The sequence below is a fragment of the Eretmochelys imbricata genome, chromosome 6, assembly GCF_965152235.1.
Source record: "Eretmochelys imbricata isolate rEreImb1 chromosome 6, rEreImb1.hap1, whole genome shotgun sequence".
Classification (NCBI taxonomy): domain Eukaryota; kingdom Metazoa; phylum Chordata; order Testudines; family Cheloniidae; genus Eretmochelys; species Eretmochelys imbricata.
The window spans coordinates 87,563,368-87,635,456 of NC_135577.1; the positions used below are offsets into that span (position 1 = coordinate 87,563,368).

A 72,089-nucleotide genomic window follows, 5' to 3' on the forward strand; every position below is an offset into this window, starting at 1 on the left:
CTAACACATTAGGCTTACTGCCCCCTAGGGGTCTCCATGACTAGCTATCACATGTTAAAATATAACTGGCCCTGTCTACCTATGAGTTGTAAAATGTGTTAGTTACAAGATTTTTGCTAACACATTTCAGAAATAGACCTATTATTGTCTTAGTCTAAATAATGCCATAGAATACAGTCAGGAGACAAAGGGACTAGCATCTAGCACCTTCAGTACACCAGCACCATGTGGTACAGTCAGGAGAGGGAGAGGCAAGTAGAACTAGCCAGAGTCTAGCCCCAGATATGTCAACGCAGCCAGCAGCAGTGAGCCTCCAAGCCTGGGTCAACAGCCTTGGCCTTGGGGGACTCACGCTGTCATGCTAAAGATAGTTATGTAGATGTGCGGCTTGGGCTGGTGCTCGGGCTCTAAAGCCCACCCATCTCCCATGGGCTGTGTAGGTATAAGAAGGTCCCTCCTTCCACTGTAAGTTTAGAGCACTGAGATCAGAGGATGCTCAGATGCTGACTTTTCAGCAGAGCCAGATAAATGCTGGCTAAACATTTTTTCATTGGACATTACAGATTCACTCAAAATGAAGCCTTCTGAGGAGATGGTTCAGTTTTCACAGAGTTCTAGTGGAACCCACCAAAAACCCTATCTGGTTTCCTCCCAGCCTGCATGGCTCCTTGGCAACCTCACTATACAGACTGCCTCAGAGTCAGGGCTTCCAGGTCCCACAGCTCTGGGGCAGCCCACCAGGCAGACTGCAATGGAGCCACCACTCCATGTTGCTTTTTGTTCCAAATTGGAATGAAATCAAATGTCAGGATATTGAAATCCTCTACAAAATGGAATCAGCAGCCTGCACCCCTGTTCTACGCATCAGTCCTATTTGGGACACACAATCAGGTTAGAATTTGAGAGCAACTCAGCCCCTCTGCAAGCTCCAGCCCCACCACAGAAGCAGCACAAGGGACACTACTGGGGGAAAGCCAAGGGAAAGGAGATAACCAGTCTCTGATTTGATTGAGGCAGCAGGTAGAGAGGGGTCTGTTACCAAGGATTGGAAGTCCTATGAGCTGGAGAGGGATGTGCCAGAGGGAATGTCACAGGATGACACTGGCCCTTTAAGAGGGAACAGGGCCAATGCACCCATGGCTTGTCAGCTGACCCCAATTAGAACAGAGTTACCCCTGGTGGTTTCTTCCCCCCCCCCCCCGCCCCTCCCCTGAGGAGTTGTAGCAGTGGGAATTACAGCAGAGGAGCTATTGCGGGGGCACAGGGAACGGAGTGAGGATTTATTTACTGGGTGAAGAGTGAATACAGCAAAATATTTAGCTTGGGCGATTTGTTTGTTTAAATCGGGAAGACCAGAAATGATTGAGAGAGTTGAGGGTAGGTGAGAAATAAGAGGAGGGAAAGGTAACTAACTGGTAGCCCTGTGTTTTGGAGACTCACCCAACTCTCTGCTCCCAATGAAGCCAAGGGGACTTGCTCAGTGAAAGCAGCTAGGCCAGTGCTAAGTGCTTTTGAAAATCCTGCCCAAAATGCATAAAAGGCTTTTCAGTGGGAAGGAGGGAAATCCGCAAGAGTCCCATTAGCAAATGGTCATTTTGACTTAGAGGGAGTGGTCTCAGCTTTCCTCATGCTTTAGTATGCCACAAGCAGCATTGTGGTATCATAAGGTAGATGGCAGCACTCTCATTTAGGTACATGTAGAATGATAATTAATACTCCCCTTGTTGCCCCCCACCCCATTGGGTTGGCTTTACCTCTTAGAGCAAAGACTCAGGTAATAGCAGCCACTAATAAATATGATCATATCCTTGCTATATGACTTCATTCTTTATGAGGGAGCTCACCCTTCCTTATTGAAAATAAATCAATGGTGTAGAAAGAATGTTTTTCTATCAGAAAATGCTGATTTGATGAAATAAAAATATTTTGTGGGAACATACTGATCTTGTTGAAAAATGCAATGAGAAAGTATCAAAATGTTTAGTTTCGAAACAGCCTTCTCAAAACATTTATTAAAGTCAAAATCCTAAAGTCAAAATAAAATGTTTTCAAAAGGTCTGATCAAAATCTTTCAGAATGTTTTGTTGGGGTGGGGGTGGGGGGAATTAAGATTTCTACACTTTTGTCCCAATTTGGGATGAAATGAAACTTCAGGATCTGTTTCTAAGTGTATCCCAGCTAATTCAAGCAGGTAATAAAATTTGAAACAGCAGCTATTGAAAGACTTGTGTGAATGGCAACAAGAACTGAAAAAATTCAGATTTTGAAGGCTAGAAGGGACCATTAGATTATCTAGTCTGACCTCCTGTATAACACTGGCCACAGAAATTCACCCAGTTGCCCCTGTAATCAGCCCAACAACTTGTTTCTCTAAAGCATCAGAGTGCCAGAACAAATGGTCTTTATTTCTCTTAGAGACAAGGTGGGTGAGATCTTTTATTGGCCTTATTTCTGCTGGTGAGAGACAAGATTTTTGAGCTCCACAGAGCTCTTCTTCAGGTCTTAGTTACAGACTAATCATAACTTGTATGTAAAATGTATGAATGTTTACAAAATAAAAGGTTTTCTAGTGAGGGATGCACTTACTACATATATTTGTCTGACCTCTATCTCTGTTCCTTCTCCCTCCCTCCCTTGCTTCTATGCCACTCTAATGAAGACCTTTCCTTTTTTGGTGCTTGCTTTGTCTCTTCCAGACTTTCTTTCCACTGTCATTCCTACAGGAGAAAGTCACATCACTCATTATTACCCGACAGTGTCCTTTTACTGTTTCTCAGGCTGACCTCTTTGTATTCCCTTCTGATTTTTCTCTGTATCAATTTTTAATTTAATAAAGAATCAATAATAAACCATTATGTAAAACATTCCTAAAATATTTTATGTGGCACATCCAAAATACATGATGATGGGTAAAATTGTCAAAAGTGACTAAGGCTCTAAGCCTCATTTTCAAAAGTAATTTAGGAGCATGAGTCATATTGAACTCCAATAAGACTTTGGGCAAAAACTTGGAAAAGCACTTTCTGTAGCTTCCACTTATAAGCAGTGCAAGTATCCCAGGTTCATGTTGCATATTTATAATTAGCTTATGACACTTGTGCATTTTTGGTAGTATAATTTAAAAAGATGCAATCCTGTGTAGCTTTTGCTCAGGCAAAACTCTTATTGAAGTAAACAGTTTTGGAATATAAAAATAATTATGAAATTTATCATCATTTTCCATAGACAGTAATGTGAATAATAACACAATTCACCAATAAACATAGGGCTCAATCATAGCTTTGCCATGAGCCCAGAGCAAGGCCCATTGTTGCATTGCCCCAGGAGCAGCCCAGGAGGGAAATTGTGATATATTTTTCCCCCTAAGTTAATGTCTCCCTCATGGTTTCCCCACCCCTCTGGGGAGGGAGTAAGATGTGCCAGGTCTATACCAGGCACAACGTACACTAACCAGCCCAAGAGGGGAAGCAGGAGATGGAGCCAGGGCTCCTCACCTTCTTTCCATCTCTTTCTGTCCACCTGCACAGGGAGTAGGAAAGAATGGTTCTGAAGAGCCTCCTGCACTGCTGCATGTAATGTGCGTAGCTATCATGGGAGCCTGTTATGTCCCTGTGCCATTGTGCTATCTAGGCAACGATTTGGCCCATGGAAGATTAAAAAAACAAAGGAGAGATAAATTAAAATATTCAATATCATTTTCATGGCAAGGTAAGAAGCTTTAAATAGAGTGGAATCATTTAAAATGTAACCCAGACATCTCTTTTATGAGATGAAAAAGGTCTTGCATTGCATATTACTCTACTGAGTGGTTCCCCTAAAACAAAGGGGGCTGCTTATGAGTAAGGTGCTACTTAAAATGGGTAAGGTGCTACAGTCAGATTCTGATAGTACTACTCAGCCTCATACCTGGGGACTTTGGATGCTCCTGTGATATAAACAAGTAGGAGTAGGAGTAGTATCCACACAGCAAACAAATGCAATTAGGTTTTCAATCTGCATGTGTTTGTTTCACAGAACTTGGTGAAACAGGACTAATTTATTCCCATTATTAGCCAGTGTGTCTCATTCATTTGGTTTTGATAGCAAAAGATCCTTTACTTAAAGACAAGGTTTGCAATTCTTTAACTCCCAGTAGAATGATTACTATAATTTAAGAAAATGATATTCATTCTAATTAAGCTGTTTTCAGACAATTAAATTGCTTCCTGATTTTCATAATTGTCTCATTTCTAAGATCTACCTCTTTCTTGATTAGTGAGGTGGAAAAAATCCCAACCTTTTAAAGTTTGTACAATATTTAGCAGTTAAAGATTAATCCCCAGCAAACATGCTGGGCCAGATTTCTCCACCCCCATCCCTTCCCAGTTCTTTTGTACTGCTCTGTCTCTGCAAAACCACCAGAAAGCCTGCTTAATAGGGGAATGAAAGGCAAACCCAGGAGACAGAGGGATAATGGCCTCTGCTGTTCCTGGCTCGTGGAGTGCAGCCAGGCATAAGTTAGAGCACTCTTTGTGTTGCTCTAATTTTTACTAGGAAATAATCCAGTCCCCAGATGATCCAGAATCTTTAAACCGCAACAGTGGTGTATAAACCTCTCTTTTTCTCCCACTACCCTATGTATCTGCTCTAATGTTCTGAGGCTATTACCCCAGACTTCTGAACAGGACTTCTCAAAAACCAAAGACTGTCCTCCATGGGTATGTCTACACTTGAGTTGGAGGTATAATTTCCTGCTCAGATAGACTTAAATGTTCTAGCGTTAACTGAGCTAGCAGGCTAAAAATAGCAGTGTAGCCGCAGGGGTGGGGAACAGGCTAGCTGTCCCGTATACACACCCATGGCTTTAGACAGAATCATAGAATTATAGAAGATTAGAGTTAGAAGAGACCTCAAGAGGTCGTCTAGTCCAACCCCCTGCTCAAAGCAGGACCAACCCCCAACTAAATCATCCCAGCCAGGGCTTTGTCAAGCCAGGCCTTGAAAACCACCCTAGGTAACCCATTCCAGTGCTTCACCAACCTCCTAGTGAAATAGTGTTTCCTAATATCGAATCTAGGCCTCCCCCACTGCAACCTGAGACCATTGCTCCTTGTTCGGTCATCTCCCACCACTGAGAATAGCCTAGCTCCATCCTCTTTGGAACCCCCCTTCAGGTAGTTGAAGGCTGCTATCAAATCCCCCCCTCACTCTTTTCTGCAGACTAAAATAGCCCAGTTTCCTCAGCCTCTCCTCATAAGTCATGTGCCCCAGCCCCCTAATCATTTTGGTTGCCCTCTGCTGGACTCTCTCCAATTTGTCCACATCCTTTCTGTAGTGGGGGGGTGGCCAAAACTGGATGCAATACTCCAGATGTGGCCTCACCAGTGCCAAATAGAGGGGAATAATCACTTCCCTCAATCTGCTGGCAATGCTCCTACTAATGCAGCCCAATATGCCCTTAGTTTGCCCTTGTTGCCAAGAATGCTGTTAACTCATATCCTGCTTCTCGTTCACTGTAATCCCTATGTCCTTTTCTGCAGAACTGTTGGTCCTCAGCCTGTAGCAGTGCATGGGATTCTTCCATCCTAAGTGCGGGACTCTGTACTTGTTCGTGTTGAACCTCATCAGATTTCGTTTGGCCCAATCTTCCAATTTGTCTAGGTCACTCTGGACCCTATCCCTACCCTCCAGCATATCTACCTCTCCCCCCATCTTAGTGTCATCTGCAGACTTGCTGAGGATGCAATCCATCCCATCATCCAGATCATTAATGAAGATGTTGAACATGACTGACCCCTGGGGCACTTCTCTTGATAGTGGCTGCCAAATAGACATTGAGCCGTTGGTCACTACCCTTTGAGCCCGACGATCTAGCTAGCTTTATATCCACATTATAGTCCATTCATCCAATCCATACTACTTTATCTTGTTGTCAAGAATACTGTGCGAGACCGTATCAAAAGTTTGCGAAAGTCAAGGTATATCAAGTCTACAGCTTTCCCCATATCCACAGGGCCAGTTATCTCATTATAAAAGGCAATCAGGTTGGTCAGGTATGACTTGCCCTTGATGAATCCATGTTGACTGTTCCTGATCACCTTCCTCTCCTCCAAGTGCTTCAAAATGGCTTCCTTGAGGAACTGCTCCATGATTTTTCCGGGAAATGAGGTGAGGCTGACTGGTCTGTAAGTTCCCCCAGATTCTTTTTCTTCCCTTTTTTTTAAAGATTGGCACTATATTTGTCTTTTTCCAATCATCCAGGACCTCCCCTGATCTCCACGAGTTTTCAAAGACAATGGCTCTGCAATCACATCCGCGAGCTCCCTCAGCACCCTCTGTTACATTGCATCCGGCCCCATGGACTTGTGCATGTCCAGATTTTCTAAATAGTCCTTAACCTGTTCTTTCACCACTGAGGGCAGCTCACCACCTCCCCGTACTGTGCTGCCTAGTGCAGCAGTCTGGGAGCTGACCTTGTCTGTGAAGACCGAGGCAAAAAAAGCATTGAGTACTTCAGCTTTTTCCACATCATCTGTCACTAGGTTGCCTCCCCCATTTAGTAAGGGTCCTACACTTTCCCTGACCACCTTCTTGTTACTAACTTACCTGTAGAAACCCTTCTTGTTACCTTTCACATCCCTTGCTAGCTGCAACTCCAATTGTGCTTTGGCCTTCCTGATTACACTCCTGCATACTTGAGCAATATTTTTATACTCTTCCCTAATCATCTGTCTAAATTTCCACTTCTTGTAAGCTTCCATTTTGTGTTTAAGCTCATTAAAGATTTCTGTGTTAAGCCACGCTGCTCACCTGTTATATTTGCTATTCTTTCTGCACATGGGGATGGTTTGTTCCTGCACCCTCAGTAATGCTTCTTTAAAATACAGCCAGCTCTCCTGGACTCCTTTCCCCCTCATTAGCCTCCCAGGAGATCCTGCCCATCAGTTCCCTGAGGGAGTTAACGTCTGCTTTTTCTGAAGTCCAGGGTCCGTATTCTGCTGTTCTCCTTTCTTCCTTGTGTCAGGATCCTGAACTTGACCATCTCATGGTCACTGCTGCGCAGGTGGCCACCCACTACTACTTCCCCTACCAATTCTTCCCTGTTTGTGAGCAGCAGGTCAAGAGGAACATGGCCCCTAGTTGGTTCCTCCAGCACTTGCACCAGGGAGTTGTCCCCAACACTCTCCAAAAACTTCCTGGATTATCTGTGCACTGCTATATTGCTCTCCCAGCAGATGTAAGGGGGATTGAAGTCCCTCATGAGAACCAGGGCTTGTGATCTGGAAACTTCTGTTAATTGTCCAAAGAAAGCTTCATCTACCTCATCCTCCTGGTCTGGTGGTCTATAGCAGATACCCACCATGACATCACCTTGTTGCTCTCGCCTCTGAACTTAACCAAAAGGCTCTCACAGGCTTTTTTTCCAGTTTCATATTGGAGCTCTGAGCAATCTTACTGCTCTCTTAGATACAGTGGAACTCCTCCCCCTTTTCTCCCCCACCTGTCCTTCCTGAACAGTTTATACCCATCCATGAGAGTGCTCCAGTCACCTGAGTTACCCCACCAAATCTGTTATTCCAAGCACACATAGTTCCTTGACCGTGCTAGGACTTCCAATTCTTCCTGCTTGTTTCCCAGGCTTCTTGCGTTTGTGTACTAGGCACCTTAGATAACTAGCCAATTGCCCTGCTTTCTCAGTATGAATCAGGAGGCCTCCCCTGTTGCACCCTCCTCCTTGTGTTTCCTCCCAGTATCCCACTTTCCCACTTACCTCATGGCTCAGGTCTCCATCACCTGGCAAACCTAATTTAAAGCCCTCCTCACCAGGCTAACAAGTCTGCCTGTAAAGATGCTCTTCCCTCTCTGTTAGGTGGATCACGTCTCTTCCTAGCAATCCTTCTTCCTGGAACAACATCCCATCGTTGAAAAATCCAAAGCCCTCTCTCCAACACCACCTGTGCAACCATGCATTTACCTCCACAATTCGATGGTCCCTATCTGGGCCTTTTTCTTCTACAGGGAGATGGACGAGAACACGACTTGCACCTACAACTCCTCTATCCTTCTTCCCAGAGCCACATAGTCTGCAGTGACCCTCTCAAGGTCATTCTTGGCAGTATCATTGGTGCCCATGTGGAGAAGTAGGAAGGGGTAGTGGTCCGAGGGCTTGATTAGTCTCGGCAGACACTCCATCACATTCTGAATTCTAGCTCCAGGCAAGCAGCACACTTCTGGATGGCAGATGGATGACTCCGTTCTCCTTAGGACGGAGTCCCCGACTGCTACCACCCATCTCCTCCTCTTGAGTGCTGGTCGTAGAACCTCCATCCCTAGGGCAATGCATCCCATGTCTTCCAGTCATGGGGTCTCCTTCTGATCCCTTCCCTCAGATGACTCTCTTCCAAACTATTCTCTGCCAGGATTGTATTTGAAGCAGCTGTGGAGGAAGGAGAAGAGGAGAGACACACATACAATAAAACACAGTGGGATGCGGAATTCCCTTCTGACCCCTGCAGGTGATCAGCTGCAGCTCTGAAGCATGAGACTTTAGGAACATAAGGCAGAAACCAGAAGGGATCCCCACAGTATATTGTATATTGGATTTTCATACTGATGTCTGACCTGAAAGCACCTTCTCTCCCCTGCACTGTGCAGTTGTCACATCAAGTGCATTATAGATGTCACCTTTCATATTAATTTAAGCATTTTGATTAAGTAAATTTTCCCTAACAATTGACAACTTTGGAAACACTTTTTAATGGGAGACTTTAATGAATTATGCTGAGGTGTGAACTTCACTGAAATGAAAGCAGTTACAACACAGGTAAATGATATGTTAAGACTTTAAAATCTGCTTGCCAGTGGAAGATTAGAATGTTTTCCTTAAGGCATGTGTGTGCCTAAATATGCTATTTATGCAGAATGTAAGCATTCATTTAGAAAACTTTACAATCCTTGCTGCTAACCTTCCAAATATGAATCAATGATAAACTGATTTAGTGTGACTTTCCTCAATCTGTAGACAAACTGTGCCAGTGCATTTCCTGCTTTTCATGTGGCTGCTTGGGAGAAGTAGAGCAGAACCCGGCCATGGAGTTCTTAATAGAGGAGGAGGAGGAGGATCTATAGTAGGTAGCTGAGAAGAGCAGAGTAACAGGCCCTTCCCTACCACTACACATACGTGCACACAGAGCAGCCAGGAAACTTTAACAGAAGGAAGGGGGGCATTTTGGGATGTATAAGTAGGGGCATTGCCAGCAGATCGAGGGACGTGATCGTCCCCCTCTATTCGACATTGGTGAGGCCTCATCTGGAGTCCTGTGTCCAGTTTTGGGCCCCACACTACAAGAAGGATGTGGATAAATTGGAGAGAGTCCAGCGAAGGGCAACAAAAATGATTAGGGGTCTAGAACACATGACTTATGAGGAGAGGCTGAGGGAGCTGGGATTGTTTAGCCTGCGGAAGAGAAGAATGAGGGGGGATTTGATAGCTGCTTTCAACTACCTGAGAGGTGGTTCCAGAGAGGATGGTTCTAGACTGTTCTCAATGGTAGCAGATGACAGAACGAGGAGTAATGGTCTCAAGTTGCAGTGGGGGAGGTTTAGGTTGGATATTAGGAAAAACTTTTTCACTAGGAGGGTGGTGAAACACTGGAATGCGTTACCTAGGGAGGTGGTGGAATCTCCTTCCTTAGAGGTTTTTAAGGTCAGGCTTGACAAAGCCCTAGCTGGGATGATTTAACTGGGAATTGGTCCTGCTTCGAGCAGGGGGTTGGACTAGATGACCTTCAGGGGTCCCTTCCAACCCTGATATTCTGTGATTCTGTGATTCAGTAAGGAAGCTGGAGAAGGGATAAAAATGCGCTTCTTCCTTTCATTAGCTGGAAGTGGGTGGGGAGCACCACATTTATCTGACAGCTATCAGCCACAAGCTGATATGAAAAAAAAAATAGCACCCTGGAAGAAATCCTACTGCCCTCTTCTTTCCCAACAGCACATGTGTAGCAGATGGGCTGGGCTTCTCACCAGGTTATTACCCTAGATCTTGCTGGTTCAGCCCACCTGCATGTACCAGGTAACAAACCCTGAAGAGCAATTAAGAATATTTAATAAATATAGCTCCTTTCTCCCCATCACATGGTGCATACTGTGTCTTTCTATGAACATCTTCTAGATCATAAGTTTTCCAGGGCAGGGACTGCTCTTGACAAAACATATTGTCTGCTTTTAAACAATAACAATGCATAGAAGAGTTAGAGCCTAAATCTTTTCAGTTTTCAGTGCTGTTCTGGAGGGGCTGCCTCTCAAGATAAGACTGTTCTGCATGTCCATTCAGTGTTTAGCTTGTCTACTGCAATTGTCATTAAATGGGTAAATTGAGATGTGGACACTTAAAAGTTTGATCTTTAACTATTCATGGTAAATAGTCCCAATGACCTGTGATGGGATGTTAGATGGGGTGGGATCTGAGTTACTACAGAGAATTCTTTCCTGGGTATCTGGCTGGTGAATCTTGCCCACATGCTCAGGGTTCAGGTGATCACCATATTTGGGGTCGGGAAGGAATTTTCCTCCAGGGCAGATTGGAAGAGGTCCTGGGATTTTTCGCCTTCCTCTGTAGCATGGGGCACGGGTCACTTGCTGGAGGATTCTCTGCACCTTGAAGTCTTTAAACCATGATTTGAGGACTTCAATAGCTCAGACATAGGTGAGAGGTTTATTGCAGGAGTGGGCGGGTGAGATTCTGTGGCCTGCATTGTGCAGAAGGTCAGACTAGATGATCATAATGGTCCCTTCTGACCTTAATATCTATGAGTCTATGAGTTGCCAAGGACTGCCCTCCACCATCGCAAGCAACCCTGTCATATGATTTCACCCATAGTTCTGAGAGAGAAATGGACAAATGTAAGTTGTTTGCCCCCAACAACTTCTATTGGGAAGCTGTCCTGGAATCTCACTCCTCTGATTAAAATCCTTCTAATTTCCAGCCTGCATTTGTTTATATCCATTTGTTCTTGTGCCACCATTATCCTCTAGCTTTAATAGCTCTTCACCTTTCCTGGTGGTCTACCTCCCTGATATATTTATAGAGTGCAATGATATCCCCTCTCAGCCCTGATCTTGCTAGGTTACAAGCCTAGTAGCTCTTCTCTGCCCCGTCTCAGTTTGAGTTATCTTTCAGGATCGTAATACTTCTGAGGAGCACATTTTTACCTTCACAATGAATCCGATTGCACTTACTGGGTAGGATTTTCAAAATGTGTTTCCCAGGGGAGGATGTCCCAGATCTCTCAACAGGATATTCACCTCCAACTCCGATTTCAAATAACACCATTTGAACCCTGAGCTATTGTGTTAGTATAGTTGTCAGGGGGGGAAACGTATACATATTTCCAGAAAATGCATTCTATAGAAGAGTTTGCCAGCTGCTGTTTCTTTCTTTGATTTATTTAAGAAATAACCTCTTTTGTTTAATTGGGAAAACAAATGATTAGATTCTGCAGTCCTCACCCATCCTCACTGGAGCCTTGGAACACAGGATCAGGGAGAAATGTTTGTAGGAGCCATTTGCTAAAATATTAGCAGCTTATTACTGCCTGTCTATTATGAGATACACAAGAACTAATTTAAATGCAAGCCATCACTGTCATGTATGTAACATGTGACTTTGATTATTTCACCTGCACTCTGCCCGCCAAGCCATTTCCTTTGGGGCTGCTGCTAGCATTTCAGTCCTCTCCACAGATTCAGGCAGCCACCAATTTAAAAATTCAAAATCTTGAAATGTTCCCTCTGTCACCCTCAGAATTACACTCATCTGAGATGCAGAATGAAAGTCCAGTATGTGACAGACCATCAGGGCTAGAAATAAGAGCCATAGATCATTGGTCAGGGAAGTTCCCTCACTTTTTATATAGGATGTATGGGGTATGCTTCTAGCCTGGAAAGGTTCTGAGATACTGGACTTTTTTTTTTTTTAAGATTTCTAGCTAAAATCAGCTTTATTTCTTTCTCCCCCTGAGACATGTACTTGTAAGACCCAAACCCCACCCACACAGCAACTTTGTATTGTGCCTCTAACCACTCTGAGGGCACGATGGGCTAAACGTTTGGTTCACACATACACAGCACAAAGTAATTTGATTAATCAGTGACCTTTAAGTGTGTTCTGCTCCCACTAACTACATTGTCTGGCATATAGTTCACTTCCTGTAAGTGACTAGGCATTGGATTATTTTGCTGTTTTCATAGGTACCTTGCGTTGTGGCATAACCCACACACTTCCTGGGTGTGGTGCTCTGTCTGCCTCCAGTGGTACCAAAACCACTTAGAGATTAATGAGTCTGCTATACCCTTAGCTAAGAGCCCTGTGGTTTTTAGCTCATGCAGTAGAGGCTCATACACTAAGCTTCAGAGGTCCCAGGTTCAATTCTGCCTGCTGATGACCGGGGCCTGTAAGTGTTTTAGTTGTATGTAAAAAGTCAGTCTAATCCTTCCTCGTTGCATAACTGCATCGTAAATCGTCCGACAATGCACTTTACCACATGATGGGTATATTACTGTGTGCCCAACCTCCAGGGACTCTCTTCCTCCTGTGTAAATTAATTCCCTGACTGTCACCTAGAAGGAACACTCCTTTTAAACCAGTCTGCAGCTTGCTTTGCCAAGGTGTGGCACTCTCACTGTTGTCCAGATCTCTGAATGCTGGGAGTAGTCCTATTGCTTCACCACAGAAAAGCCATGACAATGTGCCTGGTGTGAGGGGGAGGTTGAGGCCTTGCTTGCTCTTGAGTGAGGAGAGCAACAGCTAATTTGAATTCTGCAAAATGCAATCAATGGATCTGTCAGGCTCTTCTGCTGTGGCTCAAGCCCATGAGTACCAAGCTCTTGGAAGTCTGGGGAGAAACCAGACCAAATCCTGTAATTGATGGTGAGTGCTATACTTGGATTTCCCCAACCAATTATCAAGTGTAAACTCCTTAGGCACTATAATAGCCTTAACATGGAGCCATGGACAGTCACCTTAGGAGCTCCAATCTGTTTTGCCACCCAGGTAAGCATACCTGAATGATAAATGGTCCCTTACGCCAATGATCACAGCAATATTCAGGTTACTCCCGGTCCTGAAGGATCAGTTACTTACCCAGTCAGTTGTACTTTTGATCTCACACAATGACAACATTTATAGCCAATCCTATAATAAACCATCTAAGGATTTATTAACTAGGAAAAGGAAATATTATTTACAAAGTTAAAGCAGGCAAATATATACAAATGAGTTATGCTCTTAAGTTTCCAAATCAATAAAAGCTTTTTATGATAATAAAACTCTGTCTTTTAGGGCTAATCCAGGCTAAGCACTGGGAATCTTTTTTGCTTATGCCTTGTAATCTGTGCCCGCATAGTCCAAGAAGCATAAAGATCCAGTTCGTCTTTGTTAGGGAACGCCTCTTCTGTTTTGAGTGTAAACTGAGCTGATATGAGGAATTCACTTGCAAGACTCATCTTCCGAAGGTGAGTGGGGGGAGGGAATGGAGGGGGAAAGTAAACAACAAAATCTTGTCTTTAATGTTCTAGTCTAGTGTGTCTGGTGTCAACCGGCCTTCTTCTTCTGCCAGGATGTAAACACCTTCTGTTTGGAGATCAGCATTTGATACTAGTTCATGTCTCTCTCCCATCTGGTGACTAACACAGGTACAGAGGCTTACAGTGCAAATGGTAAAACATTACAGAATAATATGAGATACCAACGTTATAAGTGAGATTAATGCAGGCAGCAATTTACAAGCATTCCATGAAGTCTAAACACTAAATATTCTTACATTTTTAATACCTATTTTAACAATACTAACACACAGGAAAGCCAGACTGATTCCAGCTAAGTAGCTGTCAGGATTCAAATGAAGAGTGGGGCCTTGGCAGGAGGTGGCACCTGGTCTGCCAGCATCACAGGATCTCTGGCTCCCTTGCAGAGAATAGGAGCCAGGCAACTGCTATGCTGTACAGAGAGAAAACAAAGTCCATGAGGATTCAATACTATTGATGGAAGGACTCAGATGATGGATCTGGTTTCATACTGCCCTACACCTTGTATAGTCTTTCACATCTGTGTAAAATGGGTCTCAAATACACTCATTCTGACTGTGTTTACTCCCACTTTGCACTTGGTCTTCAGTTACTAAATTTGATGTAGGGCAGTAAAAATTAAGGTCTCTGGTAACTGGCTGTACATTGTTCACTGATTCAAGCAGCTGGACCAAGTTCTTACAACCAGGATGACCACAGATGCAATTAGTTATGGATGGGGAGGAACCTGAATTTGGTGAGCTGATGGCGAAGGAGAGGGAAGATGAAGCTGACAAAGTAGTCTGGCAGAGGGATGAGGGGGTGCTTGATTCAGGTGTAAGCCAGGGTCTGAATGAGCTTCCCTCTTGCCATCTATTGATCAACTGGGAGAACTTAGGAGGAGAAGGTATTTGCATAGACACACCTACTTTGTGTAGGTGATCAGCAGACAGACCTATTTTGCCAAAGTGATCAATTTTGGCTAATTTGGGTCAAAATTCACTTAGTCTTGGATATAAGGGTAATGACATGTTACCTTTGTGACTACAGGGCAGCAGAACTGCACATAATATGTCCTAATTGAGGGGGGTGATGGTGTCACCCTGACTTGAACCTCACTCACTTAGCAGGAGATAGTGATGCCAAAACCAAATAAAAGTCAGAGGTGGTGGGGGATAGCTGTTTCTATCTGGTAGTGTGTATTCTGTTTAAAGAGTTTTAGGTGCTATTTGACCTTTCCCTTTTAGTGTTTGAAGACAAAGCTGATGACTCTCAAGGGAGAGTCCTTGTTTTTGCTCAGGAATCACTAGAGCTGAAATCATTGATAAGCTGGTTTAAGGGGCTGACTGTTAGGCCTGTTGTGGGGAAAGTAATGCATTGAAGGACACCACAAAAGATACTGCCACAGTGAGATTCCCTACTGCCCTGTGAAATCACTAAGAGCTAAAATGTCCAAGAACTGGGCCAAGTGGTGGAACCTCAGAACACTGCCTCAGCAGAGACCGTGGCAAAGGTGGCAGCAGTGAACAGCAGGGCCAGTGCTTAACTCCCTCCCATGCCTTCATGGACTAGAGGTGAACACATGTGAATGCACCCATGAATTCTGGGACTTCATTGACCCCAGACAGCAAACTGAGTGAGGTCAGTGGAAGAAAAGGGGAGTGGTGTGTTAAAGGGACATTCATCTATGGGATGTTCACACCACAAGGCAAAGGACACTGCCCAAGATACTGTTTGCCTCTGAAGGGGGGGGAGGGGGAAAAAAGTTAGTCAGTACTCAGACAGAGGCAATCCAGGGTCCTAGGCACACTCTGACATGGGGCCTCCCATGGCTCTACCCTGCAACCCCCCACTGTGACATTTCCCCCCTACTTGGAGTGGTAGTGACACAGAGCAGGGAGATAGGAAGAGTAGCCAAGGACCCCCTTCTCTCCTCTCAGAAAAGACAGCAGGGCCCCCCTATCCCACAGGGGCAACCACCAGGGTTCCTCTCTACCTCCCCCCCCAGACTGGCAGGGGTGTCAACAGGGGGCCCATGAGTACTTATTGTCAGCTACCGGGGTGTATCTCCTTGAGTGGACCAAGCCTGGCTCACTGCCCTTTTTCCCCCAGTTGCCACACACAGTCATCTCTTCAGGCAGTGTTGGTAGGGAGCCCCCCAGAGCACTGTCTTAGAGCTTGTCTTCACTATGGGGGTAAATCAACCTAAGTTATGCTACTTCAGCTGTGACTATGTAGCTTAGGTAGTCTTACCCTGGTGTCTTCATTGCACTGTGTCGATGGGAGAATCTCTCCAGTCAACTTCCCTTACTCTTCTCTGAGAGCTGGAGTACCAGGGTCAACCGGAGAGTACTCTGCCATCGATTTAGTGGGTCTTCACTAGACCCACTAAATGAACACCCACTGCATCAATTACAGCAGTATCGATCTCTTTGGTACAGAAGACAAACCCCGTGTGTTAGCACCTGTTATGTTATCTGATTAAAATATGACCATATAGATCATTGTTGGAACCACTGTTATATATTTGCCACAAATCTGGTACAAAATGTGGCATGTGAGATGCCTATGAAAGTTATGATTTGCTGGTTATGATTATGCTATCTGTAAGCATACATAATTTTTATATTTGAAATTATGAATATTGGCTCTGTACCTGGATTTCAAATGTTTGCTCCTGGGGTAAAGCCCACAAGTTAGCCAGTACATCTTGGAGGGACTATTCAAATTATGGGGCTCATCAAGAAACACTTAAGTGACAACAGACATGGGAGACATCCATCTACACTGAATAGCGTGTCCTGCAAACTTGCTGCTTGGGGTATAGGTAATGGCTTCTACTGAGTCCAAACCTTCATGCGTGGACATGTGACTTGTCCATGTCATTCCAAAACACTATCTTGTCACCTGTAATTTTTCCACTAGCTGTGCTGAGGGCTTTGTTTGAAACAATGGGTTTCCCTCCACATGGCAGAAGATATAAAAGGCCCTGGAAACCCCTCCATTTTGCCTCTTTCCTGCTCAAACCTCTGGAATACGGACTATACTAATGGGAGCATTCTAACCAAGGGACTGAGGTCCTTCCAATTATTTGGAAGCAGCCAGAGACTTGACTTAAACCAGCAGTTTATTCCGTCTTTGCTACAAGCCTGAACCAAGAACTTTGCAATTACTGTATGTATTTGATTCCTTTAGCCGATTTTTAACTCTCACCTTTCTCTTTCTTTTTATAAATAAACCTTTAGATTTTTAGATACTAAAGGATTGGCATCAGCATGCGGGTTTTTTTTGTGGGGGGGGCGGGTGGTAAGATCTAAGAGATTGATCTGGGTGTGTGGCTGGTCCTTTGGGATCTGAAGAGTGGTTTTAAAGAACCACTCATCTCTAAGTCTCTAGTGTTTTCAGTGGTAATACAAGGATTAGAATGTCTACAGAAACTGCTTTTATGACTTCTGTTTCACCACACTGGCTAACAAGAAGTTTACTTTTTTTGCTGGTTTGGTATATCCTATGGGGATCAGCCACCAATCTTGGGGTGTATCTGCCCTTATTTCTCAACAGTTTGCCCTGAATTTGACATTCTCAATTGTGGCCCAAGAAGACATGGTCACAGCATCCTACTGAATACATAATAGAAATTGAATACAATAACAGAAAATGTGGAAATGCCAGAAGTGCTAAATGCCCTTTTTGTTTCAGTTTTCACCAAAAAGGTTAGTAGCGATTGAACGTATAACATAGTGAATGCCAATGAAAATGAGGTAGGATCAGAGGCTAAAATAGGGAAAGAACAAGTTAAAAATTACTTAGAAAAGTTAGATGTCTTCAAGTCACCAGAGCCTGATGAAATACATCCTAGAATACTTGCAGTCTGAGGTCAGCTGACTGAGGAGATATCTGAGCCATTAGCAATTATCTTTGAAAAGTCATGGAAGACAGGAGAGATTCCAGAGGACTGGAAATTGGCACTACATTTGCCCATCTATAAAAAGTTAAATAAGGATAATCCAGGGAATTACAGACCAGTCAGCTTAACTTCAGTACCTGGAAAGATAATGGAGTAAATCATTAAGCAATGAATTTGTGAACACCTAGAAGATAATAAGATAAGTACCAGTCAACATGGATTTGTCAAGAATAAATCATGTCAAAACAACCTAATTGCGTGTTTTGTTTTGTTTTTTTGACATGGTAACAAGCCTTGTGGATAGCAGGGAAGTGGCAGATGTGGTATATTTTGACTTTAGGAAGGCTTTTGATACTGTCTTGCATGACCTTCTCATAAACAAACTAGGGAAATACAACTTAAATGGAGCTACTATAAGGTGGGTGCATAAATGATTGGAAAACCATTCCCAGAGAGTAGTTATCAGTCATTCACAGTCAAGCTGGAAGGGCATAATGAGTGGGGTCCTGCAGGGATAGGTTTAGGGTCTGGTTCTATTCCAATATCTTCATCAATGGTTTAGATAATGGCATAGAGAGTACACTTATAAAGTTTGCAGATGATACCAAGCTGGGAGGGGTTGCAAGTGCTTTGGAAGATAGGATTAAAATTCAAAATGATCTGGACAAACTGGAGAAATGGTCTGAAGTAAATAGGATGAAATTCAAAAAGAACAAACACAAAGTACTCCACTTAGGAAGGAACAATCAACTGCATATTTACAAAATGGGAAATGACTGCCCAGGAAGCAGTACTGCAGAAAGGGATCTGGGGGCCATAGTGGATCACAAGATAAATATGAGTCAACAGTGTAGCACTGTTGCCCCCCTTACCATCCCCCCCCCCCCCCAAAAAAAAGTGAATATCATTCTGGGATGTATTAGTGGGAGTGTTGTAAGGAAGACACCAGAAGTAATTCTTCTGCTCTACTCGATGCTGATTGGGCCTCAGCTGGAGTATTGTGACCAGTTCTGGGCGCCACATTTCAGGAAGGATGTGGACAAATTGGGGAAAGTCCAGAGAAGAGCAACACAAATGATTAAAGGTCTAGAAAACATGACCTGTGAGGGAAGATTGAAAAAACTGGGTTTGTTTAGTCTGGAGAAGAGAAGACTGAGAGGGGACACAATAACAGTTTTCAAGTACATAAAAGGTTTTTAGGAAGAGGGAGAAAAATTGTTCTCTGTAACTTCTGAGGATAGGACACGAAGCAATGGGTTTAAATTGCAGCAAAGGCAGTTTAGGTTGGACAATAGGAAAAACTTCCTAATTGTCAGGGTGGTTAAGCATTGGAACAAATTGCCTTGGGAGGTTGTGGAATCTCCATCATTAGTTTAAGAGCAAGTTAGACAAACACCTGTCAGGGATGGTCTAGATAATACTTAGTCCTGCCATGAGTGCAGGGGACTGGATAAGATGACCTCTCGACGTCCCTTGCAGCCCTACGATTCTACAATTCTATGATTCTAAAATGCAATTCACAACTCAGAGCTATTTTTTCAGGCCATCTGAAGAGGCAGGCAGATGTCACAGTATTGGTTATATTCTTTTCACATTTTCAAGGTTGGGGTGTGTGTGGGGGGGTGTTTTTTTTTTGTTTTGTTTTTTAAATCAACCATGAGGTCGAGAAATTTGCCTTTTTTTTAAAAAAAGAAAGAATGCTGCTGTTAAGCACCCACCTATGGTGTCATTGTCTTACTCTGGCCCTGCATGTACTCCACCATTGTCCAAGCCATAATTAGTAATTTTAAAACTGCAGTGCAGTAACTCACTTCACTCAGGGTCACTGAGTTACAAAATACTGAGGGTCTGTGTTGGTGGAAGCAATATCTGGTGAGGGCAGAAGTTAAGTAACATGCACAAAATACTTGCAGCTTCCCTACAATGGCTAACTCGAGGTGTAGGTTTGCATATTTCACAAATATAGAAGAAAAGGAAGGGACTGTATAGTTGATCAGTGGATCAATATATTTCACTAATGAGGTGAAGGCTACCATGCTGGCACCAATTTCTGATGCCCTGTGCTTGAGTTCTTTGTTTTGTGTGGTGTGGTTTGTTTTTTTGTTTGTTTTTGTTTTTTTTAAACTTTCTGTAAACTAGCTAGTTTGATAATCTCTTAGATTGTAGTTTGTCTGAGATCTTTCCTGATGTATACTGTTCTAGTTTCTGCCCCAGAGTCACAAGTAATGGATGTTTCTCTTCTGATTCTGCATATTGTACTCAACCACTCCAGATGTGCGTCTGAGATCATAATTTCTCATAAGCCTGAACGGTCCAACAGCAAAACAGTCTGGCTTCCCAATACCTGGTCCTATAAAAGGGATCACTTACAGCTGATCAGGATGACAAATGTGTGGTTATAAGATATAAACCATCTTGTTTGTGTCAGGAAGGTAAGCAGATTTGACTTCGTACACACAAAAAGAGAATCTGAATGAGAAGGGACTTTTTTTTTTTGTAGCTGTTTTTCTGTTCTTATCTACACTTTCTGTGTTTGAGAACTCCCCACTTACAAGTCAAAGGGTTTCTTTTCATCTGAATTTGTTTAAATAACTTGCTTAGTGTGCACCTTCAAAGTAGACACAGAGCAGGGCACATAAACTTTTCAAAAACAATTGTGCGTGATCTATTTGTTTCTAGTCTTGTCTGTGTTTGAATGTTAGACAGATTCCATATCTTTTTTTTTTCCCCCTCGTAACAACAATCAAAACAAGGCATGGGCCAGAGCTATATAAATGAAGAGGAGGGAAAGGAGATGTACTACCTGAATGGCAGGAGTTGGCTCTGTTGGGCCCCATCCTCAGCAGGGATGGTCTAACATTTAATAGAGCTACACTGAGCTGAGGATCTGGCCCATTATGCCTATGAAGACCAGAAGCAGAGCTAATACCTCCACAGGCTTTTGGGGGGAACCCGTCACCAACAGCCCTTTCTACATCTGTATAATGGGCATACTATATGCTCTGTCCAGCACAGCTCTCTAGTAGCTGTTTGGTGCAGGGGGTGAGGGAACAGCTTTGCTCCTGCCCAGCTCAGAATTCCTGTCTCTGGGAGGTGAACATAAGTGGTCCTCTTTGTATTTAGGAAGCACTAGGTGCCAAATTGTGTTTGCCTCCTGCATGGAAACTGTGGTGAGGGAAAAGCTCCATGCTTCATTTCCCATCCCCATAGGGCACCCACACCTGGGCAGCTATTATTTTGGCCTGTGGAATAGAGTATTTTCAGTACCCCACAAATCAAAAGGTTGGCAAAGTTGTCCTCACTTAGGCCAGTCTCTGTATCTCTACTGAGCTAACACACTTTGGCTCTCTTAACTGAACTCTGCCATAGAACAGATAAAGGAAACTCCTCGTTGATGGGACAATACTTTCCCTCCTGCGCTACTGAGCAAACATTCTTCAAGCAAGCCATTTACCATAATCAGTTCTCAAATGCATGTATTATATAAACGCTGGGGATGGAATCCATAGCTCCCTTTGATCTGCATTCTCAATAATTGTGCTTACCAGATGCAGTGTTTCCTTTGGAACTTCAAAAAGTTTCCTGAGCCCTTTGATTATGACTTTATGGGCCAACATTGTAAAGTGTTCTCAAACAGCCTCTAACTTTGCACCCATGAGGTGTTATTTTTTTTTAATATAGTGTATTAACAATGTACAGAAATAAATCACAAAATGGAGCATGTAAATAGACTGGTTTGCATCTTCCAGGTCAATTGGAAAAAAAACAAACCAGAATATAAAATAAGATTCCATTAAGAATTTCCAGAAGGTGTTGCTCTACTTATGTTATTTACTGTTATCAGTTAGCATTGCAACAAACTCTTAATTTACATAGTCTTTATTTAAAATAATAAAGGGCTGGATTCTGCCTCGCTCATAGTGGGAGGCTCATATGCAGGTTCATAGTGGAAGGGAATAAGGAGCATTCCCCATCTTTGTATGACCTACAAAAGGGCAGGGTGAATTCTAGCCCCTCCACCCAAGGGAGTTCAGGGCTGTGCCTTCCCTACTCCCCTGGGAGAACAGGACATACCAATAGGTGAGGGAGGAGTAGTTGGAGTCCTGCCTCCACATCCCTCATGTTCAGGCCAGCAAAGCTGGCTGACTGTGTGCCTGCCTGGGGAAGTAGGCTGCACCCCAGCAAGGAGTGGAGTAGTGCGCATGCTCCCTACATACTGCTCCTTAACAACACAAGGCTTGTGGTTGTACAAGCTAGTCCAGAATTATGACTAACGTCCATTCACGTCTAGGTATGTGTATGCTGAAGCTGGAGGTGTAATTTCCAGCTCGGGGAGACATACCTGCACTAGCTCTGAGATAGCACGCTAAAAATTGCAGCTATGCTACTATGTCATGAGCAGCTGGATGGGCTAGTCACCCGACCACATCCCATGCGAAACCCGAGGCATGGTGGGTGGCGAGCCTGTCCCACTGCTCAGGCTGCCTCAGCTGCATTGCTCAATCGCTGCAAGTGTGGGTGTGTGTGCAACTGCTTGAGCTGGGAATCACACCTCCATCTCTAGTGCAAATGTAGCCTCTGCCTTAAGTGATTCTAATGCTTCTTCTATTCAATTTCTAAGGCACTTATTTTTTTTCCTCCTGACTAACTTTTCATTTAAATTGGGTGTGTGCAAAACCTGTGTGTGCGAATTAGCACTGCTTTGTGCACACTAGCTAGGTAGTCGTACCTCTGCCTGGTATGTTTACATGCCCACTGGCATTCACAGGTGGGGTTTTGAACACACAAGGAACACATTTTGCAGGCAGCTTAGGGCCTCCCTTTGAAACTGTAGTGTTGCCAGCTCTCATGATTTTCATCATCCGATGAAGTGAGCTGTAGCTCACGAAAGCTCATGCTCAAATAAATTGGTTAGTCTCTAAGGTGCCACAAGTACTCCTTTTCTTTTTGCGAATACAGACTAACACGGCTGTTACTCTGAAACCTCTCATGATTTTATCATTCTCACAATATTTAGTGTGGGGTTATTTTTTGTTTGTTTGTTTTTTTTTGCCTTAGAGCGCCAGTTCCTGGAAACATGTAATCACAAGAGACTCTCAGCTTTCATTTAAAAAAAAGCCATATTTTTAAACCAATCCCACGACTTTTGAGGCTTGATTCATGTGGTGTTTTGGGGTTGCTGGGTTGTGTTGTTTTTTTGTATTTTTAACATTTGCGCTTGGTGATACTGAAAATGAGGCACTGACCTTGTAAGACCGGGAGCATTTAACCAGGCATCTTCCCCAAATATACATTCACAGGAATATCAAGTGTTTAATGCAATCACCACCCTTAAAGTTCCTGACTAAAACACCAGTTTCACCTACAACATGTGACCGACTGTTTGACTTGAAGTATCAAGGGATGTTGTTATTTAAAAACTTCTTCTGTCACAGATTGTCTTTCACAAATCCCCATGGTGAAATGGATTTTTATGAATCCGTCATTTCATTGATAGTTTTGTGGGGGAAATGGGAATGAGTATCAGAGGTGAGCAAGATTATTGGCAGCACCATGTCCCAGGAGAGAGACAGATGGCAGAGCAAGATTTCAGGCAAGGCAGCACAGAGTGACCCAGCAGTATTTAGTCAATTTCTCTCTTATAGTGTAAAGATTCCATTGTTAACTAGTTTAGTTTTTAGTGTGTCTGGAACTATTGACACTTTCACATACAATGCTTTTCAACTTTCTGCCATTTCATCTGTTCACTCTACAGCAGGCTTCATCAGAAAGGGATAATGAAGCAAATATCTTAGCTGCTGAAAACAAACCTGTCAAAACATACCCTCTGGGAAGAGAACATTCCAAATACTGGCATGTGTCTTTCATATTGGAAGTTTACAAATTCACTTTGACCTTTAATACCCTATTTCCTGTGGAATCCCTTATGTGTGGCATAAAACCTTGAAGAAAATTATACTGCTACTACCGTCTCTTCCTCCAAATCCCTCCTTAAATTTCACTTCCTTCTGTGATGCCTACACAACACTGCCAACTGATAGGCAGGGGCACATTTGTATGAAAATGTGCTGATATTCTCATTCCCTCCCCCCGTATATATCCATACACACCTCCACTCCCCCATCGGTTTGCTTCAACCACTGATTGGTTCTTGTTACTAATCTAGTTCCTCAGGGCAAGGGCTGTTTCTTTACTTCATGTGTACAGCATCTAGCGCAAGAGGACCCCTTGGCCTGACTGAGTCCTGTAGGCCAGGGGTTCCCAAACTGTATGCAACACACACCTCTGGGGTATGTGGGAGAAACTGTGTAATGGTGGATTTTATTTATTATTTTATGTATTGTATTTTCATAATAGGCTATTCTGATAAAGCTTTAAAACTCTGTGGGAATTTGTTATATAAAATATTGTAGTTAATTTACTTCAAGCTGAAAATGAGATCAGAGATATACGGCTGTACATAGCCCTCTCCTCCAATCACCGTACAGTATGGGTTCAGTTGCCCAGCAACTGTCCAGTCTAACTGAGCCCACAACTTAGTCAGGATCTTTTTTTGGTTGTATGTGTCACCCTATAACAATATCTGTATGTACCAGTGCAATATGGACAGAGGGCTAAAGACAGATAGTGTTAAGAAAACCACACAACCCTGTATCAGTGATGAGAAGGGTATGCGTATGCAGGCAGCTGGTAGATCTGGAAGGGAGTATGCAATAAGAAAAGTTTTGAGCACCACTGCTCTAGGTGCTACTATATTATACATATAACTGGTGGAAAATTTTCCAGCTGAACTCTCCTCCATCAGACAGTGCTGACTTGACAGAATTGACACATTCCATGGGAGCTTGTGGATTCTGTCTAAGCTTTTGGTGGAAATGAGGCAGGCTGGCTGGCAACCCAGCTTGCCTGCTACCTAGCTGGCTGTGGACGGGGCACCAAAACAGTTTGTTTTGTTTCACCAGAACTTCCACAATGTTGACATTTAATTCCCATGTGCAATTAAATAAAATAAGGACAACTCAGAATTTCCTGGAAAACAGAAATTCCCTTTTCTGGCCAGCTCTAATTATGAATAACAAATCATTTAAAAATCAATTTTAGAAAATTTTATCAAACGGCGCTTTTCATCTCCAAGATTCGCACAGCAACAAGACTGAATCAATGTGCAGCTTAACTCCCAAGATCTCTCCCCTGCTGTTGTTATCACTGACGAGGAAGGCAGTGTTGTACGTGCAGTGCATGATGGACAATTTATTGTGTCTTGCACTCTAGCTGCAGGTGCATGATTTTTCTGAAGAAATGATGACTGGATCAAACACATTCTGGCAGACACTCTCAAAATCAGAACCCCTTTCACTCAGTAAATGACCATAAAAAGGCTTTGAAGACGACAATAAAAAGTTATTTAATTCATGTTCAAAACAGAAACACCTGCCAAGCCAATGTACTATTTTTACATGATTGGCTTGTACAGTGACAATAGTGAAAAATGCAAAGTGTTGCTGCTATGAGAAGCTATTGGTCTAATGCTGTAGCAAGCATAGTCAGGGGTAAGGGGGGTAACGGGGAAGGCAGAGACAGAGAGAGCTAGAACGGCAAATACACTTCCTCAGCCTCCTGCTCGTTCGGTTATTTCTACCAGCTGCTGTAAGACCTTTTACTGGTCTCAATCCAGATATGCTCTTAGCACCCACAATTCCCAACAATGTCAGTGGGCTACATCTTTATCCTGTTTTATGAGGGACTAAGAGGCACTTTCTAAGGGAGAAATCTACATTAGCAGGGCTGATCTGGCTGCCCCAGAAGAGCGGGTAAAGCTGCTCAGTGCAGCTCTGCTGTAGGATCTCCCAAAACTGCTGGAGGGGTAATACAAATCCTCTCTACATCCTTCTTTCTCCATGAATGTTGACTCCCTGTCTCACCTGTGGAGATACATTAATCCCCATGGAGAAGTCCGTGGGTGGGAAGCCTAGCCAGAGACACCCCCGCAAAAAAAAAGTTAGCTGGTGGCTTAAGGATGGAGAGGACTCTGAAGCACCCCCTTTCATGTGGGCTGCCTTGGAAGGGGAATTTCCTTTTGCTCAAAGGCCTCACCCTATTTCCCCAAGGCAACCTTGTTTCTACTTCAGATGAGTCAACTGGCTCTGTAGACTTATTCTACTTGCACACATGTGTATGTTGGAGGAAACACCATTTCCCCTACTCTCCAGACTCTCCATTGCCCTATATATAACAATAGGGGCTAGTGTTAGGCATTGACAACTCCTCTGGGGAGAGGATGAGGATAAGTAGCCACAGAGCATGATGGTTGGTGGCTCCATTCTCCCAGTGCTAAAGGGTTACAGTTTAGTCAAATGGATGTTTGAGTGCTCAGCAATTCTCATGAATAAGCAATTAAGCTGTGGGTGGCTTATAGCATCTGGGCCTGATGCTGGGCTGCTTTCAGCCTGCACTCAGTGCAGCCCAGAAGGAGTGGATGGAAGACCAACATAGTTTTAAGTAACCTTTGTGGTTCTCTGATTCAGGGGCCAGACAGTGACCAGTTTGAATCCCAGCATAAATTAGAGCAGCCTTGGGGCTGCCATAATTTGTAGTGGATGATAACAGGGGCCATTCTGACACCTAGAGATCATAAGAGTGTATGAAGGGCCAGAAGGGATCATTGTGATCATCTAGTTAACTTCCTGCATAACACAAGCCATAGGACTTTCCTGAATTAATTCCCACTTCAAGTCCAACTGTGATTGAACTAGAGAATGTCTCTTAGCAAAACATCCAATCTTGATTTTTAAATGTCCAGTGGTGGACCATCCACCACAACCCTTGATAAATGGTTAATTACCCTTAGTGTTTTAGAAATTGCACTGTACTTATAGTCTGAATTTATCTGATTTCAATTTCCAGCAACTGGATTTGGTTATAGCATTCTCTGTAGACTGAAAAGCCCCCATTATCAAATTTCTTTAGGTATTTAAAGGGTGGCTTGTCAGTCTATAACCTTCTCTTTGACAAGCTAAGCAGATTGAGCTCCTCGAGTCTTTCACCAGAATGGATGTTTTCCAATCCCTTAATCATTCTCATGGCTCTTCTCTGAACCCTCTACAATTTATCAACATTCTTCTTGAAGTGTGGATACCACAACTGAGTCAGAATTCCAGTAATGCTGGAAGTATACACAAACCTAGATGAGCTATTAAATTACCAAACGGGAATCATTTCACTATCATCACTGAATTTTAATGTGAAAACTTAAAAAAAAAAATCAAGCTATTAGATTACTTTGAAATAGGAAAAGAGTAAATTAATTTCTTCAATAGCCAAATGCTAAAATAATTGTAAACATACAATTATTATAAGAGCTATTTGTAGAAGTGGTCATGCAGATTATTCAATGGGGATATGAATTTCACCTGATTGTCACATTAGACAATATCAAAGACGTTAATGTTAAATCTATTGGACTAAAGCTATAGTAAGGTATAAGATCCTGATTCAAATGAAGGGGAAGAATGAAATAACTTTAATTCTCTACCTCTAACAGAAGAAAAACAGACAAACACACCATGAAAATGTCTGCAGGGGAAGAAGAGGGAGGAGAAATTGTGACATAAGATATTAAACAGTAAAGTTAACAAAATGCCCTGAGATTGGCAGAAGAGAAGTTAAGAGACAGAAAGGGATAGCAATGTCACCATTACAATTGTACATAGTGTTGTGCCAAAGGCAATGGGCGTGCAGGGACATTAGAAAACACAACATCAAGATGATCTGCGAGAAACTGCTGGGAAACAGAAAAAACAAGAACGAGCTGGCAATTTCTGCCAAAATAGCAGCAGCAGCAGATGTGTTTTTGGAAGAGTAGCGGTAGACCACCTATCCTAGAAGGATATGGTGTCCTGCAGACAGCAGAAGTGTTCAGTTGGCAGCTCTACATGAATGCATGCAAACAAACAAGAGCAAAAAATCAACACCTTCCAGAAGGGTATATTGCTAGCTGTGGGCATCTTTCCAAACCAAGTTGCAACCTGTTTGGGAAACTTCACTTCTGCTGGGAATGTTTGGAAAGGTATGAGCATGTGATGTAGCTATAGAGGATATTTGATGCATATAGAAAACTGGCACTAGTAAAAGGGAATAAAAAATCCATGCAAGTCTCTACAAAAAGATACAGTAGATATGTCTCATAACAATGCAATCAAAATGTTTTGATTACAATTTTTAGAAAGAGACAAGAAAAGTGATTGGGATATTTGGTGACTAACCTAATGTAAAAAAATAAATACCGTAATGGTAGATTCCTTTTCTTCAAATGTTCTTTTAGTGTAAGAAAGATATTATTAAATTTGCTACACACAGTATGTTGTTGTACCAAAATTAATGTCCAATATAGCAAAATTAAATAATATAATTGCACACATTAATATAGTTTATAGAAAGATGAATTTCTTCCCTTTAATACATATTCAGGTCATGGACAGACTAGTTTCTGTATTAAAAAAAACTTACATTACATATATTTGTAATATCTTTTTCCAATTATTACTAGGACTGGCATCATAAAAGTAGATACTACACACCTGTAAGAATGAACACAATAATTCTGCAGGTATTTTACAGGTCCAGTCTATTGGCTTTCTAGGAATTGCAATCAATGTGTGTCCTAAATTAGAAATATAGTAGATCCTAAGCATCCATTCCATCCTTTTGTACCCAGGTCATCTTAGTATACAGGTTACCTTCAACAGAAGAAAAACTAAGTGAGAAGGAAAGAGCAGTAGTCACATATGGAGTCTAACATCTAGTGCCATGAAATATTTTTGGGATCCTATGCCATGGCTTTTGTAAAGGCCAAGAAAGATTTCTTATCCTCCACAATATTGTCGGTGAAGTCCCAATCAGTGGAAATGTTCTGAGAAGTGGACATTTTGATTAATCTGGGTCTCCTGCAGTCAATGACAGAGTCAATATTTTCTCACTGTGAGGAACTCCAGAGATAAGGACATTCCAAGGACTTCCTGCCCCTCCTACATTAGTGAGAATGACACTATTTTACTTACCTATTGCTTCCTTTCTTCTGTGTACTTTTGTTCTGTTTTCTTCTAATGATTTACTCATGTGTACTGTTGTTTGTCTATAAATAAGATCAATCAGATTCTGGATAAATCATCTGACTCCAGTGAGAAGAGACCTTTCTGGTGAAATAGAAAACCTAGTGGTTTGTTTTTTTTCTCAGTGGATTTTGCCCAGTTTTGCTCATGAAGAGTGTCTGTTTCAAATCTTCTGACTACGGCCTGTGAGATGGAGTCATTCTCCACATTGCTAGTAAAAGAAAACAGGTGTGGGGACTCTTGTTGGATCAGATTGTTACTGTCTCTTCATGGGAGGACTAGGTTCTGGCTTCACTCAGATGAGTGCTTTCCCAACTCTTGCTCAAGAAACTCTTGATACTGACAATTTTGCCAGTTACTGTCATATATATAATCTTCTCCTGTTTGGGGGGAAAATGGTTAAGAAGGCTGTGGAAAAGTAATACTGGTGTAATCTATCTACAGTACTCTGATTTTTCTTGTCCCCTGTCAATCTAGGTGTAGGTATGAATATGGCAAGAAGGTACATGCTCCCATAGGTCAGTGATCTCTGCCTAGTGATGGACAAAGGCTAGTTGTCCCTGGTGAACTGTCAGCAGCTTTTAATGCCATTGGTCAGAAATGTTGTTGATCCACTCTCCTCTAGTACATTACTCCTACTACAGTTTCATGTTTTTGAGTGGGCCCCATTCCTTCCCTTGTGGAAGATTGCTCAGCTGATATATTTGCTCTCAGATGAAGTTCTGTATTGCCCCTTTTGTGCAAAATATGAGTAAAGTCACTAGGTGATTAAATGAGAATGTTCCAGCCGACATGGCATCAATGATTCCAATGGAACTTGGTTATACCTCTGACCTTCATCTGATCTAGATGATCTACATCTGATTTTACATGGTCTTTGCTTTACTGTTGTCTGATCAAGACAGAAGCTTGGAAGAAAGCATTCTAACTGAAGCTCAATGCATTTAAGATGGAAATGGAAGTAATGCTGGTGAGTCAGGAGAAACATCTAGAAGAGAAGGAAAACAGAGTATCTGGCCTCTAGGTTAAGGGATGTCAGTGCACTGTTAAATAAGGCTCTCAGTCTGAAATTCATGGGATCCTCAGCTGTTCCTGGATTTTCAAGTAGCAGCAGTAGCTAGAAATGCTTTTTCCTATTTGAGTCTCGTTAAGAGTTTTTACCTTACCTTTTGGATGTGGCTCTCACCACTGCTATCCCAGTTTCATTACCTCCAAACTGGATTAGCGGAATGGGATTCCTCTGTAGACTACACAGAAATTTAAGCTATTGCAAAATAACTTAATTGAAGTATTTAAGACTTGGGCTCCTCTGTAGACTACAATAGTTACCAGTTTGTTTCTGCATGCAATACAAAGCCCTGCTGTTTCCCTGAGTACCATTTTAGCAATTGTGATCAGCTGGGATATTCTCCCTAACAGTCCTCAGGTTGCAGCTCTAGGGAGCAGGAGGCAGGGAAGTTAGTGGAGAGCCCTCAGCTCTGGAATTTGCTTCATTCATAACAAAGTCTGAGTTTGTTAACCGAGACATAGTGCGAGACTAACCTATTCACTGGAGCTTTCCCCAAACAAGTGATAAGGGTAGTGAGTTTCCTTTGTGGGTTGAGGAATTCTGTTTTGGAGGTGACCATTGTCATTTTTTTATCTTTTGTGGTGTTTTAAATGTATTGAGAATGCAGCCAGAGACTGTTAATAGCCACATACATAATCAGACAAATACATAATGCTGTAATAAACCATACCAATAGATCTGCGCTGAATAATATATGTGCACATTTAAAACGATTCTACATTTTTTGAAGGTTAATTCTAGTGAGTTGTAATACTTCCGGCGCTAGTCCAGAGTCAGTAAGTTTTGCTAGTGATTTCAATGGGAGCAGGATCGGGCCCTTAGAGAGCTAAATAAGAATAAATATCCAAGAAGGATTTCTGAAGATTTTAGCAATACCAACTACTGATTCAATATCACCATTAAAAGCCTGATTCTGCCACTTTTACTCATTCATTTCAGTGGGACTGCATGTACGTTTGAGAGAGCAGTTGATCTGGGGGCCAGATTTTTTTAAAGTATTTAGTCATTAAAAGATGCAGATAGGCAACTAGCTTTTTCTCTGCATGCAGAGTTGGAATTTTAATTTTACCTGTCAGCAGAGGCCAAGTTTGATGCAGAATAAGACTGAAAGCATCATCAACTTTCCTATTAGAAAACACTGGAAGGCGGAGAAAGATTCAAATCAGATCTACATCTCTCCATCAATTACAACTATCTACATATATAAAAGATGAGTTAATCATTGGTTAAGTTAGCAATTAACACAATATAGAATTTTCCTTACAGTGACTATATAACATTTCTGATTTCAAATTTTTTCTAAGGAGGAGACTCCTTTCTTGTCAGTCTCCAACCTTATCCTTTTATCAAGTTGATGGCTTCCTGAGTGGTGTTTTTTTTGTTTTGTTTTGTTTTTTTTATATATTATTCCTCTTCACTACATTTAAGATGCCTATTTTTTGTAAGGTCTCAGAGTAGCAGCCGTGTTAGTCTGTATCCGCAAAAAGAAAAGGAGTACTTGTGGCACCTTAGAGACTAACATATGTATTTGAGCATAAGCTTTCCTGAGCTACAGCTCACTTCATCGGATGCATGCTTCATACCTAGAGCCTTCCCTTTACTGAGTTCGAAGTTCAATGTTCTTCTAAGGTAGACATCACACAGGCATTAAAGTAGCTCCTATAAGTTTGCTGACCTTTATACGATCACTATTCATTAGAAAGCCTAGCTTGGCTATTTTAGGACCAAATTCCTTTGGCAAAGTGGAAGGGCTGCTTTATTTATTTATCTCCCTTTGTGTCACAGACTCAGGAAAGCTTATGCTCAAATAAATTTGTTAGTCTCTAAGGTGCCACAAGTCCTCCTTTTCTTTTTTGTAATTTATTCCTGCTTTTAATTAGATGCAGCAATTAAATGCTGTTTTATTACACTACATTTTGCCTTTAAAGTTTTCACTGTGCAACCATCACCATCATTCACTTCCACAAATCATGCAACCTTGTACCATTCCCTTTAATAATCTGTGAATTATGCCTTCCCTATTAATTTGAGACTTTTACCGTGTTTAATGTTGCACAGAACCTATATCTTATGTGCACCCAGTGCGTCTTTAAGACAATACATTAGTTAAATGACTCCACTGCAGTCTGTTTGTGACACAAAGGGAGATAAATAAATAAAGCAGCCCTTCCACTTTGCCACAGGAATTTTGTCCTAAAATAGCCAAGTTAGGCTTTCTAACGAATAGTGATCATATAAAGGTCAGCAAACTTATAGGAGCTACTTTAATGCTTGTGTGATGTCTACCTTAGAAGAACATTGAACGTCGAATTAAGTAAAGAGAAGGCCCTAGGTGTCAAGGGAATGGGCTCTGGGATCGATTATTTCAGTGGTGCCCTCTCTGGGTTTTTTCATTTCAGATAACTAAATAGTTCCGTTTTCACATCGGCTCGTTCTACAGAATTGTGTAGCTGAGAGATAAAATGTAAAACACCATGTGCAGTTTCAAACATACCTTTGACAAAGTCTATTGCTTGAAGCCTCTGCCCCTCTCCCCTCCCCCCAGCAATCATTTATTATAAAGGGGTTTTATGATACAAATTTGATAATCTCCCATACACATTGGCACTGTTCTAATTGGAGTTGTAAGCCCATAAAATTCGAGCCCTTTGTCTTCATGAAGGCCACAAGGTTTTAAAAGATACCATTGTCCTGCCTAAAACCCATAAAATTGTCACTAGGGACTGATTAAACAGTCCTGAATCGAAACAGTGCGGATTTTGTCTAGGTCCTTTTCAAGCATAACAATGCTCTTTTCAACTCCCAAGACAAAAGGAGGTTTAAGGAGCCATTCTCTGGGAGATTCTTCTAAGATAACCCCATCCACATGGAAGACAAGGTGGCCAGCAGCTGAGACAAAAAGGGGGGGAGGTGGGGAGAGAAGGGAGGGAAGAGAGGGGGGGAAACAGGTGACGAGACAGGGCCATCCTACGTGCTCCATCCAGGCCACACGAGCCCTTCTGCACCGCACTCTGCAGCTCACTCCGCCACACGTCCTGAACTCACCAGCCGCACCCGTTTCCTCCCTGCGGGCTGGGCCCAGACCGGGGTTTGTGGGCTTTTCTCGGTGCATCTTTTCAGGGGCTTGCAGATGATCAAACCGCTGATCTGACGATTGAAAGGGGGCGTTCGCCGCCCAACTCACAAGAAGAGTGCCAGGAGAGAGGGGGCCGGGCGCGGCTTGGAAATCAGAAAATAAGTCTCCTGAGAGGCTAATTTCTTCATCCAAAGCCTGCTAGGGCTAGAAAACGAGTCTGGGACCTGATCCCACTCAGTCGAAGTCAGTGGTTCGACCCCCGTTGACTTAAGAGTGGAGTTGAATGGGGGACCTATAGGGTACCTCACCGGGCGCTTCTTAGGTTAGACAAAGCAGACACACAGGATCAGAATTAATCCCACACTGAGCGAAATCGGCGCCGCTTCTAGGACCGTATCGCTCTGCTGGAAAGTTGCTGCGGTGCCGCGCTTAATGCAGATAACTGCCCTCACCGAGCGGGTGTTTGGGAGGGCTGCAGCCTCGGAGTGACACCGACAGCAGGTGGTTGGTCCAGGTCTGCAGACGTTTTAAGGCGCATCTAGCATTTTTAAATCAATCAAATGATTTTCGGTTGGTGGGTTTGTTATTTCAATGGGTATTTAGCTTAAAGACCGCTGGATCCTGCTCCTGGCTACCAATGCTTGTGGGGAAAACAATCATTTCACTCATTCACACTGGTAAATCCTGCCATATCCCCTTGCTACAATGGTATTAACTGAGCAGCCTCCCTGGTGACGTATCCTTCGTGTAGGAGCTGACAGAGTTTGAAATCATGGTAAGCGAAACCCATGTAGGAGAAAACTGGCCAATTGTTTTAAAAAGATAGATAAGGTGTGTGTCTGGGGGGGGGGGGGGTGAGTTGTTTCCACACAGAATCATAGAATATGAGGGTTGGAAGGGACCTCAGGAGGTCATCTAGTCCAACCCCCTGTTCAAAGCAGGACCGATCCCCAATTTTCGCCCCAGATCGCTAAATGGCCCCCTCAAGGGTTGAACTCACAACCCTGGGTTTAGCAGGCCAAAGCTCAAACCACTGAGCTATCCCTCCCCCCATACCCCTCCTTCTCTACTTGGACAAATTAAATTGCACTTTAATTCCCCCTTAGCTTGCCAGTGCCGATTCTTTTAAAATTAAGACTGACCCTGTTACAACTGTCCATCGGCAGAGCAAAGAGGAGAGGTTTTAGGGGTAAACAGCCACAGCCACGCATTTTAACTTCTCTGGCGGCTCTGATGTGAAGCTCTTCTCTCTGGCAGCTAGCCTCAGGCAACGTGTGTAGACGACGTGCATCTTGCTCCGTCAAATATGTCTCTATTTTCTATGCAAGACGTATGGGTCCCTTCTGGGCCATTTACTCAGACAAAGCTCCGGATGAAGCGAAAAGGGAGTTTTGTCTGAATCAGGACAGGGCTAATATTCCAGGAATCTTTCCCAAGATTCCTGGTGGGGCAACTGCTTGTGTTTGAAATGAATAAATCCAATAGCATCAAGCCATTTGTATGTTACAATAAGATGTATTCGTTTGGCCTTAAAAGGCATTTTCAAATCTGTGGTTAGCAAAGGGACATGAAGCGAAGGAACGCGCACTTATTTTTGGTCATTCTTGCCGACTTTTTAAAAATATTACAGATATACGGGGAGCTGTAAGTATAATTCTGAAGATTTGCTTGAAATGCTGAGACGCTCTAGCCTGGATCCTGTTTCGAAAAAATTGATGGAAATTGGTTAAAAATATGTCCCTGCAAACGTGGCTGAATTGCAGTAGATATCATACTCTGTAGCTGGAAACAGAGATCGATAAAAACCTAATCGGGAAATAACAAGCATTTAATACATCAAAGCAACATGAGACCTCATTAGACTCCAAAAAAAAAAAAATAAAATAAAAAAACCCCAAACAAAAACAAAACAAACAAACAAACAAACAAACAAAAAAAACAACCAACAAAGCCCCAAGTGAGCATACAACAGACTAATTTTAAAAGGGATTTTTTTGGCGGGTCAGGTATAATAACGTCATCGGGTTTAAAGTTAGGTGTTTGTAGCAAACTTTGTGTGTTACTGGAGCGTGAGGGTCAAGTATAATGACAAACATGTAATTTATTTAGCACATTTAAGAGAATCTTACTCTTCATCACACAACAATGAAGCTAAAGGTGAGAGCGAATGTTCAAAAAGACACTTGTCCTGGCGGATTTTATTTGCCCCCCAAAATCGGTTTATTAGTCACTGGAAGAATAATCTATTTCAAAATAAACTATTTTAGGTACAAACCACTATTGTTTGTATTTATTTTACACATAGCTTTTCGCATGGCAACAGGAGTCGCATAGGATTTACAAATATTATCCCTTTCTCCTCCACCCTCTAAAACGGATGCCCCGAAAGGAAAACAAAACACATCCCTGGCTAGCCATGCTCACAACGTGCTTTAAGAAAACAAAACAGCCCTAGGTTGCGTCCCAAATACCAGTCCACACTGATGTGGATTCGCCTCCCTTGCGGATCCACCTGCAGTTTCATCCCAGAATCTTGATTTAGGAGCTTGGGGCAACGAAATTGGCTTGATTCTTGATCCCCTCGCCCCACCCCCCTCAGTTTAGCTCAGGAAGGTTAGGCAGCATCACCAGTTCCAGGAGACGATGGCAGGGTGTGCTAAGTGCTGGTAGGCCGGGAAGAGGCTCAGGGCCGCGGCGGAGCTGGGCTGGAAGGTTTGGTAGCCTTGGATTGCGAACGCAGTTTGTGTGTTGCAGCCCAGCTTGTCCTGCGCCGCCGCCGCTCCCGGGCTGGGGGTACAGCTCTGGCACGGCTTGCCATCCCTGACCAGCACCGGCACCACGACTCTCCTGAGCAGAGGGGGCTGGGGGAGTTCGGTGCTGCAGGACCCCTCCGTTTTAGCCCTTTTCATTTTGTACCTGTGGTTCTGGAACCAGATCTTGACTTGGGTGGGGGTCAGGCTGAGCAAATGGGCCAACTGCTCCCGTTCCGGCGCCGAGAGGTACCTCTGCTGCCGGAACCGCCTCTCCAGCTCCAGCGTCTGTGCTTTGGAGAAGAGCACTCGCCTCTTTTTCTTTTTCTCGGCTTCCGAGCCGTGGGGCGGGTGCGATCTTTGGGTGGAATCGGGTAAACTCGTTTCTGGACCGCTCTCATCGGAAGCTGGGGACAGCAACAACAGTGGCAGGGTTAGAGGGAGAGCAAGTAGCCGCCACCAGCAGGATCCGGTACCTGTAGCCCCACAGATAAGATGGGGAAGGGATGCTGGTGTGAGCAAGGTGCTCTTGGGTCATTCTGATTAGAACAGTGAAAGTCACCATTGTTTAAAAGCCCGAAAGAATTCTGATAGGAATCAGGAGATTCTATCTAAAATCCCGATTTGGGAACAAATTAAACCGAAAAAATCGGATTGTTTTGCGTTTCCACGTGCCATAGCTGTACCGTGTGCAAGATCGAATCTCTGTATACAGTATGTACAATATGTAAACCCTGCAGAGGTTCATATAATCTGTATATCGGTATGCCGTACGGTTATTGTAACAGCTATCATGTTTCTTTCAATAACTGCTGTTCCTGTATCTCTTTTCTTCTGCAGCTCCGAAGCATGGTTCGGGGTGATACGTTATTTTTTTATGATACATGCACAGACCTTACACAATCTATAAAAGTTACAGCTTAATAATAAATACACGGATACTTGTGTAGATGCGTGTTTCTACACACTCGGATCCTATTAGGCTACATACTGTTTCTATTTTGTACATGGGTTCAGATGGAAAATTGGAGCACGTGTATTATTAGATTTGGAACCCCTCCACTACATATAGAATTGCAGCAAGGAAAGAAGGACAATTCTGATAACCTTTAAAGCTTATGGTGTGTATATATGTGAGCATTTACATACATATATATGCGTACAGGTAGACCGATATATCTTCAGATCTCATTAACTATACCTATATGCCCTTAAGCGTGTTGTCAGTATTTTCCTGCTGTTTTATTGCCGCAATTCAACCACTGTTCTCCAAGAAGTCCAGACTGGCTCCTGCGGAGTGTTGGATTGGCCCCGATAAAAAGGTATTTTACGCTTGCGATGTCCTGTTTATTTCATACTCACACAGATAATGGTTTCTGTCGCTTTCGATCCATTCCCCGTACGGCGAGCTGGCGTACTTCTCTGACGGGTGGCGATCAGAGCCCTGCTTGATGTTGTTAGCATCCTGCTCCGGTAAATCCAAAATGCTCCTCACCGTAAAACTGATCCTGCCAGCTGTGGCCATTGTAGGGTCGGTCGCCTTTGCCACAGACTCCCTCGGAGCTAGGAAATAACTGCGCCAAGCTACTCGGGAACCTGCGGACTCAAGGGGATGCTGGCTCCATCCCAGCCGAAGCCCGAATATTAGTGTCGTTTACAGAGGTGTCCTGTTTATATAAACAGTCCTCGCCGCTGCAAACACTGCCCGCTTTCAGACCGTCCCTGTCTGGGGGATGCTAAGTACCTGAATTAGTCAAGTGCTAAAGCTCTAATGGGAGTAGGTGTAACCCCGCCGAGAGAATAACCCGTTACCTCCCAAAGACAGCAGCAGGAAACGGGCTTCATCATTACATATTCTGTCTGATTAGCCCAAAGTGGGGACAGATAATGGTAATTGTTAGCAGTGAATAACATCTTGGGTGGTATGTGGCGACCAACAACCGCCCCCCTCCATCCACCACCAACGCCACCACCGTCCCTGCTACGCGCAGGAACATCCCCAGAGCTTGGCCAGCCCCCCGCCCGCCCCCACCCCAGGCAGGAGTTCATTCATTATTGGTTTTATTCCTGGCCTTCATTGGGCTCCCTCACCGCAGCCCATGCAGCTAGCCCCCAGGCCCCTGGCAGCTTTGCTAAGCCACTGGGGGCTGTTTCACACCTCCAGCCGTTTGTTTCCACTCGAAAAAGGGGTTCGCTCCAGGAAAGGGCTTCACTCCCTTCAGGGATCGATTTGGCTGGCTGCTCCTGCTTTCCCAGGGGCTCGTGTAAACCGGGGGGGTGGGGGGCAAAACCTTTCCCGAGAAATAGCCAGTTCCGAAAGCGATGCGCTATGTTTAGCACCATGTGAGGATGCAGTGCTACGAGGTCTGCTCTCTCAAGCCAGGCGCTGCAGGGACCGAACCGCCTGCCGCTGGGGAAGCGAGGGAAGCGAGCAGGCGCAGAGTGGGGGTGGTTTGTCGCAGATGGACACAGTGTAAAAGGGACGGGGCCAAACAAGCGCAGGAGCAAACGCTGGCTCCGAAGCAGGTCTGTTCCGCACTGTGCGGCAGGGCGAGGCACTAAAACGCAGCGGTTGCATCCGCCAGCTCGACTTTCTTCTTGTGTGTCCCACTCTTGGTACCTTGGAATGCATCCGATGAAGTGGACTGTAGCTCACAAAAGCTCATGCTCAAATAAATTGGTTAGTCTCTAAGGTGTCTCAAGTCCCTCTTTTCTTTTTGTGAATACAGACTAACAGGGCTGCTACTCTGAAACTTGGTGCCTTGGGAATTTTCTCTGGCCTCCACCCTGCCAGGCTGAAGTCATCAAGGGTGTTTTCAATCGACTTCAATGTGCCAGGCCTTGAGAAGGCTTCAGGGTAGGAAGCAAATGTAGCCTTTCCACATGTCCATTCAATGTAGCCTTTTCACAGGTACGTCCCCTCAGCGGGTCCCAGTGAAGCCAGTGGGCGTCGTCTAATTCGTGCAAACTGGTATTTTGATAGAGACTTGAGGGTCAAAAAAGAGGCCCGCTCAGCTTTTCATACGTTAAACAGCAATATTATAGGCCTGAGACTGTCGGCCTTGAACTGCATGATCGAGCCATAAATAATCGATGTTCACCAGTTGGGGTCAACCCCGGTGCTTCTAGTTTAAATCGGTGGGATTATTCCCCGTATTTCCATCTCCTCAAACCAAGTGATGGTGGCTCGCAGCCCAGCCAGAGCAATCCCACGCGGATGTGAGTCACAAACCGCTCTCCCTGGCGAGGGCGAGCTTATCTCCAAGCGAGCCCCATCCGCTGGAGCTGGTGTCGCACCCAGGACGGGGAGCCCTATAGAAATAAACGTGCAAGTCTGGCTCCTGGTAAACAGAGGCAACGGGAGCCCTTTACGGGCCAGGCGGCACCTCGCTTTCCCAAGCAGCGCTCCTTTCCTTTGGACCGCGTCAAAAGTACAAACAAAACGGCCAGATGGGTTAAAAAGTGTGTTCCGGGTTATGCCTCTGAAACATACACGGTCATATTTACATACTAGTTTAATCTCTCGCTTGTAACGTTTCAAATGGGCCTGTATACACACCAAACAAATGCACCAGTACCCATGATATTAACCCCCCGCCCCCCCGCCCCACTGCTCTGGGTATGGCTTCTGGAAGCAGTTGCACTTGATAGGGAAAATGTAAACAGAGCGATAATGGCAAGGGAAGGAGACAGATTTATATCTGACAGATTTGTGGGCTAGATGAACAGGGCCCACCGCTCCCTTTGGCCAACTTCCTGCATATTTCTTGGAGACTGGACAGGCTCCATATAAAAGATTCCCAGGCCATGATTATTGGAGCCACCTATCAAGCGTGCCTGGTGACAGTAGTTATCTTCCCTGTTCCAAGATCAGCCTCCCAAACGTCCTGGGTGGTCGGACCGAGGGGAACACAAATACATGCCAACTGCTAGCCTGTGAACAAAGGGGAAATGTAGCCCTATGTCCTGGACCTGTTGGAAGCATTTGTTCCAGTCAAGATTTTGCATTTGTTCAGATCTGGAATAATAGGTGATTGACGCCTCCTCACAATGTTCTTTAACTCTCCGGGATAAATCGGAGCTTGTTTCTTGTTGTCATGGTTTTCAATAGGGTTCAATGGGATTTGAACCACTATCGACTCTGCTTTCCGTCTACTGCAGCCTAGTCCATACAAATTTATTAGTTATGTCTTTTTAAATGAGATTAAATTGAAATGCCTTGCTTTCCCTCCATGCAACGACTCATTCAGGGATAGGTGGCCCTGTATCTCCTAATCATTTTAATCCCAGCGGAGATCCATAAACTGCACTCGACAAGGTATGTATAGTATAATGTGTATTGTATTGTGGCGCTCCCGAGCTATGACTGATAACAGCTTACTGGTAGTTTGTAATGGATTCAGATCCCTCTGCAAACAAAGCAATGAGATTATAACAAAAGCATATTTAATATGTCGGGCCCTGGGGCCATACAGAGGCAACCAGTGGTGCTAGTCCCAATGAAGTGAGGCAATACGTTGAATTGGAGTTGTAAAGGCCCCCCCAAATAAAAGACACCGAAAAGTTACTTATTCGTATCTCGTATGCAAACATATTCTTACTGCGCTGGGGTTTTTTGGAGTTCACAGAGGCACAAATTTATACTGTAGTCAAGGTGGCTCTGAAATGAAGTTTGCCAAGCACCCTCTAAAGAAAGTGTAAAAAACTTTGTAAGGGAAAAAAGTCAGAGTGAGAGAAAGAAAGTCTCTACTTCAGTGACCTCTCTTAGCCTTTTAATCTATTTAACATCCTGAGCCCACGCTGCTGTGTAGAAATAAGTAAATGGTACTCTTCAAGACTTAAGAGCTCTTCAGCATCAAATATTTGCTCTTACTCTGAGAGTTTTTCTCAAATAGCACAAGAAACGGTCCCCTTATAACCGCTGAACCGTCTAATATACCTACCTATTGTTATCTCTTCGGAATATTTGGTTTCAAAGGAAAATGTAATAACCTCAAGTGTGCTGTGGCTTGTTTTGATTGGGATCTACTTGGATACATTTTAAATTCTGTGTCTCTCTCTCCCTTAGTTTTAATGTCTCCTATCTCAGAGCTCCACGTTCAGCTGGAATACTTTTTTATGAGCGTTTAAACCACCGAGATACATATCCATTTAGAAGTTCTTAACGTCTGCAGGTGTCGGTTCCCTGAAACAACCCTGCTAATCGGTGGGCATTTGGCAAATGGCGAGATCAAACTCTTTGATAAAGATGTATTGTATCGAATAAAGAAAAGGAGGACTTGTGGCACCTTAGAGAGTAACACATTTATTTGAGCATAAGCTTTCCTGAGCTACAGCTCACTTCGAAAGCTCATGCTCAAATACATTGGTTAGTCTCTAAGGTGCCACAAGTCCTCCTGTTCTTTTTGCGGATACAGACTAACACCCCTGCTACCCTGAAACCTTGGATCGAATAGTCACTTTCAGAATCAGGTGGGACGTTTTGCAAGAAGAGACGCAGGTTGAACAGTGCGTAATACTCCTAATATTGAGTTTAAAGACACTTATCTGTAAAGTTACACTACCAATTCCCAGGTCTCTGTAACTGCAACTTGCATAACGCTATACATTTTGTATGCCTCATATCTACAGAAAATACTATATAATCGTATCACATTATAATACAAACATAGGATTTCTATTTCTCTAGGCACGTACGCACACACTATATACAGACAGTATCACGTCTATGTGTGTTTACACGCTCTGTGTACGTGTACATAAAAACACATACATTCTTTGCAGAATCGATGTCTAATTCATTTCATGGTGTCCAGGTAAAGAGCCCGATCCTGCTGTCATTAAAATCAATGGCTACATTTCATTGACTCCAATAGGAGCAGCATCAGTCCCAAAATTTAAAGGTTACAGTTTGAATGAATTCCTCAACTCCTCTCTCATGAAAAAGCTCCATGAAAAAGCTATTTTGCATGTTGAGTTGTCTGAGCAGTCATTTCACTTACAAATATGCAATCCACTTGGTATCATCGTGAATTTTCCTGCACATAATTCAATTTCAATAATGTCGCCTGCGGCGATGTTTATTTGTGTTGTTTATTCTTATTTCCACTGCTCATTTATTCCAAGAATATGGTTTTCCTGTGGGTCTGAGAAGCTTCCTTTGCTTAAGCATGGAGCTCTTTTTAAGTAATTACTGCTTGATGCAGTCTGAGAAGATTTAGGAACATCCACAGAAAATCCCATTAGGAATGTGTCCCAACTACGTGAAAGTTTTGCACCCTACCCCAGCTACTGGCGTCTGTATTAGACTGAGGGGAATTTCCTCGCGAAGGGTGCATTCTGGATTTTAAAATGATTGCGGGTAAACCGGTGTCTTACAACTGTGCTATACTCTTCCTTCATACTGTATTGGAAAAGAGGGAACGTGATCTAGTCCTTGTAGTGAATTCGATCCAGAGCTGCCAATTTGTTCGAAGCCATTTTTACTCCGGCTTCAAATGAAATAGCTTGCGGAAAACCGATCCGCCAATAAAAATAAAGATATGCAGTTTTGGAAGGCGAACGATGATGATTTCCCCAAAAACCGAAGCCATGCTGGCGAAGGGAAACGCCCTTTGTCCTGTAAAGCTTTTGCTGTGAGAGCTCAGAGGGGTCTATGCTGCATTCAGTCAATCCCCGTTGATTTCCCCAGGCGTTTTAGTGCAGGATCAGGTGCCGCCTCCACGGCTAAAAAAAGCTAGAGAGAACGTGCTATTTATGTACTCTCTCTCTCACACACACACACTTTTCTTCTCTGTTTTAGTGGCAAGTCAGTAGCACTGGGCGTGACCACGCACCTAACTTGCAATCTTCCGAGGCCATGTTAAAAATTATTCATACCACCTGAGAAAATATGGGATGCTTTACTTTTTTGAAAGAAGCCATTTATTTTGCTCAGTGGAGTATTGCAAAGCGGGCCGAGTAAATCAATGCATCTGGGATGCTGAACTGACCATTTGCTCTCAAGTAGTTAGTTGTGTCTCCGCCTCGAACTAAAAAAGAAATGTTATTTTGGTTCTGGCTGAAATATTCACGTTGTTCATTATGACATTCTGGCGCAGCCCTGGCTCAGACAGCAACGGGCAGGACTGGAAATATGACAAGAAACACTCTTCTTGTAAGGTTCTCAGTCAATTTTACAGATCAAATACACTGGCGTACTTTAGAGAAAGTTTGGTTAGGCATCTGGACTGAGAGAATCTAACTTTATGAGGTTCCCTCTCAGTGGTGCACTCCTATTTCTAAGAGACATGCACTAGGATTTTTTTTTCCAGGGAAGACCTATGGCCTGTGATATACTGAGTGTCAGACTAGACTTTCACAATGGTCCCTTCTGGCCTTGAAATCTGTGAATGCAGTGCAGTATTTGGGAGCGCGACACTGCCAGAGGTGACCTCATTGGGCTGAGATGATAATCCAAGGTTCTTGCTCCCTTCTGATTGCTCTCCAGGAGCGAGTTAAAGGTCCCATGGCTAGTATTCTCAGAGCCAGAAATGTGTACTTGGACCCCATATTCTCTTTAGTATTACTACATTAATTTGTTTCATTTATTTGTGTCATGGCAGTGTCTATAGACAACAATTGAGGTCATGGTCCCATTGTTCTAGGTATTGCACATATACATATCAAGGGACAGTCTCGGCCCCAAAGAATTTACAGCTTAAGTAGATAAGAAAAAAGTAGGAGAAAATAAAAATTATTACCACATTTGGCAACTGGAGAGCTGGGGCATAGAGAAGTTATGACTTGCTTAATATCATGAAGGAGGTCTGGAGCAGAAACAGAAAATGAACAAAGATCTTTTGACTCTCTGGTCAGAACCTTAATTATAACCCATCCTTTCTCTTGTGCTGTGCCAGATTTTAATGTTCAAAGCTGTATATGATATATTATTGAGTGTGTATTGGCTGTTCCCTTTGCTCATACAGTCCATTTATTACCACTGTTCAACTCTTATTACAGTGCTTAGGAAACCTTGGGTGAAATCCTGGCCCATTGAAGTCAATGGGAATTGAAGTCAATGGGAATTTTGTCATTGACTTAAAGGGAGCCAGATATCACCCCTTCAGCATGACAGGTGCTGTATGAAATCAAATTATATTCCACTTTGTTGTCCTCATTCTGTGAATCTCCCTCATTTCAGGTAACTTTCCTACTTCTGCTATCTCTTAACTCACTTTCTCTCTTAGAGCCTAACTCACTTCCTGTCTTTCAATCTTACCTTAAACTCATCCATCTCTCTTTGTCTTATGATTGATATTCTCTGTGGAGTGTTTTGTGATAAGGATGCTGTTTTGTAGTGTATATTATACTATGTCAGAAGGATGCCATTTATATCCAGTGTGTATTGTATTTGCCTTCTATTTGCTATCTCTTTTCCTCCCAGAGGAATAATGGTATTTTATTGTAGTTTCCCCCATTCCCTTAGTAGGTTTATCTCTTTCCTCTTTATGTTTCTCCTTTATTTTCATTTTCTATTTTAAAAATGATCTACACACACACACACACACACACACGCTTGTTGAATTTAACACAATACAAAAAAAAAAATCAAAAAGCCAAACCTGAAGACAAAGGTTTCTTCCTATAATGGTGAATTATAAAGGCTCTAAATTTCTTTTACTTTTATCTCCAACATCCATGCCATATTTAAAGGCCTTCTACTGGGGCTGCTGGTCACCTGGGGAACAAATCAGATGAAGACTATATGTAGACAGCTGGTTTGTCTCTGGGCTCACATTTGCTCTGTAACCCACAAGTTTCTGTTGTAGAACCTGATTCTGCATGGAAATCAATGAGACTTCTCTTGCATGAACGAGGACTGCAGGATTGGGTTTTTCATTTGCTTTCTGCTGAGTCTGTGTAATTGACGAGGAGGAATGATTTTGCAAACTGAACTCAAGAAAGCAAGGAATGTACAAAGGGACAAATCCTCCCTGCCCTGCCTCCTCTGTGGAGAAGGAGAAGGAGATTGTGAGGACATGAGCAGGGGATGCACAACCCCTCATGCTCTGCTCCACTGGGACCCTTTGCCTCAGCATCCAGGGCATGATGGTGGATGGATCTTACACTATATGGTCAACAGCGTTCCTTGAGTGAGTGGGGCACAGCAGCCATGGGAACTATTGTAGTCCTGAGGCTGCAGTGGCAGCTGCAGAATGGCTCCACTACCATGGCCTGGAATAAATATTCTATCAGCATCCCAAACCCCCCTCCCACTCCCCCCTGCGCCCACAACCCAATCCCTTTAGTCTGTGCTTAGAGTCCATTTGCCTGACTGTACGTAGAGTTCCAGATCTGATTCTAAATGAAGGGCACAGGATATCAAGGGCAAGATGAGATATAAATCCAAATGAAAGCTGTTGCAACATGAGTATGCAGGGACCCTTTCCCCACCCCCCCCAATGTTCCCAAACAAGTGGCAGCTTAATGCTGAGCTAGCAATCCCGGAGTATAAAAGTTAACCACGAGCTCAGCTGGTAGCACTGATCACCCCAGAAAGAGCATGTCTTGGAAGGGGTTGGGGGCATTCACCTCCTCCAGCAGGGGAGCCCCAAAAGGCTAAGGAACACATGAGAAGAATCAGACCAGCTGTACCTGCTTCTGCCACAATGACTCCAGCCTCTGTTGCTCCAGAAGAGCATGGTCAAAGGTTGCCTGGTGTACAAGGGCAAAACCCAGTGAACTCTCACTCCATGCCTGAAAAATGTAGAGCTGTTCAGAAAGTGAAGAGCTCTTATTTTCTGTCTAAGGAAGGACTGAGGAAGGGTTAAACCTGAGGAAGGGCTTCAGGGTTTGGCCTCTACTGGGATAGTTTCATTAAGAGTTTCTTTCTGAAAATGTAGTATTGTGTCTTGGAAGAAAGCAGTAGAAACCCAAGTTTTCAAAATGATACATTTTGGGTTCTTTTGATTTGCTTTCTGGATTTTTTTGAGCTTTTGGGATTTACATTTTTAAGCTTTTCTCTGCAACCCCATTTTGCTTATTTGCAAAATGAAACATGAGATTCTCATGTAATCAATTGGTTTTGCAGCAGCTCTAATAAATGTGTTAGTCTCTAAGGTGCCACAAGTACTCCTGTTCTTTTTTCATGTAATCAATGACTCTGGGAGCTGGGGCATTCGGGAAAACACCAAATAATGCAAGACTCATAAAATTACAAAAGCTGAATGAAATCCATGAAGACTGTGCACAATTCAAGAAAGGCAAACAGAACCAAATCTCTTACTTAATTTTGTTATGAAGATTTTAGAAGCCAATTATTTGCTAGTGAACTGACATTTACTCTTTTTCCTGTTGTGCTACAAATTACATTGGAGGCCACTTACAGTGAATTTGGGAGGAGTGAAACTCCACTTTATGCTAAAGTAGAATGAATCTCTCCCCCCCTGCCCTCGACTGTTTAATGGATTGCATCATGCAAATTTCAGGTCTAATTCTGTGATTCATTTCTGACAGGGAACCTCTGTTTGGGGCAAAGTTTTTCTATGAAAAGTAGAACTTCAGTATAAAAGACTCCACTGTGTATATAGCTGTACTTGGAGCTTCTGAGCAGGACACATATGTTCGATTTTTTTCTCCTCTAATTTTTATTTCACAGATTTTTTACTAACACAGAATCCTGCTCTTTAGTTCTGATAATATTTTGCACATGCTGCGTGCACAATGCCTGCTGCTGTGTTCTAAAGGATAAGCCAAGCTTTGATCTCAAGGTTCTCAAATTACTCAGAATTCATTTCCATCAGGACATTGAGCCATAGGACATGGCTAAACATTCAAGAACCTTTCTACATTATCGTATAATTTACTAGGCAGTACAAAGGTATTAATTGCTGCTAGGTTAAAAACTAGGGAACGAGGTGTTTGGTGAGCCTAAAAATTTTTTCCCCAGTTGGAAGATTTGATTCTGAGACTGTAGCTGAAAAGATGTTTTCACAAAGATCAGGGGTTTGTTGCAATCACTGGGCCTGATTCTGCTGTGATTTTCACTGGAGTAAATTAGAAGTAACACCACTGACATCAGCGGGATTCTACCCGCAAAAGTTATTCTCAGAAGTCTCCGTGATAAATAACAGCATCCTTAACTGTGCAAAGAAATGCCACTCAAGCTATTACTGTTTGTAGGGAGGTTACAGCAGAAACAAACATCTAAACCACAAAGCTCTCCTTTTTACTTTTGACTATAGCTGAGAGAAAGCAAAACCCTGTGTCCAAATGATCCTCTACAGCTGCAGAGTTCAAAATAGGCATCTCAGTTTTGTGGTTTGGACTCAACTCTATTTTTGCCATTCTTGTTTTGTTCTTAGAAATTCAAGTTGCTGAGATGGGTGCTGAGTATTTACTGTAGTGTATTTTTATATTTAATTTTATTCTAAAACTAAGAAGTAATAAATGACCCTGACCAAATAGCAGCCCTAATTTATGCATATATGTTTGGGGTATACAATTTAACATATTGCATAATTTAAAAGGTTTATTTCATAGTAAGTGCTTCATCTTCCTTTCCTCTTTCTGTATCTCAGATCTCCCCATAGAAACCCTGTGCCTCTCTTTTCTCCTCTTCTATCCCTACACATTTTTGCTTCCATCCACCTTCCGCCCCCAAACTTTTAAAATTTAAATCTTCATTTTGGTCACTTTCTTGTGGAAACATCAGGTGTTGAACAAATTTTACTGCTACTGACTGTGGGCTCAACCCTGCTCCTTAGTCAATAAAAGGATGTAAGGAACAATTTTACAGGCCTAGTACAAGTTTTTCTGTATTATAAACAGACCAGTCAAAACAAAACTAGAGGAGACCTCCTCTTTAGTGGTGTTATAGTCAAAGGCTGGGCACTCTGTCCATTACATATTTTGTGAGTTGAAATGTTACAATGTTCATCCCTAGTATGAGTAAGGAGAGAATATTTAGATTTATTTGTTTTAACCATTTCAAAGCCAGTCTATTCAGTTACTTTCTAAATGGCAAGAGTGCAAACAGCCTGAAAGTTTTCATTTCAAATGTTGTTGGTGTTTGAGTTATTGAAACACAGCCTCACTGCCAAAAGGCAAAGCTGCAGAATTCAGAGGCGCAGGGTTGAGAGGCAGGCAGGCCTAAGTTCTAATTTTGGCTCTGTGTCACTAACTCACTGTGTAGCCTTGAACAACTCATGCTACTTTCCTGGCTCTGTTTCCCTGCCTATGAAATAGAGATAAATATACTAACCTGCCTACCTCTCTGGGTGCCGTGCGGACTCATTAGTTAATGTTTGGACAGTGCTCTATATAAAATGCTGCAAAAATGCTAAGTAAGTATTAAAATCACATTTGAGTGGACAAGTGGTTCATAATGGACTAAAGACCTGATCCTGCACCATTGGAGTCAATTGGAGGTTTGCCTTTGACTTCACTGGGAGAAGGATTTGAGTCTAATGCCTTTGTTTATTTTTAAAGGCAATTTAAATGGCCATGGTTTCTAATGCAGAAAAGCTATGACACATGTGCAGTAATATTTTCCATATGCACTTTTAAAATTAAAGGCTACTCTGTGGTGTTCGATACCTGGGTACCCCTGGATATAATATTATGTAGCAATTCTAAACGTGTCCCTCTAGGTGATCCAAGGATGACTGACGTTTCTCATATAGCTTTCTGTCAAGAAGTAAACAATTAAAAAAGGAAATAAAATACAAAAAGTGTGTGATTTTTAAATAACGCTTTATTAGAATTTGTGATAACATATAGAAATACACAGGACATGAAAAGTCAATTTCTCTCCTATAGGCCTGACAATTGCACTTCACTACAAGTCTATCCCCAATTACAGATCAGGACAAAATTGTTCCGCTGATTAACACGTGAACTAATCTGTGATAGGTTAACATTCATGCCTGGACTCACTACAATATTTTCTCAAGCAGTCTCTTTATTTTTGAACTTTGGAGTACATTCTGCATTGACTCACAGTTGTGCCATCTCACTAGCTTCACTGGGAAGGAGCAAGTGGGCAACACAGGCTGAATTTTGATCTTTGGAAGTGTAAAACAATCCCAGAATTTAGGCCTGACCCTTCCCATGTTGACATAAATGGCAAGCCATCGATTGACTTCTTGATCAGACCTAAATAAATAAATAAAACTGATTGGATAGAAAGAGGAGGAGTGGGAAGAAAACACATGTAACAATTAAAAGCAAATAAATGGTTATTTATCCTTCCCCTCCCTTCCTTTGCCACACTGTGTACTGAATTCAGTAAATTAGTGTCCTAGCACATCAGCTGTATTCTTTAGGAATTTGGCAAGCTCATCCCATATAGCTCTAAACTCAGCTGAGTTGTCTTCTAGCTAATTGTTTTGTATGCTGCCATCCCTGCTAAATTCAAATACCCGTCCTTGTAATTCTCATCTCTTCCCATCTTCTCACTAATAATCTCTTTGCACTTCATAGCGCAGTTGCTACCCACTTAAAAAATCCTATAGTTTCTTCTCTTAATACCAAGTTAACATACTTGCTGTAATAATGCAGTCTATGAAGGTTTTCACTTATACTCCAAAAGTCGTGAAAGCCAGGGTTAGGCTCATCCATTCATGCCTTCCATCTTGTTTACTGGATTAATATGAGAACAGTTCCATGATCTCATGTATCATATTGCGATGCCTTTACACAATGACATGAATGAGGAACAGCATCTGACTCATTTCCACTAGAATAAAACAAAACATTCTTGGGGGGCCTTCTGTTGCTAAATGAAAGCTGAGGTGACGGAGGCATTTATTGAGAGTATTTCCCAGTGAGAGCGCGAATGTTTCCCTGTGGTAATGTTCTCTTACTATGACTCTTATTTATTTTTGTATGCCTTTTAATGATTGACCTTTTTGGAATCATTTTTGTCTGACAGAATTTGTTCTAGCAGAGGGATATTAAACACTTTCCTATTGTTAGATTTGGTTCATTGCAGTTGTCTTTCTAAAATGGAATTTTTCTCTTCTTCTGTCAATCGGTAACCAATCTGTTGATAAACAGTACAGGTAACCTCCTACAGGCAGGGACTGTGTCATCTTCTGTGTCTAGTACCACACCAAGCATGCCTGCAGCACTCAATGAATAATAATAAAAGAGCAATAATTAATTATTTTAAATGCTAACTCCTCTCTTATGAATAGGCTGTTTTCTGATAAACTAAAGTTCCCGTGTTTTGATTTAGTGCTAAAGAAGGTTAAATGTCCTGTATAGGGTGGACTGATAGCTATTTCAATTGGTTAAATATTTTATGCTTGTTTTAAAACAGTAACTGTTTCATTTTATTTTATGTATTTCTCAAAAGGGTTGCCTTGTAGAGCCTTCCTGCTTTTAGGTCTACAACATTTTTACATTAGGGAGAAAATAGTCTATCTGTACTTGAATAATTCCACTGTATATTCTGTGTTGCTGTATCTTTGGCTGACTGTATTTGTAAATGGAAAACAAAAATGAAATGAAAGGGGAAAAAAACCCACAATTCCGAATGCCTTATCATGCAGACGCATTTCAAAACACTCCACGGCCATGATAAAAATTTAAAAGAAAAACCAGTTCATCCTTCAAAATTCATAATAATTTGCAACCAGCTAATGGCCAATGAAAACTAATGTGTCCTGAGTTTAGACTTTAAATCCAGGGAAGGTAGTGACATTGCTGATGTCAATAGGCAATGAGCTCCACGTGCACAATAGCTGAAAGAGCGACCACCCAAAGTGACACATTTTGGTATTGAAGATGCACAGAGACCTGTATCAGTTGACCCCAGCTAACCAGAAGAGGAAAGAGTTACTAACTCAGAAAGGTAACTTGGGCCCTGCTTGTGAATGGTTTTGTAAATCAGCATAAGCGCCTTATAAGTAATGCAAAACTTTCTCGGCAACCCAGTGCGACTGGGGTGGGATGGGTTGGCGGGTTTCACATGATCAAACCTCCTCATAACAAATCCTAGCTGCTCTATTAATACAGTACCATTTGCAAACTATGTTGGCACATCCATACACAGTGCAACAGTTCCTTTAACAGTTAATGCGTGCAGCTTCTGTTGTCTTGACACCAATAGCAAGAGTGTCCACGTGGACCTGTGTGTGTGAGCAGAAGCCTTAAAATATGGGTAACAACAGAGGGAAAACATCACATTTATACCTAGTCATCAGGAGAGTGAGCATATGCTGTTTTAACAGACAAACCTGGATCTTAAGCTTCTTTGGCATGTAAAGACTCTTTGTGCAGCTGGGAAATCCTCGCATGCTTTTCCAAACTCTGAACAAGTGTCCTTGGACTGCTGAGAAAAAATGTTTATTCGCTTAATTTATGTCACCGTTGATTGTGCTTTTTGGCCCTCAGAGGGTTTTAATTTGTTTGTATGCGGCAGCTGTATCGCAGCTGCAACCACAACATCCTCTGTCTTTCTTTTGTGTCAACAGCGGCTTTTGCAACCTGCCCTGCGCTGCGCTGATCCCGGTGTTTTCCTAGCATTCAGGAAAAGCTTTTATTTCACTTAATTAATGTATGTGCATGGAGCAGTTCAGTTCTAGCTCTGGCTGCCTCTTTTTGACCCTCACAAGCACTTTTTACATTTTCACTTGTGTGACACCATTACAGCCCCACTTCACTTGTTCTTCTAATCTCCGTAGAGATCCAGAAGTCACCTATTATTAGCATGTGAATTGCAGAGTTACATTTTAGGTACCTCCCCTAAGAAAAAGAGGGTCTGTCTCATCACGGCTTTGGTTTTAAACTTGGTACAACTCTGTTGAAATCAATGAAGCTACATTAGTGTAAATTGAGGATAACAGCGGTGAATCAGGCCTAGGATTTTTAGTGAATGTTATCCAATGTAAGTATGTACAATCATGTGCCAGTAAGATCACTAATACATTTTATTATAAGATATTATATTGACAAATAGTCATCCTGATCTCATATTCTTTTACATAAACTTACTGCCTTCTTTTTTTAAGAGGAAAAAAGAGTAGCAGCAAAAAATAAGAGTGAAGAAAGACTTAGATAATCCTGTGGAAGAAAATGAATATTGAATGATAGGGGGGTTTTCAAGTTAAGGACAGACCCACAACTGTTGTAAATTGGCATAGATCCCATTGTCTTCAATGAAATACACAGATTTACACTACCTGAGGATTTGGCTCTAAATTTTTATTCCTTTCTTTACCATTTCCCACACCAAGTTTACAGAACATCCACAGAGAAAGAAGGCTTTCAGCTCTTGACAAAGATGTGCTGTGTAACTGTCTAACTGCTCAACAAGGTTAACAATGTATTCAGCGTGCACACATGAGGGAAATCTTCAACAAATGAATTTACAAAAATGTGCTAAATGGGCAATTGCTAGTTGGAAGACAATTGCTTCAAAAATATTGCTATAAAAATAAATGTTGTATTAAACCTCTCTGACCATATTCAGATTTTGTAAGGAGAACAGATTACATGCTAAGAAAGTAAAGAGTTAAAGCAGAATCTCACTCCATTGTGCCTAGGTATTAGAACTCTGGCACATAAGAAACTGATGCAACTGAGTGGAGAATCAGGTGATACCAATAAACTAATGGAGTTATACCAGCATAAAATTGGGATAATGCAGTGGAGAATCAGGCCTGGTAATGTGGCATGGAATAAGAATCTTACAGTACCTAGATGGGTTGAGTTAAAATCAGTTTTCATCCAGAACTCTGAATTTCCTTTCTTTCTCTGCATAAATTAGTCCTTAACATTATCTGAAAGTACTATATGAGAATTGGCACCACAGATCATCAGAGCCTGTTTAGACCTGTTATCGTCTAGAGCAGTGGTTCCCAAACTTGTTCCGCCGCTTGTGCGGGGAAAGCCCCTGCCAGGCCGGCGGGTTTGTTTACCTGCCGTGTCCGCAGGTTCAGCCAATCATGGCTCCCACTGGCCGCAGTTCACTGCTCCAGGCCAATGGGAGCTGCTGGAAGCGGCGCGGGCTGAGGGACGTAGTGGCCGCCGCTTCCAGCCGCTCCCATTGGCCTGGAGCAGCGAATCGCAGCCAGTGGGAGCCATGATCGGCTGAACCTGTGGACGCGGCAGGTAAACAAACCGGCCTGGCCGCCAGGGGCTTTCCCTGCACAAGTGGCAGAACAAGTTTGGGAACCACGGGTCTAGTGTATAAATATGTAAGATTTGCCAACAGGCATTTAGGCAAAAAATGGCATATCATTTACTCATTCTTCATAATCATAGTTGCACAGAAAGAGCTGTTTTATCATGTAAATTCATCTTTTTTTTTTTTTTAAAGAGGAGCACTGTTTATCTGGTAAAGACTGTGCTAGATTGTGATTTCAGGCACCAATCTACATGTAGCAGCCGGAGGCATTGAGCCTCATTGACACACGTGAGACACAATTCCTTCTCCGCTCCCTCCTTGCTGGTAATAATTTACCTCTAAACCAGTGGGTTTCAACCTTTTTTCATTTGCAACCCTAAAATATTTCTAATGGAAGTGCAGACCCCTTTGGAAATCTTAGACATAGTCTCTGGACCCCAGGGGTCCGTAGTCCATAGGTTGAAAACCACTGCTCTAAATGATGCCAGCAATAGGTAACAAGCCCCATGCCAGCAGGCAGAGGGGGATGGACCCAAGGTGCCAGCTATTTCCCATCCTTTTCCAGGAAGGCAGTAAGTGGGCAAATAGACCCACTAATTTGTATATTCCTGGACGCAACTGCCTATTCCCTTGCCTGAGTGTATAGTCTGAGTCACTATCTAACCTATTAAGAAAAATGTAAAGCCCAACATTTCTATACAGAGTAGTTTAATACTACCTGTCAACATCTATGGTTATGGAGGAGTTATACATCTTTGCAACCATGGGGTTTATATTGGAAACAATATACAACCCTTATCATTGCCTTTACTTATACAGGGCTGCTAACTGGTGTGGCTTTGGGCCAACATTTTCAAACCTGGGTACCTCAAGTTAGGTTCTGATATCCATCATTAAGTATCTAACTATTATTTAGGGGCTTACCTCTGGATTTAGGAGCCTAACTTTCAGCACTCAGGTTTGAAAATGTTGGCCACAATAAACGTAAATTTGTGAAAAGTGGCAATGGTTCTATGATACGTGCCTGATACAAGCACAAGAAATTGTAAGTTCTATCAACAGATGCTGCATGTCTGATTTACACTAAAGCAGTCCTGCTATCCTGGCTTTCAAAAGTCATGAACTCACCCCTTCTTCCCCTCCCATCATCATGAGATTGGCTTAAAAAACACATATTTTTTTTAAAATACATTTTGGGTTCTTTTTATTCACTCCCTGATTTTTGAACCTTTAGGGTATGCTTGTGTCATGTTTACAAGGTTTCCCTCTGCAAACATAAAGGCTAGAAACTTAATCTTTTTAAAAAACAAAAACTGACATTCTTAAATATCCTCATGATTCCAGGAACCGGGGCATTAAGAAAAACATCCAATATTGCTAGACTCGTGATAAAATTGTGAGAGTTGCCAAACCTGCTAAGGCCTCTATATACTGCCGGAGCAAATTACATTTACATCCACTCTAAGGCTCCTTTACTGCCAGAGAGGGGGGCTGTCAAGGTTCCTCCCCCACTCTGAACTCTAGGGTACAGATGTGGGGACCTGCATGAAAAACCTCCTAAGCTTATCTTTACCAGCTTAGGTCAAAACTTCCCCAAAGTACAAAATATTCCACCCTTTGTCCTTGGATTGGCCGCTACCACCACCAAACTAATACTGGTTACTGGGGAAGAGCTGTTTGGACGCATCTTTCCCCCCAAAATACTTCCCAAAACCTTGCACCCCACTCCCTGGACAAGGTTTGGTAAAAAGCCTCACCAATTTGCCTAGGTGACTACAGACCCAGACCCTTGGATCTTAAGAACAATGAACAATCCTCCCAACACTTGCATCCCCCGTTTCCTGGGAAATGTTGGATAAAAAGCCTCACCAATTTGCATAGGTGACCACAGACCCAAACCCTTGGATCTGAGAACAATGAAAAAGCATTCAGTTTTCTTACAAGAAGACTTTTAATAAAAATAGAAGCAAATAGAAATAAAGAAATCCCCCCCTGTAAAATCAGGATGGTAGATATCTTACAGGGTAATTAGATTCAAAAACATAGAGAACCCCTCTAGGCAAAACCTTAAGTTACAAAAAAGATACACAGACAGAAATAGTTATTCTATTCAGCACAATTCTTTTCTCAGCCATTTAAAGAAATCATAATCTAACACATACCTAGCTAGATTACTTACTAAAAGTTCTAAGACTCCATTCCTGGTCTATCCCTGGCCAAGACAGAATATAGACAGACCCACAGACCCTTTGTTTCTCTCCCTCCTCCCAGCTTTTGAAAGTATCTTGTCTCCTCATTGGTCATTTTGGTCAGGTGCCAGCGAGGTTACCTTTAGCTTCTTAACCCTTTACAGGTGAGAGGAGCTTTCCCCTGGCCAGGAGGGATTTCAAAGGGGTTTACCCTTCCCTTTATATTTATGACAGGGGCCTTTGTGTAAATGAGAATCAGGCCTCGTATTTTTGCAGGTTGTTTAGTACAGCATCAACAGTAAAGATTGTTTCAGGCAGGTTCAGATTAAAAGACCTTGGGGCAACAGAGATATTCAGTGACTGAGCTATCAGATATCTGCTTCTAATAGGGCTCTATCCATTTTTTTTTTTTAAAGAAGTATGTCCGATGTTTCCCTTTAACTTGGCCCATTGAACCTGCCTATCTCCAGTTGCAGGATTTCCACTAGAAACCCCTTTTGGTATATAGGCGCCCAGCCAATGTTTGGGAAGTGTTGTGTAGATGTACATTGTTGCATAGCAAGAAGGGAATTCATATTCTGTCCAGCCCTATTTGAGATAATGAGATACTAAAAGCTAGGCACCTACCTCACAATGGGAAACCAAGAGTAGCTAAGCCTAGATCCTCCAAGGTGCCTAAAACTATATGTTGGGGCACTGGGAGGAATGATGCCTCATCTAGGCCTTCAGGGATTACAGGATATGGGCTTCTACATAAGCAATGCACAGTGAGTTACCTTTGAGGTAACTAGTCTCCCCAATGTATGCTAGCAAAGAGAAGTGCCTGCATTCAAGAAAACGTGTGGATTATGATTGTGGCTGGTCCTGGGGACGTGGGATGAGGAAAGGAGGGAAGTTGCTTGAACCCTCACCTGCCCTATCACACCTACATAGGGGCCAGCTACAGTCTAGTCCTAGGAAATCTATGATGAGGTATTAGAAGATGTACAGCACTGTTAACGGAATACTGTGCTTTTGACCCAGGGGTCACTGGTTCAAATCCAGCCCAGACTGATAGTGATTCAAAGGCATTACTATCTCATGGCTGTTGTGGGAGTCTATGTGGAATGAGCTGATGGTAACAGTCCATTTCTCTCTGAACTGAACATGACATCACAAGAGTCACCAGCATATTTGCCACTGATTAGAACCTTTTACTGGAAGCCTCAGCAGAGAACTCAAAGAAGGAGTGGGCCATGTAAACAGCTCATCCTCTCACGTACAGAGACAGTCACTTCACGTCACTTGGGCATGTTATCAGTCAGTGGAGGGAAGATTGCAGTGCCACTGAACGGTACTGTATTTGTTCTGAGGATAAGGCAAGTGCTACATTTTCCAGGGTTGTCTATCTGGCATGGGCACTGAAATTAAGTTCTGTACAAAACAGGAAGAAAGCAAGCAAGTGGGACCTAGATAGTCCAAGACCCAGAGCATATTTTTCACCTTAATTGCATTTCTTTGTTTTGAATGACTTGTGCACTAATCTTAGCATTAGTTACATTGCTTTTTTTTATGAGAATCTATTGAAATGTTTAGTAACTGTGTAAATAAAGACAATTATAGAGAAATGTTATTCTAAAAATTTGTAGTTTTAAAGCATCTTAATCTTTTTTGTCACCACACAGAGTCCTTTTAAGTCCTTCTTGGAGCTGGAAAGATCGCCCCAGTTTTTCACTTATTTTCCTTTTAAAGCCCTACAACACTGTAACACTATCTAGCAAAGAATTCAACTCCTTCTGGAGTCCAATACTTCTCCTAGAGTCAGCTGGAGGAACCAGTAGGCAGTGTCATGAATCCAGATCTGCAAATCAGGGCCTGCCAACCCTTTATTCCACCCACTTCCTGTTTCAGAGACCATCAGTAATCATTCAATCGGGGACACAGGGTTTGTCTGTACATAGAACAAGTCATGGTTACACCTCCAGACCCAACAGCTTCTCACTGAATCTTGTGAATTGTGGGGGACCTGCAGAAGACCAGAACTATCTGTGTGCCTTGGCATTAGCTGTAGAGCATCAATATCCTCTCACCCTCATCTCCAAACTCCCTGGCATGAATCTGGCAAATCACACAGGATTTTATTGCACTCTCCACCTGTGAAGCTATGCCTGGCTACCAAGATAGATCTCTGAGCCTTTGTTTTGATCAACTGATGAGCGTAAGCAGGGTCTGAATGATCTCTCCCTAACATCTAGTGACGCACTGGGCAAAACGACATCAGGAGCAGACTATTTCAAAGACGCATCTACTCTGCCTTGGTGTTTAGCAGGCAGACCTACTTTGCCAAAGCGATCAATTTTGGTTGGTGCTAGATTAAAATTCACTTTAGTAATGAATGCAGGGAGAGTGAAATGTTCTTATCCTTATTATATGAGTAAAGGGCAGCAGAACTGTACTTAGCATGCCCTGACTGAGTGGGTCACCCTAAACTGAACCTCATTCACTGAGCAGGGGGTAGCAATGCCCAATCCCACTGATGATGCTAGGGGGATGGGGACAGGTGTTCCTACCTGCTGGTGTGGATTCTGACTAAAGAGTCCTAGAAACCATCTTACCCTCCTCTCTCCATAGTTTAAAGACAGAGCTGATTACACTCAATCAGAGGGGGTGCTGGGGCGGGGGCTTGTATGGGCTATAGCCACCCCAAAGTTTGCGGTATCACCCTCTTGAAGACCCGCCTCCCCCAGGGCAGCTGTTGCTCTCTGGCAGCCCAGTTCTGAAGGCAGAGCTGAGAGAGCAGCAGCTGCTAGCTGTGTGCTGCCCACGGCAGGTGGAAGGTCTGGGACTCCCCACAGTGGCATGACCTACCTGGGCCCCATCCCCCATGGGCTCTGCCACCCCCTGAGCCAGATCCCCCAGTGAGCAGCCAGCAGTGTGCACTGCCCAGCTCTGGCTTCCGGCCTCTGATGTGGTCAGGGGGTGGGACCTTGGGGTGGGGGGAGAGAGGAGGAGCAGGGGTGGGACTCGTGGGGGGGGGGGGGCTAAGAAAGGCCCAGCTCAGCCCTCCCACCACCAGGAAGAGACTGGCGCTGCCCTTGGACTCAATTGAGAGTCCTTGTTTCACTAGAGCTGAAATCCCTGATGAGCTTAGCCCTAGACCTGCATGGGGACGATGCTGTAGTGAAGGACAATGAAGAGGCGGCTGCACAGAGGTTCCCCGCTACCCAGGGCAATCACTAAGAGCTGGACTATGTGGCATTGCAGAAGTGGTATTAAGCAGTAGCAGCGATAACAGCCTCTGGCTCTTCAGGGATTAAGGACAACCAACTCTGAGTGGAATGCAGTGGAGGGAAAGGGGAGTGGCATAGTAAACAGACATTCGTCAGGCTTTCACACTGCAAGGTGGGAAACTGAGGCAAAGGACACCGCCCAATGCACTGTGGAGCGGTGTTTGCTTATGGTTACACACTTTTGTGGTATTTTCCCAGATTAATGCTTGGTTCCCTTTCCCTTTAAATAAAAGTTTTTTCTTTTATTATACACAGACTCAGTGTTTGCGAGCAGGGAAGTATTGCCTCTTAGAGGCATCCACAGGTGGTGTTTAGCGTCCCCAGATTACTGGGTGTGGGCTTGTGTTAGTTCTGTTTTGTATTGTTAAGAGCAACCCCTAGGAGTTGATCCTAGCCCTTGTTGCTGCTGAATCCACCTGGCAGAAGGGTTTGGAACATACTGAACAAACCTGAAGCTCAACAGAAACCATCAGCCACTTATCTCATCTGTACTGTGTAGTGTTAACTCATCGCAAATGCAAACGATCGATACGACTTGGGGCTCAACAACTTGTGTACTTTCTATCCACCTGCTAGTTAGATAATTTCTAGTAATGGTTACATATTATTCAACAACTAATGTATTTGCTAAACCTTGCCACTATTTACAGAATATTTTTGCACTATTTTCACAGCTCTAAATATCATCTAGGATCTCTAAACGGTACTGCCTGAAAACATTGCAGGTAAGCAGAGTCACACTGACCACAGCTGACCCACAATCTAGTAGCAGTTCAGTGAAATGCGGCTCTCCTCCAGGAGTGCAAATGTCAGTGTAGCAAAGAGGTTTATGAACAAGGCGAGGCCAATGGCCATAATCAGTGAACCGTAACATATCTAGTTCACTGCTGGAGTGAGGACTGCAGCATGCTTGATTGAAATGGCCTGACTTTTCACACTGGTGGCATTAGGTACTGAGATTAACACTGCCACCCGGATGTAAAAAATGTACCCTATTTTGTCTGCCACAAACATAAGAGCTGAGCTGGGGATTGCACTGCTAATTAATTAACTGTTGGACATGGTCTGTAGTCCCCTGAACCAGAGCAGACTCATTCTGGCCAGCTATGAATACTGTACTTCTTTCTGTAAAAATTAGAGCTGTTTGGACAATTTCCAGTGGAACTAGTTTCTGTTGGAAAAAGCTGATTCAACAAAATAGAAACATTTCACTGGAACGTATTGATCCTGTTGAAATTTTCAATGAAAAGTTATTGAAACATTTCATTACAATGAGGTCAAAGTGCTTCATTGCTATTTTATGATTTCAACTTGAATAGGATAGAATAGTTGAAGTGATAAAGTCAAAATGAAGCCCTTTGATAAGGTCGTTTCACTATTTCTGAAACAATTTTTTTCAGAAATTTTGTTTGAAGGGAAATTCTGCTATTTTGACTTTTTGCTCTGATTTAAGATACAAGGGAATTTTAAAATGTCAGAATTTCCACAGGATGGAAATTCCAAGTTTTCACCAGCTCTAGTAAACATAGTTCTGGCCCAAGAACAAATTGCTCAGATATGCACAGTATGGCTATTTCCTCCACAAACTCATCTTGAATTTTGTCACTGGGTATCTCCTCATAGAGATATGTAAAAACAAGTTCCTATCATGTAGCAACAAAACCCTCCATAAGTTTATTGCCCTCTGTGTGAACACTGGAGAAATGTGTATCTTTCTCTGATCACACATGCTTTGAAAATGAAAAGTTATTTAAACAGCGTAGTAATACGGACTGAAACAGCACAGTAATATGAAGTATAAATCCGGCCCTACCAATTTCATGGCTGTGAAAAACATGTCACGGACCATGAAATAAGCCCTTCCCTGTGAAATCTGATCTCCCCATGCTTCTGGGAGTGCCCCAGCCAGGGGCTCCTAGCTGCTAGTCCTGACTGGGCTGGGGAGGGATGGCACTTGTCCTTCCCCTGCATGGCCATTCTGCGTGGGGAGATCAGATCTACCGCCAGAGGCAGCGCAGCAGTGAGGGTGGTAAGTCCTCACTTCTGTGCTGCAGCAGCCCTGGAGCTGGGCTTGGGGCTTCTGGCCCCCACAGCTCCAGCTGCAGTTTGGGGCACCCAGGCACGGGGCTTCTGCCCCGAGGCTCCCGGAGCACCCCTGCATTAATCCACCACTGGCTGGGGCTAGCAGCTAGGAGCCCCCAGTGGGGGAGCTCCCAGCAGCACGGGGAGATGAGATTCACCTCCACCTCTGGGAGCCTTTTCCCCCTACAGGAAGCTCTGGGGCTGCTGCCCAGTTATGAAGGCATCACCGAAGTGAAGGTGGCAATCCCATGACTCCCCTACAACAGCTTTGTGACCCCTCCCCCCATCACAATCACCTTTTGGGTCAGGACCCCCATGATTACAACACCATGAAATTTCAGATCTAAACATCGGAAATAGTGAAACTGACCAATTAAAAAACCCTCTGGCTGCGAAATTGACCAAAATGGACCTTGAATTTGATAGGGCCCTAAGTATAAACTATAAATTAGCCTTCAGAGCCCAGGCAGTCAATGTAGCATCAGAAATTGATACCTGGCACCTAAAAAGTCATGCCTATTAATGGGAAGAACATAGGCAGAAAAGCAAAAAGAGGTTAAGTGGGACAGTCGCAATAACCATTACCAAACTACTATACACTGCAATTAAGACACAAAAACAGCCTTGTTCAGCAAAATGACTTTTTAACTGAGGAAGTTCTCAGTAATAACAAAAATTATAATCCAGTCACATCAACACATGAGTGTGTGCCACTGCCATCTTCTAGCTAAATGAAAAAGGTAACTCAGATCATAACAATAGGCCATACACTATTTCAGAACCTTGGCAACAATTTGGTCTGCGCTCATTTTTTGAAACAGGTGAAGAGTTGTGCACAGGTATGTGGGAGAAGAAGATGGTATCCAGTTTCTAAAGCTGGTTTGCCCATTTCTAATTTCCTAGTGACACAGTTCAACAGGTTACTGGCAAAATAAAATATACTAGAAAATATTTTGCAGTCCTAACTGCATCTCCTATAAAAGCCATCACTGCTTTAAAATGAATTAGCTTGTATTGATCTTTGGTAGCTTGCTATTCATTTGGAAATACTTTACTTTTCAAAGACGTATGACGGAAAGACAAATAATTCTAAGGTGAATCTGTAAATATATACCAGGTATTTCTATCTATTCATCTTTATTTTCTATTCATAATTTCTACATTGTCTGGAAAATTCTTGCCATTGCTTATGGCAATCTGTCTTGATGGCCTTTTAGAGGTCACAAAAGTACATTTAACAAAGATATTGGGAAGGATTTCTGCAACTCAGCAGCCACAGCATTCTTTACGGCCAAGACACATGTCAAAGCAAAATGAGATCCAAGGTAGCCAAGGACCTGACTTGACATCCCTAGAGGCAGTTCATGACCTTTGTCAAATGAATCAGTCCAGATGCCTGCCACAAAATGGTGAATCCTTTGTGTTGCTGCTAGAAACCATTGTTTCCAAATCTTACTCCTATGTCAGAAAACAACAAAATATGCTTCTCAGGTGATATAATTGTTAAATCTAAAAGCTTCTGTATTAGTTCAAGAGATACCCTCCTAAGTTCTGTTCATGTCTCAATAACAACATTTGGAAGCCAGAGGCCAGCCTTCTAGTCCCAGCCATCATTGCCCCAGTTAATGACAGAGGGTCGAATCCTGCCGCTAGAAAAAACTTGGACAGTAGGCAAAAAGTGAGCTAAGTTAGATATGCCACATGCCTGAAAAAGGGGCTAAAAAATGTCCCCATTAACTGAAGCAAAATTTGCCGCCATTAACATAACTTGCTCTATTTAGTGACCCAAGTTAGGGAAAAGCCCCTGGCACTGCCAGGCATGTGTGGTGATCCACGCAGAGAACACATTGCAAAGACATTGTTGGAAAACATACACAAATATATTGTAAAAGAGACATGTATATTAACTATCATAAAAATATCGCCTGCAAAGTTGAAGGCCAGAAGGGCCCACCAGCTTTTCTAGTCTGACCTGCTGTATATCACAGGCCACCAGCACCATGCAGTACCCACACACTAAACCCAAAAACTGAAATTAGACCAAAGTATTACAGCTCATGGCTCAGGAGAGGCACCTAGCAAAAACTGGCTCCGTTGGGAGTCCCGGGTGACTAAAGGTTGAGAATTGCTCTACTAGAGCCAGGGCCAACACTAGAAAGATCTGCTAGCTCCTGCCTTCCCCCACCCCTGCACAGCAGCATATGTGTCCATGCTGCTCATTCATCTCCTATGGAGAGCAAGCAGAAGTGGAGAAGGCAAGGCAAACCAGCATACATCATACATCAGTGCATACATACAATGCGCTCAGCATCATTTATACCCAGAATCTCTCTGTGACTGAGAGACAGAGTTTGCTATGGGGAGTGGGTATCACTTCAACACTATTCTGCTTGTTATGACATCTCCCCTTCATTCTTTCTGATCCTGTACAGCACCTGTGGCAGGGGTCTGTGGAGCTGTAAACACTCTGCAGGGCTCATACTCTCGCTTCTGCACCTTTGTCCCTGACTCCATGAAAGATGAAGCAAGCACTAGGCCATCTGAACCTCACCTCTGGCAAAAGGAAACAAAGCGTTTCCCGATTAAGTAATTGCTTACAGAGCTCATATAAATGTGACATCTCAGGTATGAAATGTGGTTCTCTCGCTCACTGTGCGAAACAGACTATCAGATCAGTTCCAGGATTTGGCATCTAGAAAGGATTGCCTCTGCTTCAGATGTTGAGAGAAATGAAACAAATATTAGGAGATTTTTGTTTAAAGAAGATATTCTTGTTACTTCCACGGGAATCATTGTGGGACTAACCAATAACTTGTATCAAGTACTTCAGCTTTTTTGGCTTCTGTAAGTTTTGCATTGGTTCATTGTTAACAGTAATTTACCTGCCTATCAACCAATTGCTCTGCTGAATGTTTTTAACTTTAGCGCACTCCAAGCCACAGGTCCTGCAAAGACTTACACACATGATTAATTTTAAGCACCATGTGTAGGCCCACAAGCATAAAGTTCAGGACCCAATATTTTAGCCTGATAATAACATGCTGCTAGATAGTAATAACCATTAGCCAATTACATGAAATGCATGTAAACATTACTTCTAACTAAAATAATATTTCCTGACACGTATTCTTGGTATTTTTTGCCATAAACAATTATTCACTCCTATTAATTACAAAGCGGTTTCCACAAGGTCCAGTGTTTCAAACTCTCTGTAAATTACAAGACAAAGAGAATGAGTGATCATTTCTGCTGTGAAGTAGGCCTTTTCTCCACCAGTTGCTGAGACTCACAAGTCTACAGAACCACAGAAGACTAAAATGCAGGCATCTTAATCTAGACACCCATTTTTTATTTAGAGAAGCTGATGGTAAGTTTCTCTGTAATTTTAAAAACACTCATAACACTTAAAAATAAGCCTCTTCAAAAGTGACACCGTGGGCCAAATTCATCCCTGAATTGAAATCCATTGATTTCATTAGGATTATACTAGGAAAGAATTTCATCCTTTACTTATATCTCAGCTACCTGTTTAGGAAATAGGTTATCTATTGAATGTTTAATCAAATATATGTGGTATTCATACCAAATTTGACAACGATGCTAGTTAATTCCACTACTGAAATACATAGTGGAATATGACAGCTACCTTTTTCAATTTTGTACATATTTGAAGGTACAGCCATGCTTAAAAAATATCTAGAGGGATACAAGAGTGCCCAATTCCTTTCAAAATACAGAAAATGTTTTTTTTCTTAAATGCATACCCTGTAAAGGATCCCTATAATGTACTGTCATAATACATTGTTTCTAGCTAAAATCATATTTATAGTAACAGGGTAGAAAATTATTATTTAAAGGAAATGAGAAAAAAATAGTAGAATAAAGTAGAAAATAGAACAAAGGTCATATATCCCCCTCTAGAGGTGAAAGTCTGAAGCATCCATCTCATGAATACAAACACTTTCTTGGACTATTTATGCTAAACAATCTGTTCCACCTTGTATGTAGCTGTGACACTGTAAGCATGTTTCCCAGACCTGCAGAAGAGCTCTGGGTAAGCTTTAAGGCTTGTCTCTCTCACCAATAGAAGTTGGCTCAATAAAAGATATTACCTCACCCATCTTGTCTCTCTAATGTGCTGGGACTTGTGCACGTAGAACACCACCGCATGAAGCAGCTGTGATGGTCCACAGCTTTATAGCTGCTACAACACTAATATGAGTAACAGCTTCAGTCCATATTTATTCACTGCAGAAATAACAAGGCTGATTCTCCAGTGCCTTGCCCCTTATAGAGTCATTTGCTAAGTGGGTATAAACTCCTACCATTCTGCTCTGGTAGCATTTTAGATACCCACTCTGCACAAGTGTAAAGCATTACACAGGATGCGGAACAGTGGTGAATCAGGCCCAGTCAGGGACAATATACATTAATTAGAAAACGTCATGTTCTATATAAATAGTAATTGTTCATATTTCATAATCATTTTCTTTTTTTTGAGTTAATCTAGTTAATATCACTGTTTGCCTCTGCCTGAAAGGAACCATTACTATGCTTAGCTCTTTTATTCATTAATCACATACATAGTAAATATGGACAGTCACTTAATCCTACATGATAGACACCGGGGGTCCCATCAGACAGAAACTAGTAAGGTGACATGCAACCACAAAACAAAACAGTGTCTCTGGTGCCCCCTAGAGTTAAATCAAACAATCTGCAGTTGTCTGGATTTCCCTATGAAATCACTGTGGTTGTGGGAATGTGTTGTGTGTGACCAAATCTCAAACCCAACTGACCTTTGTAGGCTTGGAAGTAGGGTGACCAGACAGCAAATGTGAAAAATTGGGACAGGGGGTGGAGGGTAAAAAGACCCAAAAATCGGGACAGTCCCTATAAAATCGGGTCATCTGGGCACCCTACTTGGAAGTTTTAGTGGCATAAACAAATGTAAACCATTGTAGTCTATAAATGTCTCCTTTAAAATATAAATGACATCAGTGAGGATGTTTGGCTTTCTTTTACAAGAGCTGAAGGCTCCAAAAACATTAGACTAGTGAGTTAAGTGTGCTGATAATTATCTTTCCTGAGACCTCTGTGGCAGCTAGATTTCCTGCAACACTGAAATCAGGAATTTTGCCCTTGATTTCTGTTGGGAATAGGCTCAGGCCCTAGGTGTGTAAAAACAAATAAATACACTCAAATCAGAGGAGGGTCAAGGCCTGGCATTAGTTTCAGGAAGGCATGCAGCAAACAGCAACAGCTAGAAAGATTAAAAGGGCCTGGATGGAAAGTGTTTTGAATGCAGAGGGCCTGCTTTTCTAAGCTGAAAATATGAAATTGTATATGCAAAAAATGTGTGCAGAGCTGCATACCGAATTTGGACAACTAAATCTATAAGTGGTCAGGTATGCACCCAACTGGCCACTCGCAGTTCAATTGCCTGTTCTGAACATAGAATCACATTTGTTAATTTTATGCACAAAGGATCTGATTGTGAGATTCCCTATAGTGAGCTCATGAGGAGCTCCACTTAAGTCACCGGAGTAAAGGTTGTATAAACCCAGGCTCACCAAGACCAGAATCAATCCCACAGTTTAGAAAATCAGGCCTAGAACCTTTTTAAAGTTCTCCCATTTTTAGGACTCTGATTTTTCCCAAGATGGCAGCACATAAGTCCTGATCCAAAGCCTATTGAAATTAATTATAAGCTTTCAATTGACTTCAGTGAACTTTAGATCAAGCCCATAATATGCACGCACATTAAAGGAGTATGCAAAATGTGGGGGCTCAAAAACCCATTACAATTTACAAAGAGCCTTATACTTTTCCCCACTGTATGGTGCAAAGGGGAGAAAACACTCAGGAAAAAACCATAGGAGGCCTTTGCCGAGCAGGGACAGTATCATCTTTTCTAGCTGCCATAGTCTCTGCAAAAGATCTGCACGGCCCATGGGCAGCAGAGAAAAAGATGTGTGTCCAGGGAGAGGCAAGAAGCTGGTGAATAGGTGCTCTTGGTGACTTCTTTCCAGGGTCAAATGGTTTGTGTTACATATTAGAAGTTGTTGGAAGCTAATGCTGCTTGTAGACTTTACGTGTGCTGATAATGCTGGTAGCAGCGTTAACTCCCTTGTGCATTGTGGTAGGGCCAGTCGATAGCACCAACAGAACGATGTTTGTGGGGAGAAGAGCCCAGGGAGGTGCACTGAGGGACAGCCCCTCCTTGTTTCTGAGCCAGAGATGGTTCAGACAATGCGGCCAACTCTAAGGCAGAAAGAGAACCCCCGGATCACAGAGATGGCACCTCACTGCTGCCAGTCTGAAATCTTAGTGTAACAGGAACCTCTTTGGGGCAGGGACTGTCTTTTTGTTCTGTATTTGTACAGTGCCTGGGATCCTGGTCCATGACTAATGCTCCTGGGCACTACCGCAACAATAATAAATTAATGAATACCACTCAGTCTCCAATGCCTCCTAGTATAGAGTACACACTGATAATCATGTAGAGACCCCCTCCTCAGCAAAACACTCTCTCTCTCTCTCTCTGTCCACATTCCCTATTGCTCTGTCACCAAAATAACAGCAGTTGAGGTGGCAAGGCAGTTTGAGGTATGCTTTAGGAGAGAGAGGCTGCACACTGAATCTTGGGCCTTGCAGCTGGTGCCTTTACTGATGAGGGCTCCTTTTGTTGAACTGGCTGTGATGGGAACTTAATTTCCCCATGAATCCCTGGACTCCGAGTTTCCCTCTCAGAAGAGAGCCTTCAGAAAAAACTCCCTGAGTGTGGGGCTAGCCCTTGCTCCAAGTTCCTGGACCAGGATACTGGATCAATCAAAGAGACTGCCCTTGGGTTTTACACTGAGCACAGTGCATGTTGTTGGGATGGGCATTTGGAAATGCAGGGTCTGAGCCAAAGCACATTGAAGCAAATTCTGTTTGATTAGGTAAATTGGAAGGAACATCCCTACTCCCCATTTAATAATTTATATCTTCTCTAATACAGAAAGATTACTTTGAATCCTTTCCTTCAGCATTTCTTCTACAGGGAGAAGATAAAGGAGGTGTCAGTCCAAAGTATGAGTGGGGATATGAAATTGCGGTAGGCTACAAAGGCTAATCTTATGCTCAGACATCTAGGGCGGGTCTCTCAAAAACAAAGAAAGAAAAGGGGTAAAATATATTTTCTATAACTTATTTTAGAAAATGTGGTTCAGATATACCTACCAGGGCTAATCAGTGTGAAGAACACGAGAAAATATTCACCACCTACACACACATACACGTGGCATTAAAGACTTTCATGTAGGAAAGCAGAGTGCCTGGTTCTAAAAGGAAAAACTGGACATTTAAGTGATTTTGCCTGGCAGTGGAAGTTTTCCCAAAGGCAACATTATATCTGGCCAGGAAATATGATTGCATGAAAACATGCAGTTCTCTCAAAGTGATCGTATGTTCATATCAGGAAGTTCACAGGATCCTCTCTCAGAAACTCTTCTACTTCTCTGAATTCTCAGAGGAAGGTTAACATGAAAGAAGATTATGTTGGACTTATGCCAAGGGTCCCCTTACAGCACCATTTGTTCTCTTCTGAATAGAACCCTTCACCATGGCTTTTTTTTTAACATTTTATATCAAACATTAAACTATTTTAAAGGAAAATTTAATCAATTTTCTCAACAAAATGGAATGAGAAAATGATTTATTAGAAAGCAGATATACTGTGTCCTATTCCAGTGTGAAAAATGCCTGTTTTAGGCTGAGAATACATTAATTTACAGAAGAGTTCTGTAGTACAAAGGAACCTAATCATGTGCTCCTATCTATACTATAGCTATGATATATAATACCAAAAATACACTGGGTCTGATCCTACATTCTCTGTACACCTTCTATTGTACGTCTGTTATTGAGGTCAGCGGGCCAAATTCTACCCTAATTTATAGCAAATGTAAACTCATTGGGTTAGATTCTCATCTCGCACCACTTTTATACTGCTATAACTCCACTGACTTGAATGAAATTACTGCTGCTAATTTGCAACTGTATAAGTAATAGGAGAATCAGGCCCATTGAAGTCAATGGAGGTACAGTAAGTGTGAACTGAGTAAGGCCTTGAGTTAGTGTTTCTGATTCTCCCGTTGGCACAATTTCTGCCATGACTTAGGCATTGTAAGCTAGATCCTTAGCTGATATAGATCCATTGGCCTTAGGGGTGGATCAGGCATGCACTGGACGACCCCTACCATTGTAGCTTGAAACTCTGCAAATGGAACACAAATTAGACACAGCTTTAGCTGTTCTTAACTCACATACCTGACTTTTTCTTCTGAAAAATAAAATGCTTGACATTATGAGAGTCTGAGCAGGATGCTCCAGCCTGGTTGTGTGTGATACATTCCTAAGATACATAATGACAATCTGTGCAGAGAGACAAAGGTTTAATGAGTTTCAGAAGGAACGTGGATTTATTTTAGGTGCATTAAACACTCTTATGAATAAAATACTTAGAAACCCCAATGCAAACAATGTGTAATGCTTTTATAAATCTAGCCCATAATTGTTAACATATGAAGCACACTTATTTTACTGCTACTTGACTTGCACACTATGAGCTTGATTCATTAAGGCATTATGCAATAATTATGTGGGTTTTCTGTGAACTTAACCAATAAAAAGTGCAGAACGGACAAGTATGGAAGTTCCACTGGTCATTAAAATTGCAGAACTTTGCAACACACACATAGTCAGAAAACGTGGGACACTGGCCACTGCCCCACTTGCTTCTTTCTGGGAGGGAATAAGTATTTTAAGTACAAATTTACACACGATTACATTTCCTATAATATTAAAGTTCCAAAGACAAGGCCAGTGGACTCAAAAATCAGCATGTACCCTCTTTGCCCACCTCCTAAAAGTAGGAAGAGTATATATATTTCTTTTAATAATTTCTTACTTATCTTATTCCTCCTTGGTATCTGAGCATACAGTACTCTGCATGGATGTAAGAAGCAATAAAACATAGCAGGGCTAGGAACAGGTTTGAGGCTTTTAAGAAATAACTTCAAGCATTTTTCCTGAGAAATAATGAAGTCCGCATATCAGTGGAGCTACAGTTCCACGAAGCCAATTGGCTCTTATGCCAAAGATCCAGTGCAATCTCCTAAACTGACCCACGCTTACACCCTTTGCAGCTGGAGAGGGAGGGAGATGACAAATTACCTTTCCATTCCCCCTGAGCTGGGGGCGTTGGGGGATAAAATGGCTCCCAGCGTAATTTGGAGCAGTCCAAAGATGCCTGTCTCCTGATGCCCCTAACAAGCTCCCCGCTGGCCCTAAGGGGGGAAGCAGGTGGGGAGAATTTTCAGCTGCCTGTTTGAGGCAGCTGTCAGTCCTCTTTGTGCTCCTGAAACCACACAAAGGAGTCTTAAGCAAGGCCATGAAGCTGACCCAATTCTTCCACTGCCTAATCAAAAGCTAATTTCAGGCCATGGATAAAATCAACCAAAGTTAGTTTCCTCTGCACTGTTTATTTAACTCTTTCATACTTATGCCAGTCCTACCTCTGAAGCAAAAGACAGAAAATCTGCAACATGCTTCTACCAACAGACAGACAAAGATGCCAATCTTACATGTCTCAAGCAGCTAACTCTTGACACAGCTTCTGATTGTGGCAAATATCTACCTGCGCAGACACTGGCCATTTCTAAAATACTGATGGAAGCCTGACGGGAGAATGAGGAGCAAGGCACGAGGGACATAGTTACTTCACTGAAGTCATGCCTTCAAAATATGAATGAAAAACGTCTTGGGCGAATGGGGGTAGATAAAGGGGTGGGTGGTGGAGGTGTTGTAACCAGCTGGCGTCCCCACTCTGCTCTGAACAGAATCTGCTCTTAGTTGGCTCAATGACCAGGTCCAGCCAACCTGTACTCAGCACAGGGCCCAAGGACCTGGAAAAGGTGTTTTGACATAGAATCATAGAATCATAGAATCATAGAATATCAGGGTTGGAAGGGACCCCTGAAGGTCATCTAGTCCAACCCCCTGCTCGAAGCAGGACCAATTCCCAGTTAAATCATCATCAAACATAAGGAATGCAGGCTCTCTTCTCCACAGCAGGTCAAACGGAGCATACACCATTCACTTTCCTAATCATTTTGCAAGCAATTAATTATTGTTGTTGGTACATTACCTAACACAGGAGCTCGTCTTCCACCAGCACACAGGGGAGGTATCAGAACAATTCCCACTAACACTAAATAGGACTCTGTGTATAAATCTCTCATGCACTGACTCTTCTTTCAAAAGCTTGAGGGATGCTCTGAGTTATTACCTTAAATATTGTTTACTTGTTAGGTAAGATATTAAAAGCTATAACACAAAACACTTTCCATTTCCAAAGCACCTTACAACCATGCACAGATCAATCAGTTCCAATTGGTTAACTGCTGATAGCACATATCTCCACATTGCACACCCATTAATCTTCATGGGAGTGCTGCAGATACTCTAGGAAGAGAATATATCCCATTATGTGTGAGGCTCAGGACCAGATTTTAAAGGTATTTAGGTGTCTAAAGATGCAGATAGGTGCCTAATGGGATTTTAAAAATGCCATCACCTTTTTAAAAGGGAGATGTCATTTATATACAATTATCCTACAAGGATTTGGGTAAAAATTAGTCATACAAGTGTTCGGCTAATATAAACATTTTTCAAAAACCGAATAAAAATGGATGTTTTCAAAGATACGTTACATATAATTAATTATTTTTTTAAAAACACAAAGGAGACAGGTATAACAGAAACCATGTCACTCTCGTTTTACATGTCCTGAGAAGTTTTTGCATAGTGCATGTTCTAACCCATTCCTTCTTGTTTATTGCTGGTAGTCATAGAATGTAATACAGGATACTCCCGATTTTCTGAAACCCTACTGTCGGAACCTCCACATTGTCCAAATCCCCTCCTTGTCCCCATGCCAGATAAGGAAGGGGTTTGGATAATAAAGCAGAAACCCCGGGCTGCGGGGGGAGGAGAAGTGAGTGGCTCCAGAATAAGGCTGCGAGTCTATCACAGAGGTCACAGATGTCATGGATTCTGTGACTTTCTGGCACCTCCGTGAGTTCTGCTGCTCCAGCTGCCCTTGTGGCTAACCCCAGGGCCGGCCGAGCAGCTGGCCGCACCGGCCACTGCTGGAGCGTCCCCGGCCAGCTGGCCCCCAGGCTGCCCCTCCCCGCAAGCACCAGCGGCACCCCGGGCCGCCCCACCCCAGAGCAGCAGCCCCGGGGCTCCCCGGAGCAGCTGTGCCCCGCGACCCCAGGAGCAACTAAGATTAATCAGGGGTGCTTATAGTAAAAGTCATGGACAGGTCATGGGTCACGAATTTGTGTTTATTGCCCGTGACCTGTCCATGACTTTTACTAAAAATACCCAAGACTAACTCCTAGCCTTACTCCAGAGGCCGTGCAGAGAGCCCCCTGCATCCCACTCTCGTGGGAGTGAGTGGGGCCATGACAGTGAGGCTGCAGAGGGCTCCCTCTGCTGCTGCAGGGCCGGTGACCCCCAATCCCTGCAGGCACAAGGTGCAGGGAAGGCTGCGGTCTTAGCAGAGCAGACCTGGCTGAGGTGTGGAGGAGGGGTCTCTGCTCTGGCCCACAGCCTCTCCCTGTCCCTGCCACAACTGTGCATGCAATTATTTGGAGGGCAGAAGTGGGAGTGCATGGAGCTGCAGCCCGGGAGTGATTGAGCAGGGACATGACAGCAGATCTGTGAGGGCTCCCCTGCAATACCGCTCTTATCCTCTTGGTTATCCAAACTTCTGATTAGCCAGATAAAATCCATCTCCCCCAGGCTATTCGGATAATTGGGGTACACTGTATAGGTAACAACTTGATCAGCATGGCACTAAGAATAACTGTAGGTTCTTTTAAGCTTTGCTGTACGGAGTGCCTACTTTCTCCAGTATAGACTACGCT

At 42.8% G+C, this 72,089-nt stretch overlaps 1 protein-coding gene across 1 annotated transcript; it reads right to left on the reverse strand.

Moving 5' to 3' along the window:
• Positions 1–35,329: 35,329 nt before the first annotated feature.
• Positions 35,330–36,980, reverse strand: NKX2-8 (NK2 homeobox 8). Its single transcript, XM_077820333.1, has 2 exons — positions 36,818–36,980; positions 35,330–35,862 (listed from the first exon to the last, which is right to left on the reverse strand). The coding sequence occupies exons 1-2, from the start codon at positions 36,978–36,980 to the stop codon at positions 35,330–35,332; spliced, it is 696 nt and encodes a 231-aa protein (XP_077676459.1).
• Positions 36,981–72,089: the final 35,109 nt, after the last annotated feature.

Coding starts and splice junctions, on each gene's coding strand:
- NKX2-8 (XM_077820333.1), bottom strand. CDS start 36,980: ATGGCCACAGCTGGCAGGATCAGTTTTACGGTGAGGAGCATTTTGGAT. Junction 35,863..36,817: donor CGACAGAAACCATTATCTGT/GTGAGTATGAAA, acceptor TGCTGTCCCCAG/CTTCCGATGAGAGCGGTCCA.